This window comes from Heterocephalus glaber, unplaced genomic scaffold (genome assembly GCF_053883595.1).
Source record: "Heterocephalus glaber isolate CG9 unplaced genomic scaffold, H.glaber_assembly_v1.0 deba00001067, whole genome shotgun sequence".
NCBI classification, from domain to species: domain Eukaryota; kingdom Metazoa; phylum Chordata; class Mammalia; order Rodentia; family Bathyergidae; genus Heterocephalus; species Heterocephalus glaber.
In genome coordinates, this window is record NW_028258187.1 from 3,547,397 (window position 1) to 3,619,485 (window position 72,089).

Consider the following 72,089-nt stretch of genomic DNA (forward strand, 5'->3'; position numbering starts at 1 on the left):
TAACGGTAAGGATTCTGATAAAGTGCTTCTAAAGTAAGTGTGAAGTCTAGAGAGGTGGAGGAAGACACCCAGATAGGAGTAGGGAGGACAAACAGCTGGAAAAGGAGAGGGTGAAGAGGTTGGGAAGGGAAGAGGGACAAGAGCCATGTAGAGGTGAACGCAGAGCCTCTCTGAAAAGGGAGGGGCCCAGCTGCTGAGGCTGCCGGGAGCTGAAGCAAGGTTTGGTCTGAGGAAAAACTTGGGCTCCCTGGTCACTTTGGAGTGAGCCACTCCCAGTCAGGGGTAGAAAGGAAAACCAACTCCAGTGGGCTACTGAGGACCATGGTGCTTTGGGACAGAGACTGAGCTGATGAAGTTTGATAACTCAGAGGGAAAAGGGTGGAGAGAGAAGCGGATCCCAGGTTTCGTTTGCCTTTTGCTTTTTGCTTAGGACTGCGCTAAGCAAGTCTTAAGTAGACTGAAAGGGAAGAAGTTAGGTTTCCCTGGAAGAGAGAATTCAGGTTGATAGGGAACTTAAAGGGAACTGCGCACACCGAGAAGCCACACACAGGGATGTGAGGGTGGACGTGGAAGGACCCGTGGTGACATCGCCTGTAGGGAAGGCGGGTGACTTGCGTGCTTCCTGTGCTGTAGATGGAAGGTGACAGAATGGCTGGGTAACGGCAGAGGCCCCAGAGAGGCCAGAGAAGGAGGCTGTGAACAGAAGGCAAGGTCACAGGAAGGAGAGAGAAGGAAGGTGCAGGCTTGTGCCAGGGCATGGCCTGAGCCCCACGGTGCAGGGCACTGCAGTGACTAAGCAGCTGGCATTGCCAGTGGGACTGCTCCTGGCTGCCCCTCGCTGACACCAGAGTTTTGAGCCCTGGAGCTGTGGATACCACAGGTTTCTATTCAGAGTAATATTGCAGATGTCCTTTGAATTGGGACATTTTGAAGGTGATTTTTAAAAAAGTTTAGAAATTATTGTCATCATGAACTGAGAAAACTAAACAAAGTTGCATCAAGTTAACCTAGGTTAATTAGGCATCGTGATACACCTCGGACTCTGCTGTCATTTTTAACTTAGCCTCCTAGTGTTTGGTAGACTGCCCAAGTCAAGGTTAAGGTGTAACCAAGGCTCTGCTCCCTCTGACCTGGGCTTAGAGCGCCAAGTCACTGAGAATGTGCTGCCGCCCTGCGAGGTGCCCCTGTGCTCCGGGACAGTGGCCCGTGTTCTACTCTGCTCTGCCACTTTCAGCTCATCTTTTTAATCCCCTTGGCTTCTAAGGAAGTTCAACTTTCCTCCAATGTATTTGCAGAGAGCTACCACTGTACTGCGTTCCTCTTCCAGCTCCTCAGCAGGTGAGCAGGCAGGCGCCGAGCTTCACACTCCAACTTCAGGAAGTATTTCATGACCTGATAAACAGCCTATCCTATCGTGCACTCTAATAGGAAAAGGGGGCTAAACCAACCCCCTCTGTGTAATTTCTAAACAATGAATTGAAGGTTAGAGATTAAACTATTTTACTTTTTAGTTTAGTCCTTAAAACAAGAAACAACTTAAACTATTCAGGTGTCGGTGGCGTAATGGGTCAACTCAACACTTGACTAAATATTTAAGTTCGGACACAAATTGATCCACTGGGTGCTTTGGCTGAGCTTTTGATTTCTTAACCGCCAGGCTTGTCTGTATGCAGTCTCAGTTTTATAAAATCAGAGCATGATTTTCAAAAAGTCCAGAAAATGCAAGACAAGAACCAAAAGCTTATTTTGCCTTACTTAGAAGCTAACAAGTCAGCTTATCACTTTCATGATAGCTAGGAAGCGCAGGAGCTTGTGGATCAGGTAAATTTTCTGCTCTCAGCAGCAGCAGCAGCAGCAGCAGCCAGAGTAGGAGCATTTGCCTGTGCTGGTTCCCTGTGGCCTGAGGATCCAGGTGAGAGGGAGGTCACTGCCTGAGTGTACTGAGGGGCATTACAAAGAGGAACCTCGAGCTCAGTGCTGCTAAATCTCTCCAGGTAATTGCTAAGATGTCTGTGCTTCCCTCTGGAGGATCCTGCTGGCTGTCTTCCAAGGCTGTTCAATATACAAACGTCCTTGAAAAGACTGTCTAGTGCAGAGTTAGTCCCTCAGCAAACCAGATACAGAGAAACATGAGAGCCGTTTCCACCCACGGGTGGGTTGATGAAAGTTGAAGAGGATTCATTTTTGACATTGAAATGCAAAGAGAAGACTGGGACCTGGTAAATATTCTCAGAATTATTAACTGTGAGTTGCAGTTGTTACCTAATTTAAGAAAAAAAATGCTCTGAAATAAGTTGGAACAAATGTAACAAGGTATAAGGAAGTATTAAAAACATTATTATTCTTTCCCAGCCTGACATTAACTTAAAACTTTGCTTCAGTAAAACAGATCTATTAGAAAGATGTCAAATATTCTTTATAGAGAAATTTTCAAGGTGTAGATTTCAATCAACTTTTTATTGCAGTGGCTTATGAATCCACTTAATTTAGACTTTGTTTTAAAATAAATGTAAGATTCATTTTTATTATAAATTCTACATAAATCTGAAGCAAGCAGCTTGTCATTCATGCTCAGACCTAAAAAAACATACTCTTGTAAGTTCACCTAGTAGAAAAAAAATGATAAGTGTATTCTTTAACAATGCCTCTTTGTGAACTTTGTTTTCATTAGATTTTTAATAATAAAAAGGCCACTTGGTTCAGGACAGAGGAGTATAATAAATGCAGCACATTAAAACAAAATAAAACATACATTACCCAACTGTCTAATACTGAATCTCACAATTTATCAAGTTGACCCAGAAAAATAAACACAACTTGGTTTAAAAAAAAGAGGGAGGGACATAAAATTGGATCCTTTCTGAAAAAGCTCGACTGCTTCTGGAGTTGCCACATCAACACCATTCAAGGGGGAAGGGAATGGAGAAAAGTTAGAGCTGGTGTCCTTTCTGCACATGAGTGAACATCATTTGAAAGTCTTCAAGGACTGTGATTATATACTGCTAAAAGTAACGGAATCTGTCAGCTTTTGTTCACATTTCAGACTTTGTACACTTCACGAAGTATGTGAGCCTCCTTAGTGAACCAGGTATCAGACTAGAGGATTACTTATTATTAACATGACAAAGCTGAAAGAATAATAAAAATCTGCATCTTGAGCATAGTGCAGGTGCATCATACAAAGTATAATCAAAGCGTATGGTGAATATTTAAATTTTGAAAATTTATTACAATAAAAGACATGTTGCCATTAGTCTCCATTGAAATCCTCCCTCTCACTTCAAACACATTTATCCCACCGTTCTTGTCACTTTCCGAAGTGTTCAACAAGTCCTCTTTCCTGAGTGTCTTTATGAGCCGTGATCAAAAATTCAGTGAATGATGCTGCCAACTGCTATCCAATGAAAAGCAGGCTTGTAAAAACATGAGCATGTCCTCATCCACCTTACTCACCGGATCTGGCACAGTGTGACTCCTGGCTCTTCCTCAAAGTTAAAATGACCATGAAAGGTAGATGTTTTGAATCTATTCACAACATTGAGGCAGCTACAACAGTGCAAGTAAATACACTGAGGAGAGAGGAATTCCAGAGCTGCTGCAGGAAGTGGGAAGAATCAGGGGATAAGTGACAAGTGAGGGGAAGATTTTTGAGGGGGATTCATGGCAACGTGTCTTTCACTGTAATGTTTTTAAAGTAAGCGTTCACTGTACTTTTGTGCTCACGCGCACTATGTCTGGGGTCTTTGATGCTCTTACCGTTCCTGCCTTCAGAATATTCAGTTCGGTGGGCAGGGCAGGCCACATGGGCATGTGAAACATTTGTGCTTGGAGAGAAATGCTAAGTGGGTTCAGACAAAGCCTACTGCAGTTCAGAGGAAGCGCTGGTGTCCGGAGGGGTGGGCAGAACTTTATTAGGGAGGAAGTCCGATTAATAACTCGGGCTTCCTAAGTTTATATAAATAAAAGACAAAGCAGAGAGACCTAAGTTCCAGCTGCAGTTTCACTAATGACTTTCAGACCACTAAGAAATGATGATCCCTTTTATTTTCTCATCTCAGTTTAATCACCCCTGGTTCATAACGTTACTCTTAGTGCAAATGGGAAATCCATTAGAGACATTAAATGGAATAGACTTTTTTTTAAATGGCCACTGATTGTACTTCATTAAAAGCCAGGGAGAATCTGTCTAGAATTTCAATAAAAGGAAGAAATTCTAAAGTTAAGTGGGAAGAAAAGTAAGAAGGAACTGGAATAAAAATTTCTGTGATCTCCCCACATGCCCATTAACTTGAATCCTGGCCTCTTAATTCATCACTTCTGTTAGGTATTAACGATGGGGCAAATTCTTATTGATTCTTTTTATAATAAGAGAAGGAAAATTTAGGTGATGTCAAGAGGCTTAAGTCTTGGTCTGAGAGAGGCTCTGTTTCCTGGAATATTGCGCTGGCCTTCTTCAGTGACATTTGAAAATAGAGGAGCTATTACAAATGCCACAGAGAACTTGGCTGAATGGAATACTCTACCGTCTAGCACTGGTTGATACCCAAAACCACAGTCTTTAGTTTCAGGATACTCTGACGGTGATAGGTGATTGTTGTAGGTGATACATTGTATTCAATGAATTATATCGATTTCTTCTAAGATAAGTATTTATGTACTAAGTTTTGTTTCATCATCCCACACTGTTCATGACAGATGGGTGAGGTTTCGCGTGTATACATTCTGAGAATCTTAGAATCCTAGATCAAGAAATATTAGAATCATAAACTCCTGCATGGGAAAGGGGGAAATTGGGTAAAGACAGCAGAAGTCAATGGAGAGGAAGCCCAAGAGATTTTAGGTTGCTCAAGTCTTCCAAGCTTGCCTTTACGTGTTTGAGTAAAGCCAAGTGCTTTTTTCCCCTTAATTTTTCAATCCTGATGTATTTTCAGGGAAATTTGATCCATATGTTTCTAATTCATTTACTTCAACTCATCACATGCTGTTTTGTAAACTATTCCCTGCCCACAGGTTTTCTAAACAGTCTTAAGAAGCCTCTAAACTAGAAATGGGAATAGATGCAATTAGTACCCATGGCCAAGCCTAAATTGCTTAAACCGGTGTTAAGTAGAAGACTAGCATCTATTTTTAAACCTGACAAACTGCAAACACCATTGAGCTGCTGACTCAAATGAAGGGAAACAACAATTAGCTGTTATTTGTGCAAACTGTGGATGTGAAAAGTTCTTTGTTTTTTGGAAATCTGTGTAAAACAATTCATTCTTAATAAAAGATAGGACAGTAAAACATTTTACTTTTACCTGAAACTTCTCATGGCTATTATCAGCCTTGCTTCTCACTGTAATGGCACAAGATAGATAAAAGTAGCTAGGAGTAGTCATCCCCGTTGTACACTTGAGGTAACAGAGGCTCAGGGGAGTCCAGTAACCATCCCCATATCACATAGAGGGACAAGGACCTCAGTCCTCTCAGCTCTGCATTTTGGTTCTTTGGACAGAAATCCTGTGTCTTTCCATGGCCCACATAGGTTGAGACCAACAATGTTTGAGGTCAGTGTGGACGATCAGTGTCTAGAACTTCAGCTCTTCTTGCTGGGTGCTTTGTTAGTGTCAGAGCCAGACAGGGCATGTGCATCTTTTCCCAGTTATCTCTGATCTTCACATGGGGCACGATGGCCTCACTGACAAGTGAGCAAAGCCGACATAGATTATTGACATATACCTGCAGATGTGGCCTGATTGGACTCGGTCTAGTTTGCTCTACTCAGCTAATTTACACATGTGTCGCTAAGATTTATATAATTTACTTTATTAAAACAATGAGGATCATATTAACATCTGATTCACAAAGCACCCTTCAGGTCATACGCCCAGTTGTCACCTCCAACCAGGCCCCATTTCCCAAGGCACAGTCAGCCCGAATTCCTCAACAGATGAATTGACAGGTGACTACAGCTCCCCCAAATCCAGCCACTTTCTGAAGGTTCCACACCAAGCCTGAGGAGACACTTTACATCTAAACCATCGCAGGTCCTTAGAAGGGACAGGCAGAGTAGGCAGAAAAGAGAGATATCGTGGAGTGATGAGAGCAGAGATTGGAGCCATGCAGTCCTAAGCAAAGAAGCACTGGTGTCTTAGAAGCTGAGAAGGCCAAGGGACACATTCTTCTGGAAGCCTTGAGAGAAAACAAGCAGTGGTGAGACCCCGACTCTCCCTCTTGGAACACAGACATCTGGAACAATTTCACTTATCCACTGCTGTGTTTCAAACTGCCCCTTAACTCGGTGACTTAAGAAAAATGACAATTTTATTATTTCTCACAGTTCTGTGGGTCAAGAATTCAGAGACTGCATATCGCTACACAAATTTCTCTTCCAAATTGGTCAACCTAGGGCTGGAGACACGACTGATCATAACTGTCAGTATTCTGTCACTTTGCACGAATTGAGAGGATTTGAATTTCACTAAGAAATGTCTCAGTCAGCCCCCAGTTGTGTGGGATACCAGCATGATGGCCAAGTGAAGGAGAAATTCAGGCGGAAGATGTTGTAGGGCCTCCTTCCTTGCTGAGAAAGCTGTCTTTCTCAAATAACACCATCGTTAATTCCTTGAGTTTTGGCCACAGACAACTTGGTTGCCCTGGGAGATAGATTGACTTGTTGGCCTCGATACTTCTGTCCTGCCCTTCGCCGTGTGACTTCATACACCCCAGAAGAAGCAGAGTATGTCTCCCTGGTTCCTAACTTAGGGCTCAGCTGTATGTCTTGCATTTGGCCAAGGTGTGGGGGCATACGTGGTGGTTGCCAGTTTGAAGATGAGCCCTTAAGTGACGTGTATTTCCACTTCCCTCTAATGCCTCTGCCTTGAGAAAAACAATGGAAAATCCCATGAAGTAGACCCTGATGCAGTTGGAAGAATGGAGCCGGGATGGTGGAGATCAACCTAGACCAGCTGACCTCAGCTACTCTGCAGAAGTGTGAGTGGAGCAGTCTTTGTTTTAAACCACTGAGTTTGAGATGCCTTATTACGCAGCCTGGTTGTGGTAATGATTGTCTGGTAGATGGGGAGGCTAGACTGGAAGAGGAAAATGTTCCCATGGCTTCAAGCAATGGGTCCGCTATGAAATTTGGAAATCATAGTCAAAGAAATACATTCACCTAGCCAATACTTGAGATATCGATATTTCTAGTAGGTCTCCAAATTCTACTGTATGAAATGAATTCTCACCTTCATAGACTACTTGAAAAGGTAAAATTTAAAAGACAAAAAGATTGGAAGCACTCTTCTGGATGTGCTGATGCATGTGTTCAGTTGATGGCAACTAACCAAGAAGTGGTCACCAGGGCAGTAATGTTTGTCTGACTCTTTGCAATTGAGAATAAGTGATTTGGAGTAGGTTTGGAAGTCAAGAGGCAGAAACACAAACTATGAACTATATAAACAATGTCTGTTGTCTGGGACCCAAAGAGGGACATGGAAAAGCACAGGGACCTTCTCAGCCCAGCGATCGTGGGATCATAATGACAGATGCTGGTGCTAGAATGGGGCACATGACCGTTAAGGGGCACGCAGGGACATCAGCATCAAAGCCAACAGTCTTCACCCTCCTCAACTGATGAGCAAGTGGAAACATTTTGTTTTGCACAAAACAACCATTTCTTCCAACATGTTTAGAAGTGTGCGTTTGTAGGTCCCCTCAGTGAGCTACTGAGACACATAGGAGTTGACCTTTTGAATTGCTGGTAGCAGTCGTCGCTCTCTATGTGGAGTACAAAAATCAGAAATAGATCAAAATGTGATTTAGTTTCAACATAGAAATCATGAAAAGTGCTCATAATTTGATTTAAACTTTTGCTCCAGAAGCAATTAGCATTTAGATGATTAGTGTTAAAATTATAGTTTTATTGATTTGTTTTTACAGAGAACAAGATTATTTTACAGAATTGGGTCTCTGTTCAGATTTGAAGTATTTTGTGTTAGTTGTTATAATATATTGCTGCAGTATCTCACCCTTACTCTATAGGTTATGTCAACAGCTAATTCCTGAAAGTAACTTCAATGAAACATGAAATTAATTTTGTGTGGCTTACTAGCTTTTGCCAAGACAGCAGCCATGTCTTTAAAGTGGTTACTTAAAATGCAGCTATGTTCTGTCTATGGAAAGTTTAATTTTTCTCTTAGGACTTTGTCCTTTTATTATTCCTCCCCACCTGACTGAAAGATATCAAAACCCACATGCTTCCGTGGCATTCTGTGCCAGAGAAATTTGTAAGACAGTCCCCAGGTGGGGCCTAAGGTAAGTTTTAACATTTATCTGCTGGCCCCTGCTGTACAAATGGCAATGTAGTGCTCTTCATGAGGAGACAGAAAAGTCAAAGGACACAGAAATAAAACAAAGAGGATGTGGGCGAGGACCAGATCACCAGAATGCCTAGAGAGGGAGATTTGACCCAATGTCACAGATTCTACAGTTTCCTGCGGCAGTCAAAACCTTTGAAGGTCAAATTCTTATTGTCTGTTGTCAGAGCTGAGAGGGAGAAAGTCGGATGCTAAATTTCCCATTGATACCAATCCCTTCTGCCCAGTCCCACTAAACTAAGCATTTTAAGAGTTGGTTGGGGGAAAATGGGTCACATTCAGTGCTAACAGTGAAGGCTCACTGAGCATTCCAGAAAAAAACAAATTGTGCCCTTGGGGGAAAACACAATAAAGAGACAACATTGAGGTGGATAGTTAGAATGGTTCATCTAGTCCAGAAGACAGGGATTCATCCTCATCTAACATTTTTTACCTACCTATTGGACTAAGGGTACCCCAGTTGGGACTCTCCCCGTGGGGTGTTTAAACTAGAAAAAAGAGATTTCCTGGACATTCTCCACTGCAAGGCAAGCATTGGCATTGGTAAATGTTCAGCAAATATAAGGTCACGTTGGTGACCACCATGTTTTATATTCTACAATCAAGGAGGAATATTGAGAGCATAATATGATCAAGTATCTTGCTTGGACTTGGCAGAATCCTAATTTTATTTATTTGTTATATTGTTCTCATTATATGGATAGTCCACATTTCAGTAAAGAGGGAATTTCATGAGAGACTGGGACCAGTATCTGGATTCTTTACTGTAATTGTGAGTGATGTGATGGTCAGTGAAGGAGCCAAGACCTATAAAGGAGATGTTGAATCAGGGAAGAAAAGGGACAAACGGAAGGAGAATAAAGGAATACTGAGCTTATCTACCAAAATCTACCAAATAATTTCCGCCTTGTTTCAAAGAAGGCTTAAGGTAATATATGAAAACTTGCAAGGTATAGGAAAGAAAATAAACTTGCCAATAATAAAAAATAGAAGCAAAGATAGAAATAAAGATGTCTATTGACAAATACAAATGTTAGACAGAGAACTAGCTTTGCAATTACAGTTGTCTCCAGATACTCAGCCTGTTTTTCCTTGAAAGCTTTTGTTTGTATCAAACAAATCTCCCTTTGTGAAGTTGCAGGTTTCTGCTTTTTGCATATTACCCCCTTTTCTCTCCCTCTGTCCCTTCGGCTGCACTGAAGAGAACTGATCAATTTCAGGGTTGCTTGTGCACACGGACTCTGCCATCTGGAACTTGCTCTGAAGAGAAGTGTTTCCCTTGTGGCTGTGTCTTGCTGAAAATATTTGTTCATATTTTCGCCAATTCAATACTATGTACCATTGTATGACAGTACCTTTTATAAAGAAAACCATAAACATACCGAGTTTTCTTACAGATTGGAAAAAAGAAAAGGGCCAACACAACACTGTTGGCGTTGGCAAAGGATGACATTAGCTGTCCAAGTGATGTTTCTTAGCATGGAACATTTCCACACGAATTGTGTCCCAGATTAAGGGTGGTTCCATTTGTGTGGGTATGTGCATTACATCATAATTTATTCTCTTATCAGCTGTAAAAAATGTTTCAGTTGTCATGATCTGAAGGATGACTCTATCAAGTGAGAAGGAAACAAAACTAGGTAGTGTTTAGAGCGAAAAAGGACAATTCTTCCGGCCTGGGGTCAAAAGGGCAAAGCCCAAGGCACACACGAGGATTAGAGAGCACTGTGGAGGCTCAGAGGGCCGTCAGCGAGGGGGAGCACCTTGCCTCAGAGGTAGCTCATGTGGGAAGACTTGGTAGCTGATATGTGGCTTAGGGAGTTTTTTCCAAGGAGACAAAAAGTGCCTGCAAGAAAACTAGCTGGGCTGGGGACACAGCTCAGTGGCACAGCACCTGCCTGGTAAGTGCAAGGCCCTGAGTTCGATTCCTGGTACCAAAGAAAGAAAGAAAGAAAACAAAACTAGCTGTATTGAAGTGGTGTCTGGGAATGAGAAACCAGAAGCATAGATATCAGGGGCTGAAGACTGGATTTAAGAAGAAAGGAGACGGCCATGTTTCCTAAATTCTCCACAGAAATAGAAAGAATTCAAGCTGTCTGGGCTGGAGCTGTGAGACAGGCATGAGGGGAAAACATGGTCTGCATTCAAAGGGTGACCACAGGGTACTGCGGTGGTTCATTTTATTTCACTTTTATTTGTAAGAGGCATAAAGAGATTTATTAGGCAGGAATTTTAAAGCACACACTAAAGAAACAGAGTTCTGGCCTTCTAGACAGAGAAACTCTCTAAGGTTTGGAGCTGGGAAAACTTATGTGTCTTGGGGTGGAAATCTATGGAATTTGTCAGTCTATAGGAAGTTTGGTCTTTGACTTGATTTACAGGAAAAGCCTGGTCCACCCACTGAAAGACAGTGGCCCATTTTATAGGTGAAAGGCATGAGTCCCACCAATTTTTGTATTTCTTTAATTTTGGATGGATAAGCTAAGATGTTTTTCCCAAAAACATTCTTTGAACTCTCTCAATCTGTTCCTTAAGACCAGGTTTCTGACCTTAAGTTTATTAACTAAGCTAATTTATAGACCTAAAGTATTTTTAAAGGATTCTAAGTGTGATGGGCCTGGGAGAAAAGAAGCGTAAACAAACCTAGGGAGGACTGATATGGGTAATCTCGGGTTAAGTTTCGGTCCTGCAGTTGCAGAGGTGATGATTTAAACTTTTAAAATTTCTTACAGTGAAAGACACATTGCTAAGAAGAATTGGATAAATGTGCTCAAAACAAAGGGGAGTATTTACTGTAACAAAAAGTTTGAGCAAGAGTGCTCCATATCTTTGACCACTCCTCATTAATCAAATGCTTATGGTAATTTTTGTCAAATAAAAACAGGGTGTGTCCTCTTCCACCTTACATACTGACTCTGGTACTATGTGACTCCTGACTCTTCTCTAAAATCAAGATGACCACGAACTGGAAATGTTTTGGATCCATTCAGGACATGGAGGCAGCCACAACAGTGCAACTGCAGACACTCATGAAAGAGGACTTCCAGAGCTGCTTCCGAAAGTGGCAAGCATGGTAAGATAAGTGTGTTGAAAATGAGGGGGAGGATTTTGAGGACAATTCATGGCAATGTATTTTTTTTACTTTAATAAATTTTAAAAACTTTAAAAAATATTTGCCATAGTTTTTGATCACATTGTGTAAGCAGGACTTTTCCAATACTGTCTACAGGCAGATAGATGCAGAAAGCAGGAAATCTTGAAAGCTTAGTGTTTAAAGACCAATTTCCCTGGCCCTGGGGTAGAAGGTATGGAGATCCCACCAAATCTGCTGGATCAGATGAAACCCCTCTGTGAGCACCGGGCTTGCTGGTGCCTTCCACTCCTCTGAGTGTCTCCACCTCCTGCGTTACACTTCTTTAGGACCGCAGTCACCTCACCATTACAAGTCCTTCTTGTCGGAGTGTGCCTGCTCTGTGTTTCTCCCTTCATCACAGAGGACTGTTGAGGACTTCTGCCAACGAACTAAAGAAAAGAAGGCCAAAGAGACTATTTAATCTGCTTTAAATCTAACAGGCAAAGGAATTCTTCTGTTCACACAGGATCTTGGGCCACTGATCTGTGTCAAGGGTCCCAGAAAGGAGTTGAGGGCCACATACTATGCAATGACCACTACCAGAATTACAATCCACAGCTCACATGGAGTTTGAAGATTTATGCCCCTTACTCTTCCTCCATCTCCTTCCTGGAGGCACAGCTAATCTGTCCTTAATCCACCAATATCTATATGTTAACTGAGAAATTTTCATTTTAACATTCTTCCTCCTCCATAAAGTGGCAATTTCTATCTGTAACAAAGCCCTTTTCATTTTTACCACTAGCATAGAAAACAAAACAAAATAATCCTCACAAACTAACAAGTAGAGATTTCGGGTAAGTAGCATTAAGATTTGGGAAGCAAAAGCCTTTTCAAACTTCCAAATTACATCACTTTGGTGCTTCTCACCATATTGGCAAATGAAACCAATCCTGGAAAGACATACCTTTAGGACTGCATCACATTTCTGCCCAAACTCCATAAACACCAGCTTCACACAGGATTAGTCAGAAGAAATGGTGGTGGTCACCAGTGGAAAACAACCTTTCTGTTGAAGAGTGGATTAACGGAATGTGCTACATAAGCTGGGGAGGTGGCTGGATTTAATTAGCTTAGAATTAAGTTGGAATTTTTCTGTTCCTCACAGGGGTAGGCGAGATAAGAGGCAGAGTGACGAAGGAAGAAGTATGGATGTGCTGGCTTAATCGACTTGTACTCATTTCCAAGCTGTAACCCATGATCTTTATTCTTTCAATATGTTCTTGAAGTCTTAGGTGTTCTCCAAGGAACAAAACTACTTATGTGCAGAATCCTTATTTGTTACCAGCCTGCTATTTCCATGACTATGATGCCTGCCAGAATGGTCTCAGAGAGCCAAGAGGAAGTGGGGCCATTTTTCTTTGCTTGGAAATCTTCAGACCAGCAGATGGGCTCGTTTAGAGAATGTCTCAAAATTTCTATTTAAGGAGCTATGACTTAATGTAGCAACGAACGAAAAAGAAGGAGTGGAACTTGGAGGTGAATGAATCTATATGACAAATCTTGTACTACAAGTGTTTGTGGTTAACCGAGAAACATATTATGAGTCAAGCCTTCGGAAAGAGGTGAGTAATTAAACACAAATGCTATGACATCATCATTTACACGCAGCACAAAGAGTTTAGATTAAATCTGGCCTGACCCGCTGCTCAGCAAGTGTTATCATGGATTCTGGAGCAGTATTCATTTATTTACTTTCTAATTTGGCCCATATGTTTTATGGAAAACAAAATATTTTGTATTTCCCATAGGAAATAGCGTGAGTCCCGCAATAGTTAACAAGGTTGATGTATTTAGGGAAAGATCTCTTGTGTGCACCAACAAACCCAAGGAACAGTGAGTCAGCTTGAAAACACCTCCTTTGAACTAATCCAAGGAGGTTCGTTGTGAGCACGTTTTCTGAAATGAATTCTCCTGTGTTCACAGAGGTCACCATGCATGCTGAGATAACTCAGTGAAAATTAGTTAACCCAGTAATTTTGCCACAATAATACAAATCATATTCACTGCCTTTTTTAACTTTGCAACTCTTTATTCTGCCCACAACAATGCCACACACACACACACACACACACACACACACACCTGTACCTTGTTTGGCCTCCTCCCGTATTTCAGTCACCATCTGTATCAGTATGATGTCAAGAAGCTCAGTTTTGGAGCAAGAAGCAGATTTCCAGCCTCCTTCCTCTCTGAATCTAAGCACTGTAATGCAAAACATGCCAACTCTCAGAGATGGCTGCCTGGCCTTCGAAATGCTATTAAATTTTAGCTGCTGCTTTTATTAAATACACAAAACTGGAGGGGTAGGGAATGACAGAGGCTTGAATCAGGACCTTTTAGGTTTTTTATTTGGCTAGAGGTGAAATTGTTGAGTTAAGGCAAGGTTTCTGCAAAGTAAAACAATAGTGGGCGCTGTTTGGTGAACTCACTCTGTTCCCTGGGTGTAGTGCAATGTTCAGCCAAAGAGCCTTATAGATTCATGAGGGGAAAAGGAGAAACTATGGGAACAAGAAACAGTGAAGCTTAATTCCGGGCCTATTTTCCTTACAAGATATTTCCTATTATCAACCACTAGGTCTCCTTCTTTCCTCTCGCAGGGTAAAGAATGAATTCATGCTCTTGGAAGAAGGAGACCTCATTGGGTAGGAAAGATGGGTGATCACCAGCATTTGGTGTCAAGGTGAGCAGAGCAGAGGCCGCTGCACCACTGGAGTTGGTGAAGGGAACATAGGCTTTCAAGCCAGCTACTGTGTTCCTGGGAACTTGCAAAACATGACAGAGGTGCAGGAAGGTGAGGCACCCCAAGGCAGAGCTTCCCAAGATTGTCGTATGAGTCCATGTGGGGTGTCTGTCTATGAACTCGTGTGTGCGTGTTTCCTGCCCAAAGTTGGAGACATTCTCGTAACTGTTGTTACACCAGAGAGTTAAAAGCAGCTGCAGGAATCTGCTGCTCTTTCTGTCTAGGCTTCTTTTTGTGGGCTTTGCCTTTGCTCCTATCCCTTCTAAATTTCCTCTGCTATTATCTAGGCTTACTCTATGCATCACTGAGTGAACGCCTGCCCTCTAGGAACCTCGGCTCTCTCTGCCACATGATACTGTGTTTTTACTGTGCTTTGTTGGGGGCAGAAATGACAGAGCCCAGGTTCAAGGTGGAGAATTCAAGACCCAGGTGGATGGGAGCCTTGTTACAGTTCCTGTCTGGGCAGCCCGTTCTGCCAGCTTCACCCTTCCCGGCTGCAGACACAGGAAGAAGTGCCCTGGACCTCCCTGCTGTGTCGCTCAGCCCCTCTTCCCCCACTTCTTCCAAAGCCACCTGCTTGTTAAAAGGTAAAGCTGCTTCCTGTGGAGGGCAGGGCTATTGTCATTACATCTGCACCAGGGTCTGAATCTGCCCCTTTCCATTTTATTGTCACTCATCCTTATCCTCATTGATTTGGGGTTATTTTTTCAGTGCACTTCCCCTCAAGTGCCCTGGCCTTGTCTGTGAGAACTCACCTTAGACTCTGAAGCGAGCATATTGTGACTTTCTCTCAGTGTTCCCCGCCATATCTCAGGAAAGGACACGCACACACACACACACACGCACACACACGCACACACACAGCCATGGTTATTCTTAGGGTTTATACATTAAGTGGTCAAGTTGTTTGGGTTGTTATTCGTGCTTATTTACAAGAATTGATGAAAAAAGCAAGGCCTGGATTTCACAAGTAGCTTTGAACTTCAAGACTTGCATTTCACACCAGGAAGCCAATTTCAGGCAGAACTTTCCTGTTTTAACACAGGATCAAAGGGAAAACCATCACTTAAGCAAATCAGCAGTTGGAAGGCAGCATTAAAATCTAAAACTGAAACTAACTTTGGGTTTTTTCTATTGTTCCCTTGTTGCAGTATTTAGCCACTTAATTTTTAATTTGAACAACATAGATGCTCTTAAAAAAATCAGAAAAAAAAGGTCCAAACTAATTGGGATAGAACAGGCTACCTGAAGAGAGTGAAGAGCACATGGGAGTTCTTGGCCTCTGATTTTCTCAGAATCATGCAGCTGAGCTGGGAGCAGGCCTGGGTGAGAGGTTACCTTCTCTGTTTCTGGAGAGTTTCAAATGAACAATTTTTCTTGTTTGGAGGAACTTGTGGAAGAATGCTTACATACATGAATGATATAAATATAGAAGAAGACATTCCGTTACTTCCACTGTAATGTTCTGTGGTCTCCAAACCACTGCCTGAGGGTTGGATTGTTTACTCCGTTGTCTTCTCATTGTCTCAAGACTGGATTTTCTTTCAGATATTATAAACATCGTGCTCATCTGCACAGCCCTGCACACTCATTGCATTTCCACAGCTCCGACATCAAATAAATTTATCAACTGAGCACCGAGGGAGCTGCAAGCTGAGCTTTTGATGTGTGGGTGACCATGTGGACCCGGCGGGCTCTGGAAACCCTGGACGGGGTGAGGGTCCCCGCCAGCAGGGTCCACCCTCCAGTGTGCCAGCCTCACCATGCCACCTGGGATGACGCCTTCCTCACAAACCTATCCAGGCTACTTCTTGATATTCCAGGGAATCTAGTGCTGAATACATGAAACTGCATCTGTCATGCTTCAGATTTTGTGCAGTTTTATGTCAGGTGTCCGGACTCACATTCTGCAGGAATAGTGATTTTGGTTTCCAAAATTTCCTGTATCTTCTTGTATTTTGAGAGCCACTGGCTCAGTCTGGAGTGAGCCGCTGACCACAGTGTGTGATGCCATCCCAACAGCTCCCGCTTCCCACCGCTTCCTCCTCCTCTTCTCTTTAATTGAATTCTAAACTTTATTCCTGGTGAGCTCCAAGGGACATCCCGAGAATCAGGCTTAGCCTGTCACTCAAGAAATCCCAAGACCCCCTCATTAGCCTTCTGTCTTTCTCTAAACACACCATTCACTAAGGACCAAATTTTTACCTATTTTATTCACTCAACTCTAAGGGCTAAGAAGCAAACTACAGCTCTCGTGGGTCATAGTCTGAGGGCCGAGAGTTTGGTGTATCCTTTGGTATCCTTGCTACCAAAGACCTTAGCTCTCTTACTGATGTGCAGTCCATGTTTTAGACAGTGTCAAAGCCGAGCACAGAGCAGGGGCAAACCTGGGGCCTTGTAGTCAGGCAGCCGAGCTTGCAGGGTGCAGAGGAGGGCGCAGTCTGGGAGAGGCTGTTTGCCTGATCTTGCACTGTGTACCCAGGCCCCAGGGTCAGTGTGTCAGGGAAGACACTTGAGCTGACAGTAAGTAAGACAGGGATATGAGTGACAGTCCAGGTGGTGGGAAGTCAGAGGGACAACAGGTAATTGCTGATCCACAGAATTGGCACAAGGAGGGTTTCTCTTTTGTCCTACTCCCCTAAAGATGGCTCAAGTCCACACACAGCATATTAGCAGACATTTGGCACCTCTCCTTTGCATTTCCTGACTTTTCTGAGTAATCTAAAATTCCAGAGCATGCACAGCTCAACACAAACTCATCACTGATGTCCACACCCTTATGTGAAGAGCACGCAGTCAGTTTGTTATCGTTTGTGCCTCGTGGTGTCACTTGGTGACACTGGACCTACACAGTCCACATGAGATGATGGTGGCCAGAGACCCGTTGTTATGGTCACAAAGGCTGCAAGATCCACGGCCTCAGCAGAGCGAGGGGTGTCTAGGCACAAAGCTTGGGTCTTCTGGTCACATACAGAGTCATTCTCTGAGATATCAGCTACTGCAAGAGCACGCCATCAGACTGGACCAACCACTTATGTCCTGCAGGCCTAGACTTCCTCTTCTCTTTTCCTGTCTAGGGACTCACACACCCAGGAATTGGGCAGCTTTCCTTTTTCAATTCTGGAAATGGATTGATTCTTGTTTTTTTTTTTTTTTTTTGGTACCAGGGATTGAACTTGGGACCTCGTGCTTGCGAGGCAGGCGGTGGAACTACTGAGCTAAATCCCCGGCCCTAGATTGATCCTATTAGTCACTGCTTCTGGGCAGTCAGTATAGTTGCATATTTCCTCACGACCCCCTGGCTTCTCTAGAGTCGGTGTATATGGTTGTAAATATTCCTTCTTTGGGCTGCAAGCACTTGATCAGTGTCTAAAGATTATTTGCTCTACCACAGACAAGCAAAGAGATTTTAGGGTGCTTCTTTCATGAGAGGGAAAGCATCCAAGTTAAATATTTAGCAGGACACTCACTGCATGCACGTTGTGGGGACTGAAAATAGTTCCTGTGAGTATAGTTACTTCGTAGGGATGTTGAAACAGGAGAGAGTGAACAGTGAGACCACAGAGCTACCTTGGAATGACCCAGAGTTTTGCTGTGTTGGGATCTACTTCCTAAGCAGTGGTGAATCCATGAAAGGCTTAAGGGAAGTAACATGAAGAATCTGAATTTTAGAAAGTCATTCGGGCACCCATGAGGACAACCAATGAAAGAGAGAAAGCTTATAAAAATTAACAATAAAATGAACTATGACCATAATTTACTTTCTGATTTTTTATTATGGTAAGATGTACATAGCATAAAACTTATTTTCTTATCCATTTTAAGTATACAATTTCATGGTGTTAAACGCATTTATAGATTTGGGCATCCGTCAGCATCATCTGCTACTCTTCAGATCCAAAATCTTCTTCCAAAATCTTGTGTGTTCAGAGGGGGACTTTTGGGAGGTGTTTGGACCATGGAGGGGCGTTGGAGTCAGCCAACCCTGGACTGAATCCACTGCAACCTTGAGCAAAGTAACCCTCTTCTCCCTTAAGTTATGGGTGTCGGGCCTTTTGTTCCCGTGACTAATACACCATCCATCTCCGTAACTCTGTTCATTCTGTAACATTGAAACTTTATACCTAAATGGTAACTCTTACCCCCACCCCAGCCTCTGGCCATCACTGTTCTTCTCTCTACTTGCTATAATTTTGAAAACTCTTTTAAGCACTTCATATAAGTGAAATCATATTGAGATATCTCTTTGTGACTGGCTCATTTAATTTGGCATAATGTCCTTAAGGGTTACCCATGCCATTTCTTTTTAAGGTAGAATAATATTCCACTGCATATATATACAATATATTATATATATTATAATATATTGTATATATATGTTTATATATATCATGTTTTATTTATCCATCTATCAGTGGACACTTGAGTTACTTCTGCATTTGATCTACTGTGAATAATGAACAAAATTCCCTTTACAAAGAATAGCTGTGGACCTGATGGTTTTGCTGGTCAATTGTACCAACTATTTGAAGAAGTACCAATATCAGTTCTTTCCAAATTATTTTGTAAAGCTAGCATTATCCTGATACTAAAGCCAGGCAAAAGCACTACAGGAAAAGGAAAGAACAGGCCTACAACCAGCACGAACATTGGTACAAAAACCCTTAACAAAATACTATCATCTGAATTCAGCACCATATGAAAGGATTGCACTCCCAAAGTAAGTTCCTGCAAAGCAAAGATGGCTCAACATAAAGATCAATCATAACCAATAATCAATCATAATAGAATGGAGTAAAGAAAACACATGATCCTCTTAAAGAATTCAGAAGAAAACATTTGAGAAAATTCAACACCTTTTCATGATAAAAGCCTTGTCTTTAAGTTAGTTAATACAAGGCTTCTTCAACTGAGCCAACAAATTACCGTCAAAATCTGTAAGTGCATCTGTGAAGAATGCTATTATTGGATCTTTGTGATAGCCTTGTTCTTGTAGGTATGTGTAGCTTGTCACCAAATGTTTTTCTTGTGATAGGACATATCTTTTAAAAATTTTTGTTACTAGCAGAAGTTTTCTTGAACTATTTATCAACCTGTATTTGTTATTTAATATTTTTTCCTGGAATATAATAAAAAAATTATTTCATCACTTTTAGGGAACAGGATTGCCTGTCCCTAAGTTTTTGAAAACCAAAAGAATAGCTTTTAATTTGCTAATTTAAAAAATTTGGCTCTTTCCTTATTTCTCTGTAACATTTTGCCAATATCTGCTAATATGTTTGCACTATTTGTAATCACCAGATCTCCCAATAGTCCATAACTTGGAACTATATGGAGAGAAACTAGCTGTATGGAGGGAGGGCTTGGTAAACATCTTGAACTATTTTTCAAATTGTGTTAGGGTTCAAGGAACACCAAAACATATTTTCACATTTTACCAAGAATTATTTTCCTGCTCAATAAAAAATGATATCTATTTTAAAAGAAATTTAATCCATATGTTATTAAATTCCTTACACTTACCTCATCAAAAGTTGATTCTGTAAGAGTTATTTGATGTGCAAAAAGCCTTGGGAATTACTTTATGAGCATTTTTAGGAGGAGTTTTCTTTTTCTTTGGAAACTTGAAATCAATTTTACTAGGTGAAGTTTGGCTCAAGCACACCTTTAACCAACTCTGCAATACCTAATCAGCCCAAAGGCCTGACTCTCATATGAAATTTTGACTTGTCAAAATTTACTTGGATTTTGGTGGTGTTAACATTAATATTTTTTCTTTGTTTTTGTGCTTGATCTTGACTATTCTTACAAGGTATTATTTTTATAATACAATCACATGCTTGCTTTGGCAGCACATATACTAAAAATTGGAACAATATAATACAATCACATTTTTTAAGACAAAAGATTGCAGTTTTAATTTAAATTTGAGATTTCCAATAAAATTCAAAATTTCTACTGTATATCTTATTTATGCTATTTGCTTACTACCAACAGCAAACCTCATAGAGTGAATTTCTCTTCAACATACAAACACAGGTAGAAAATATTTAGTAGCTATTCTTTCTACTATTCATATGCTTCTTTGAAGATAGTTTCCCAGAATTTTCCATGAGTCACTTATAACAGCATTACCTAAAGTACTTTTTTAAAATGAAAATTTCACCACTTCTTCCAACTCTATTGAGCCAAAATCTGTTTTAATGGATCAATAATACTATGTTAGGTCAAAGTTGAAATTACATCCCTCAATGAAATGATGGCTATATCTCTGAAAATCATAGGACCTTTAAATATTCAGTTTTTAAAATATTTTTCAGCTTTATTAAGGTTTAATGGACAAATACAAGAGCATGTATTCAGGGTATACAGTGTAATCGTTGGAGATATATATATATATATCCAATCATCATGCTGTATATACACATTATGAAATGTTTTCACTCTTTTAGTGAATTTCAAGTAAACGATACAGCAATATTAACCATAGGATGGGCATTTTGACAATATTGATTCTGAGGTCTCTGACAACCATTAGCTGCTGTAAAAGTCGTTCTTGTGGTGAGTTGAGGGAGGATCTGGAAGAGAGAGGAAATGGAGGACGCAGACATTGCTAGGGCCATGGGAGTCTCCACGATGCTCTCCAATCCTCTCCACCCTGCCTCGCATTTTCTGGACCGGGCTGCGGTGTCCCCAGGCCTCCCACATCATCTCGCCGGGTCACTGGGAAGAGCCTGCCCTGGGCCCTCGCCATGTCCCCGAGCCGAGAAAGGACAAGTAGATTTTCCTTCAGGGGAGAAGAGAAAGGGCGAGGTTCAGTAGCCTCTGGTGCCAGTGGTGCTGATCTAGAGAAGCACAGAAAGGGACCTCGGGGCCCCAGGCAAACTTCAGAGTGAGATTTGTCCGCGCTGCCCGCATCCTGCACCACCCTTCTTCCCCTCTCTCAGCCCCAGTCAGAGGCCCAGCCCTTCGCCCCCCGGGCACTGCCGGTGCCTGCTGCCTGGACGCCAGATCCGGGAGGGCACCTTCCCAAAGGCTCCGGCGAGCCAACCCGGACCCCTCCTCTGCCCTCGCACCGCGGCCGGCACGTGTTGGACAGCACAGTGCCCGTGCCGGTTTACATTAAGAAGCCCACGACTCCACTGCGGCCTTCTGGAAAGTTCTGCTGATTCACGCGCTGTGCCTTGCAATGTGAAGAATTCAAAATACTGTGGTAGAAATAGTTTTCTTTGTTTTCTGTTTTCATCTATTATTAAATGTCTTATTTATTCAATGCCATGTTTAGCTGAGGTTATATGACATATAGGAATGAAAAGACACGTTGGGCCAGACACAAACAAATGGTCAAGAAGAATTTGTCCAGTCCTGTGTTCATTCAAACTCTCACCATTAATGTCTAGCGTCCTGACACAACAATCACGATGAGTTTCTTCAACTGTGAGTCCAATTAAAGCTATTTAGAATCTGTCTTAGGAGCCTATGACACCCAAACCATCCTGCTGAGTTCTGGAGGGAGAGTGCTAGAGGAAGAAGCATGGTGCCTACCTTAACAGAGGGTGTGGATAGCAGGGAAGGGAAACTCTCCATCTCCTGTGGCTGGTGGCAACAGGGCAAGGATGTCAGTGGTGTGAGGACTTGGGAACAGTGAGACTCCCAGCTCTGGATGAGGACACTCATGGTACAGACTCACTCTACTCCAGGAGGCTAGGCAAGTGGCCCTTCTAGGCCACTCTGGGAGCTGTAGATTGGAGCATTAGATCCTGAGTCTGGGCATGTTCACACTTCATCATTTTTTAAGGTGCTATTGCTGCCATGCATGCACAGCTTTTTAAGCTCACAGAAATACATTACTCTTCTCATTGCCTCTGCTACATTCTATGGCCGAGAGAGCAAGATTATGCTTAAGAAAAGAATTGGTGTCAGACCTAGGAGGAAGAACCAAGTCTTAGACTAGTGTTTTAGCTTACATCTGATGTCTTCCACAGTCTCATGCACTCATATGTGGGGCTTTGGGGAGGAGATTGGATAGTGGAGGTGCATGGTTATCACTGGAGTGGTCCACTGATGAATTCATAGCTAAATGTGATGTTGGAAGGTGGAGCCTAGCTGAAGGAGGCGGTCACTGAGGCGTGGCCTGGAACATTCCTCTCCCCACCATACTTCCCCCTTCTCTCTCTCTGCTTCCTGTCTCCATGCAGGGAGCAGCTCTCCTTCACCGTGCAACTCTGCCATGTTGTTCTAGCTTGGAGCCAGCTGACTATGGAGAGGAACATGAGCCAAAATAAACCTCTCCTCCTTTAAGCTCTATGTGCTGGGTCTTTTGTCTCAGCAATAAGAAAGTGAGTGAGATAACCAGAAAAACCAAGAAGGAAAAATCTCTACAATAATTCAATGGGATGGCTAAGACTCCAGGGTGGGGAATACGTAATGGAGAAGTGAAAATAATGGTGGGATGAGGTCAGGATAATCAAAGCTGGTGTCCACTATATATTCTCACTATACTCCATGAGCTGGTACACTGCTGAGTCTGAATGAACACATTCGTTACTTCTGCATAATCCCGAGACACACAGACTCTTCTTTTCACTTCAGTGAGGAAAATGAAGCTATGAAGCATTAGCTTGCCAAGAGGACATAGGAAACAGGTGGTGGAACTGACGTACAACAATGTTTTCTGACACTAAAACCACACTTCAACCACTCCCCTGTATTTTCAGGTTTTCTGAAAAGGGAAAAGTCTTTATTTGTGGAAATCTGAAAATCATGGAGATGGGTTTTATTACCCTTCCCTTTCCCCTCAAGTTGTTTGGTTATCATACCCTTTATTTCCCCTGCTCTGTAATTCACAGCGTGGCCTTTGCTTTTAGTCACTTGGTTGATTTGAGCCGCGAGATATGCTTTGAAGTTCAGCCTTGGACAGAAAAAGAGGTAAGTGCAGGCAGGAGCCCTCATCTTCAAAGCAGTCCCGTTTCGGCGGCTTCGCGCTGAGCCCTGGGTTGTCCATCTGTCTGTTCCTGCTCCCAGGATGCTGGGGCTTGCTGGTGGCACTGTCCTTGGACTCAAAGCAGCCACTCCAACCCACAGACTCCAGTGCACGCTCATCTGTGTTCAGGTTCTAGGGAAGCCTCCGGAGCCCAGCTAGGAAGAGAGCATGGGGAAAATCTTTGCCTGCTACTCCGCGGACCCCAGATAGGCATGCTCTTGTGTGACCTTGGGAACAGTGAAAAGCAATCCCTTCCTCCTAAGGTGCAGCCCTGCATCTCCCCAGAGACAGCGAGAGGGGCTGGAGTCCTGCATGGTTCAGGCAGCCGGCTGGGGGTTCACTACTTGGGAACATGGGGATCAGATTCACGCCTCTTGACTCTAAGTAACTTTCTTTCCCAGACAGCATGCTACAACTGCCATAACTACCTTTGAAATATTAAATTTTGTTTGAATTTAATAGGAAATATAACTGCTATAGGGTCAATGAGACAAATTAGGCAGAAACTAAGACTATGATTCTTGGTAAAATCACTATTTTTTGTTGGGTTTTCTTGGCGAGGCAGGGTGCTTCTAATTACTTCTCCACATGGGAGGAGCTAGGTTTTAATAAGCTAAGGTGGAACCCCAGTGTTTTGAGATGGACATTTACATAGACATGCCACGAGTTCACACACATCACGTCCTCTGACATTCTTACTCCTGCCTTATTCCCATGATTAGGTAATAACTGTGCATTAATTAGGTAATAACAGCTCCTAGCTAAGGTTACAGAATAGCCACACTCCCCAAATCTTATTCATATAAAACCAAAATGGGTTTTCCTGATCAGCTTTCCTCCAATTGCTGAAAGGACTCAGGTTCCTTCCATTTCATGGTCCACTGTCTTCCGTGTGTGATGGAAATTCCCGCTGAACAGAACATAGCATAAGGAACCTCACGTGGGAGGTTGTTACAGGCCGCGTCTACAAGTGTGTGTGTCAGAACTCAGCCACACAAAAGGCACCTGGGAGAGGAACTCAGGCTGTACCTTCAGGAGGAAGAAGAAACAGACTTGGTGACCAGCTCTGGTGTCTCCCACTTACTTCCATTATCGAGACTTATGTGGGGTGGTTAATTTTAAATTCCTTTCAAAGCCAGTTTAGGACCTTATAAAACCCTAAGTGATTCCCTATTTATTTGCCACATCTACCTATCTATCATCTAATCTAGCTATCTATCTATCCAACCATCCACTGTTTTTTGGGTGCATGGGATCATAATTGCTTTTCTAGATTATGAACTAATGCATTTACTGAGTTTGGCCTCTGTCTACTAAGGGTTCTCCAGAGAAAAAGAACCAGTAGGTGATTTACTTATTTATTTATTGTAAGGAATTGACCGAGATTTTGGAAATTGACAAGTCCCAAGATCTGTATTCAGCAAGATGGACACCCAGGAGAGATGATGTTTCAACAAAATCTGAAGATAAGAAAAATAAACAATATTCTAGCTAAATGATAGACAAGAAGGAGAAATTCTGTCTTATTCAGACTTCTGGTTCTATTAAAGGTCTTCAACTGATCAGGGGAGGCCCACCCACTTTAGGGAGGGCAATCAATTTTTTTTATTCAGTCTACAAATGGAAATGTTAATCTCATCCCAAAACACTCTCATGGACACATCAAAAATGATTTTTTACCAAATATGTTGGCACCTGATGGCTCAGTCAAATTGATCCATGAAATTCACCATCACAGAATCCAACAAGTTTTGAAGACTGTGGAATTTATAAAGTTTATTTTATTTTTTACAAGAGAAATAATTGCCAGCATTAAGAATTTTAGAAATGTAATGTATCAGCCAAAGGCAATTTCTAAACACATTTTCTACAAGTCCTTTGGACTTCGGCATCTTAGGAGTACACCGAAGAAGATAACATTCGTGTATGTGTGTGTGTGTGTGTGTGTGTGTGCTGTGCATGACTGCTGTGAATTCAGTTACATGTATATGTTTCACTGTCTTCTAGAAAGCACTAGTAATAGCCCAGACTTGCAGCATGTCCAAAGACAGGGCTGTTTTTCATGTGGAGAGATAACCTTGCCTAGTGAAATATCTCTGACATGGAAATGGCTAGATTTTAATGAAAAATCCCAGGTTAAATGATGAGATATTACCTATCTATTGTGGTGATAGTGGTAACTTTAGAAGGAAGCAGTTATTATTACTGAGAACAGATATCAATCATTATTTCTACTTTGATTTTTGTTACTTCTCATCTGAAGAATCAGTCACGCACTCTCGTATTCTCATAGCATCTGGGAGCAGCCAATAAATGTGTATATGTAAGCTCAAAGTTGTTCAACAAATAATGTACCATGTGCCTCAGTCTGCTGTCATGTCACCGCTCTGCCAGGGCATGCACATCAGTTTAAGAGACCCACAGTTATTTTCTTATGTCATGTTAGCAGTTACAGCCTTCACACTAATTTGGCACATCTTTGGAGGCATCATCCAATTCTGTACCCAACAACATCTTGTCTAGATAAAGGGGGAGAAGCCCGGTTAAAGTTGGTTGTTTTATCAGCGTAACTCTCTGCTAACCCCTGCATGCATTTCTGTGCTGGGCAAAGACCCAGGAGAACAACGCTGTCCATGCTTCGTCACCCAGAGAGAGGTCCTCTGCCCCGGGGAGGGGGAGTCTGTGTCTAGGGTTCCTGATGGTGAGTCATGCGTGGGACCATCTCCTCACCTGGACATCCCACAGTTTTCCTTTGTAAGATCTTCTCATAATGCTTGTGCCTGTCTTCACCATACCAGAAGCTCGGCCCCTTCCACTCCCTCTTTACCCAGCCCGAGTCCAAGTGAGGACACACTGTGGCCCCTTGGTGACAGGGCACAAGCCAGCCTGGTAGCTTGTGGGATATGCTGAGCCCATGAGTCATGTCTGGGAACTCTGGCTGGCTTCCGCCTTCTCAAGGACAATTTCACTTTCTCACAAGTGCTCCCCGTGTTTCTCCTTTGGGAACCACATCTGACACTGGAATTTCTGAAACCTGCACCACTGTGTCAGGCCAAGCCTCTTCTTTGATTAAAAAAGAAAGAAAAAAAGAAAAGAAAACCAATTTTGTTCTTCATTCTCCTGGCGGGCGCAAGGTGTGACCTTGTGTGGACGGGTCTTAATTCCGTTAGAAGTCAGTGCTTGACACTTTCATGGCCACTTGGTAATGCTCCTCGGATTTCAGGCTCATCTGCTTTCACTGCATGAGTTAGAACTTAATTACATCTGACTTTACATTTGTAGATTTTTGTTTCCCAGTCTACTCTGCTAATTTGCTAAAGGTGTGGGATGCATTTTGAGTGTCTTCTGAGTCCCACCCGAAGTACTTCAAATACACTTTTGAATAACTTAACAGTCATTGCCTAAATAGGTGTCACGATGATGAGATCACACGAATCACTTTTGATGACATACCAGATCCTACACCGTGAAATGAATGCTTTTCTTGGCAAGGCTGCCACCCAGGAAAGCTAACTGTATGCTAATAGCAATAGCAATGTTCAAATTAAATTTTCAATGCCTCTTTCTGTTTGAATTAAACTCAGAATCTGTGACGCATTTAATGTTCACTACTTAGCATCTACTAGAATCCATGACAGCTTTCAGTGTGAACCAAAGGGGTTATTAACATTCTTCTTGCTCACAGGCAGTTTGCAATCTTATGTAGAGGATAACAGCAGAGGGACAGTGATATGAGAAGACAAAATGTGTCAAAAGTCATCAAAGTGGTACAAAGGATTACAGGGACCAGAAAGAGAAGACGAGGTAATTACACCTGAGCTTGAAGGGAAATGGAGGATGCAACCTCCATCTATCTTTGTAAATCAATTTAAATCTTTATCGTATAATTGGTTTGGTTTTAGCAACAACTAAAAGCCATTTGGAATTAAGGCTAAGGGACGTGGTAGTTGACAATTTAAAAAATTGATGTCAACCAACAAATCATATCCCTAATTTGGAAACGTGTTTCCAAGGCAACTGTTTTTTCCACAGAATAAAGTGACACCAGCTGAGCCAGCCAGGTGTCACAAGATTTCTACGAGATGTAATTTACACCTGACTGGCATCTACAGTTTTCACTCATTTCCAGACTCCATATGTACCTGTTTTTCTTCACTTGTAGAAATAAAGAACATACACCAGACCAAAGTTTTCAGTGGAACTACGAAAATATCTAGGTGTTACAGACTTTTCTGAGACTTCATTTAAATATATGGCGCTGCCTTGGCACCCGAGGCCTGCTGGATGACACAGATGCAGTTTCCTGCAGTTACATATTCTATCACGCACGCGCAGTAGGAAGAGCGGCCCCCAATGCCAGCAATTGACAAGAAACAGCCAACTTCCTACTAGGGATCATCTGTCCCATAACCAAAGGACTTGGACTCCAGGCTTCTGTCACTGTCTCTCATGTCACCTTCTTCTACTCCCCACAGGCTGCTCGCATCTCTTAGGTTATCTGTTTACTTCTGTGCTATGTTTTCCCCACTGAAATGTAAGGTGATCCACGGAAGCAAAGAACTTCCTCTCTTGTTTGTAGCTATGTTTCCAGTGACCAGATCCATGGCAAGAACAAAGTAGACACTCAAAATATTTTGAATGAAAACGAATGAATTGGTTGATTAATTAGTTGATTTTCTATCCTGTATTATGTCAGGGTAGATGGGAAGATAATGGAATACAAAAATTAATTCAATAAAGATGTAGTGAGCACTTCCTACACTTCTGACATGGTGTGTGGCACTGAGAGTACAGAATGAATAAGACCCATGTTTGGTGATCTCATAGTTTACTTTGGAAAACAAAGCAGGCATGCATGGGTGCCGCACAGAGGAGAAAAATAATAAAACAATTTATCAAGAGAGACCTCGGAGTTCTCATCAACAAACAGTGACTTTCAAGCAGGAGACTGTATGATGTATTATTGGGGTATCAGAGGAAGTATAGGAATTCCTGTGAGCTGAAGTCACCCAGTAGATCCTCATAGGGGAGCGAATATCAAGATAGAAGGATGTGAAAAGGGAGCTTCCAAGCAAAGACTGGAGGTGGGAAACGGTAAGGGGCAATCTGATTGGAGAGAAAAGAGACCAACACTTGCTGAGAGCTGCTATGGGCCAGGCACTAGGCAGCGCATGTTCAGACGTCTTTCTCATTTCTTTCCCACCATCATCCTGAGAAGCAAACCCTAGCTCTACAGAGGGATGAACTGAGACTCAGGAGGGAAACTTGCCCAGGTGCACAAACCGTACCTCAGAAGGCAGAGTTGGAGGATCGCGCTTTCCGGCTCCTGAAGCACAGCAGCCTGGGAGCTGTGGGAGGCAGCAGTGTGTGCTTGGGAGTCCTGACTCCAAGGAACAGTTTGTTGCTAGACTATGATAAGGTTCCTCCTTAGCATTCTAGACTATAAGATAAATGAAATGACTCGACAAAAGTGTTATTTTTGGAAACGTAGCCTACATGGATTGAAAGGGAGAGCTGGGGGTGAGGATAGAAGTGAACATCTCTGAACTGAGGTCAGTGCACATGAAAGAGGAAGGAAAGGGGACGCTGGATGGACCCGCACTGAGGAACGGCAGGATTATTTAATCCTCACAGAAGGAACACCAGAAAGAAGATGCAGAATCAGCACAGCCGGTCACTCACTCTCTTTGGCCACGCCTGTCTCTCTTTGGTGACTCCCTGGGGCCTTCCAATAAGAGCCCCTCTCCCCCACTCAATCTCAGTCTCTGTCTTTGCTTTTGCTTATCTGCATCTTATAGCTTTGTTAAAATCTAAAAGAAATACTGATTATTGTAAAAGCATTAGTAAGTTTTAAGAGAGTCAGTTACTGGTCACTTTTTGCAAGTGGTAAAAGGAAAAGTGAGGCATTTCAAATATACCAAGAACAGAAAATGAGGACAAGATTTAAGTTGTGGATTTTTAAAAGGATTCTGTTAGAGAGAAAGACAAGAGAAGAATTTTTGGAGTGCTGTAAAGCTGTAAGGAGTCTTACTGATTACGGTCACGTCATCTTTCCCAGGAAGTAGCTGATAGTATGACAGACACTGCACTAGAAATAATGAAAGTTACCTGGCTCTTTCCTCATCCCTGAAGCACTACAAGGTTAAGAGGCATAATACACGTGAAATTCCCTTTGATTGTTTGAAGGAAGATTCGTCAAATCACATATTGAAAGAATGGAGGGTGCTCCTGTAAACGGTCTAAGTGGAAAAAATAAAGTTGTACTTTTCCTCCCATTCTATCATCAGAGCTTCCCCTCATTCTAATACCAGCCTCAGGCAGCCTAGTCCTGATTTCTGGACCCCCGAAATTGGGAAAACCCTGTGATGCTTCTTGCTGTGTTCGTTTGTCAGACTTAGTCCTCAGTATCCCAGATCATAAGCAAATGGTTTTGTGCCTGTTTTCCCTGGATTATTGTGAGCACCTTGGGAAAGAGGATGTGTACATTTATTTCCATATCCCTGGTGTTTTAAATAAATAAGATGCTCACTAAGGTTAAGGAATGATTTATATAATGTAATTCATGCTGTGAAATGTTATTGCTGAAAAATTAATACTCTTTAGACAAACAACATGTTTGGACTTCTTGTACAGCAACCAATGAAAGATGAATATTTTTAAAAAGAGGAAACAAACTTAAATATCTAAAATATAATTTTCAAGAGTTTTGACCTGTTTTATCTCCAGCAGGTTGTTTCTGTTGTAATATTTTTATATTTGATCCATTTTGATTTTAGTACGGGGAGAGAGGTATAGATCCAGGTTCAATCTTCGGCATGTGTATAGCCAGATTTCCTGGCTTGTTATCAAGCCTCTGAAATCAAAACATTTTTGAATAAAGAATTTTCTAGGTTCACAAAGCCCCTCCTGCCCCTCCTCCTGCTTTTTCCCCTTCTCCTTCTGCTGAGAATTGAAGCCAGGGCCCCAAGCTTGAATTAAACGTTCATAGATCCCCCCCCCCCACACCTTTTATAAATCTCTTTTCAACATGTTCATGAGCTTATGTCAAAACTTAAAATAAATTAAGTGCGAAAGGAAATTTTGTTAAAATAACCATTATATTCAGAAGATAATCATACTCCTTCATGTAAATGCCCCAAAAGGTAAGGATAATTTTACTATATTTTTCTCAGGATTATATTCAATAATACTAGAGAGCTTTTATATATATTCAGGAAAAATCAGCTTCAAGGAAAACCAAGCGGCTTCCAGCCCGGCGCAGTGGTCGCAGTGGTCGCAGTGGCGCCTAGCTCCCCGCCGGCCGGGCCTCTGCTGGGGTCCCCACGTGTGGGTCCGGCCTGTTCGGGAAGGGGACTCTGCAGCGGGAAGAGAGCCAGCCTCCGGCCAGACATTCCTGAGGTTGACTTGCTGCCACTGCACTGTTTAAAAGTCCCGAGTCCTCAGACAGATCACTTCTCCCCGTGACTCAGTTGTCCCCGTGTGCCCGGTGAGACCCGGCACTGCTCCACCGCCTACCGAGCCCACAGGGGACCGCCAGGACGCGGCTCCACCTTCCCTCAGTCTCTCAAAACACGCAGACACCTCTTCCCATCTATTATTTCCTACATTGCCCTCTCTACAGTTTTTCTGACAGATAATTGCAGATCTTTGCGGGGTGCAGTCAGATGTCACGGTACATCTACAGGTTGTGTAATGATGAAATCGAGATACTGAGGCTACCCTTCATCTCCACCGTTTGTCACTTCTTTGTGATGAGAACATTCACAATCCTCCTCTTCTCATTACTGGGGATTATGGATGCAACAATGTGTAACCTCTTTCTGTGGTTTCCAGACCCGAGTGTGTGTGATAATGCACAGCACACCGCTGCTGCGATGTAATGAGCTAGGGCAGCCTTGCTCACCCCGGAAGCTGGGCTCCAGGGGGCTGCCGCTGACTGGTTATCTGCTAAAACATTTATCCTTTTGTAAGGGTGAGTCCTGAGTACACTGAGTAATGCACAATAGTTATTTTGGGGGAAAGGAACCAAGTTTAAAGAGAGAGAGAGGGAGAGAGGGGGAAAAAAGAGGAGATAAGCCCAGTAAAATAATCTCCAATGACTTCATGGTGAAGTAATGACTTTTACCAAATAACTGCATTGTAGTTTTGTCTTTCCAACCAAGATTGTGTTAATGCTCTAAAATTAAGTCTCTTGTGAAAGTTATCTGGAATTTCTCAACAAGTTTTTAAAGGGGTTTTATTTTTTCATTGGAGGTCATGCCTCAAGAATTTGTAGGAATTCCGCCTGGAAAGTAATAATCAGTGGAAACTGGCAGTCAAAGCTCATTTATATTACTCTTCCAGATAAAAATTCCTTCCGTCTTAGACCTGCATTTCAAAAAAGATTATTATCACTCTGGAGAGAATACATCAGTGCAGAAAAAAGAAAGAATGACCTCAAGGACGTCTTTACAGCCTCTCCACAACTCCAGGTCTGCTTCTTTTTAAGCCTCCTTTTCAAATCCTCTCCTTTGAAATAGTTTGAAGATGCTCAAAGCGGAGCGTGCCGGAGGACAGTGCTCAGAATCTGATGTGCCGGCCACGGGAGTCCTCGACACAGCTTGGGTGGTGGGAAAAGGGGGGCAGGAGGAGGAGCTATGTGGAGACAGCAGTCCAGTGAGTGGGAGGGGGACCCAGGGGGAGGGTGCTGGCCACACAGCAATACATTCTCAATCCCTTGGGGCGAGGGACAGTGGTTCCTCTTAGCTGTGGTTGTGTTTTCAAGTTTGTGACGCCTCCACCGAGAAGATGCTTCATGTAACAGCTTTGGCTGTTTCTAACAACAGACCTAGCTAAATTTAAACCTCAGACTTTTCATTTCCTAGCACCTCCATTTACAAGTTATTTAATCTCTCTGAGACCCAGTCTTCTCATCTATGAAATGGGTTTCATGGCGTTGTCTGGGGAGGCAGTGGTTGTTACGCTCATATCATCGGACTCAATGTGGTGAGTACCTAATAAAAGTTTGTGGAAAAACCCATGAGTGAATACATCAGCTCCCTCTGTCCTCCCCAGCCCATCCAGAGGATTTCAGGAATGTCCCCTCCAACTTGGATAAGCTACAGTCTGTTCAAGGAGCCAATAGATGAAGTACAGCAGAACCAAACCTCTCTGATGAGTCTGACAGCTGAAGACTCCAAACTTTTTTGAATCAGTACCAACTAAATTCCACCACAGAGATATGCCAAATTGGGATTGGCATGCCTCAGTCAGCAGTCCAAAGCCTCACTGGATTCCCAAGACTAGGAGCCATGCCTAGGAATGTAAGAATAACTTCTGGGGGCCCCTTTTCATGCACGGGACCTCCAAGACACTGCCAGACTCATACGGTGTGTCAGGACCAAGTGTCCTTCGTTCCCCATCATCCCAGACATGAGCAACAGGTCAGATTCTCCAAACTTCCAGTATGCAGCAAAGCAAAACTGGACAGAGGATGCATTTTATTTATTAAGGGTGCGATCGCCCTTATTGGAATCACCCAGCACTGCACTGAATTCTGCAAGCATCATCAATGCAATTTATACAGTTCCCAAAAGCATCTATTTGGGAGAAGGCTGTTGTTAGTCCTATGTGGTTTTTCAGTGGGTAGGTAATTACTTAACAGTAGGAACAGATGACAGATTCGCTTCCAATTGTGAGCTCATTCCTATGGTCACAAGTGAAAGCTGAAAAGAGAAATAGAATCCAAAATAAACATCAGTTTGGACCATAAAACATTTCTTTGAGCATGCCCAGGTCTACATGAAGGAATTCCACCTCAAACCAAGAGAAATCTAACTCACTTTTCCCAATTATTAGAGCGCATGGCCAGCGTCTTCCTGTCCATGTCAATCCACTGTCCAACCTCAAGTTTGTTTTCCAAAGAACCTGGATTAAAAGCCACATAGGTCCTGAGTTCTTCTGACTTGCACTTTAGTTGGTCCGTAGGGGTAAAATACTAGGGTTATAAACTATCTGTAGGAACAGTCACTACATGGTTCACCAGAAAAACTTGGTAAGACAGCCAAGAGATTTAATTTGTTGTAACCTATGATTTCTTAGTAAATATTAACTAATGTTGGAAGTATGCATGGGTTTACTTCCCTGAGCTGCTTGAACCTTTTAAATCATAATTTTCTAAAACAAAAAATTTAAGCGAGACCTTTAAAGAGTGACTCATGAAAGAAGGGTGTTTGGTTAGCTTCCCTGACCTCCCTCCAAGCTACCCATCATCTTCAGAGTGATGTTTTTCTTCCAAGAACTTGTCCCCCAGACTCACATGCCTGCTTGATGGATAAGACCCCCTACAGGTATTTCAAAAGCCCCTGGCACCCCTTCGGTTAAATGTCCAGGCAAACTAACCACTGTGGCTGAGGTACCCCTTCCTTCCTCTGGCCAAGTCAGATTGAAGATCTGCTCATTTACTCAGATGCAGAGTCCCAGGGACCCTGCATTGCATAATAGCTGGGCCATGACTCAAGACTCCTGCCCTCTGGCTGAGAGAAGCCTCTCCCTAGCCCCAAATGCAGATTCAGGTTGATCTGGAAATGGCTACTTGTGTGGGTTGGATTCTCTGAAGTTATTACCCATTAGGGTTGGTTCATGTGTTTATTCATATGAACCCGGAATGTCAGATGCGATCTTCTCTGCATCCCATGGACACAGAACTCCTTTAGAATTTACAAACCATTCATGTGTGCCTTAATTCATTGTTGTAATATTTTGGATATTGATGAACACCAACTATGTGCCAATGAGAGAACTGAAAGAAAAGGCATACTGATGAAGAGAAAACGCAGTTTTAAAGACAAGAGGGGCCACGTAATGTATTACAGGGAGTGAATGGGCCGGTGTAGCCAGAGGCCTGCATTCACTCACTGCGGAGGAAGGGGGTTGGAGAGCAGGTGCCCTGGGGAGAGGTTCCAGGAGGGCCCATTGCAGAGGCCTTCCACGTGCCGGGGTGGAGTTCCTGTGTCCATCCTGTGAGCCCAAGGGCACTGACACAACACACAAGAGACCTGGGCGTGAAACAGGGGCAGTGTTGGCTATGGCTTGGCAGGCAAAGCAGGGAGCAGACTGATGGCAGAGAGGGAAGGCTCCAGAGGTGCAAGCCAAAGACAAGTGACATGTTGGCATCGCAGGAGACAAGGCCAGGGTGACCTCATGATGTGTCTCTCGAATATTCTGTTTCCTCTGTTCTTCTAAAATAAGCTGCAGGGGGATAGGCAGGCATGCATGAAAAGACACTTTCTTGAAATCTCAACAGCTGTAAGCAACAGGCCAGGGGACACATGGGTCTGCAGTGAGTGCTTCAGTTTGGTGCCCAGAGCATTCGGTTGCTCATTCCCCAGGAGCGTTGATTTCTCACAGTGCTTGTTGTGCCCACAGATTGTCACTGACTGAGGAAGCTGCCTCACCCAGAGTTTGGACTGGGCTGAGTGCAGGGTACAACTGCCTGGATTGGACAACTCTGGAAAGAGCATCCAGCTCCAGACTCCCAGGAGGGCTGCCTGCAGCTCCGTGGCAACCACACTGCAGTCCACCTTGCCCCTCAGCACAGGATCGCTTCCTTCCCTCCCCAGGATGTGCGTCCAAGAGCACTTCCCAGGCCCCTCCAGGCTGCTTGTTTCCATCAGCGTCCCTGCTCAGGAACCAGTGCCTTGAGGAGGCTGGATTCAGCTCAATCCCAGAAAGGTCATCCCAGGGGATGACCCTGACCTGAAGGAAGAGGAGGTCTGAGAGACAAAGTGTATGCACCTCGGCTGCAAGGAATAATGGCAGGGAAAGGATCGCTGGGGAGCAATGAGTAGATGAGTCACTCCTGCAAGAACAGAGGCTTCTTTTAGTCCACAAAGTGTTGTGAGTTGGACCTGTAATGTCCCTTAGATGCTCATGCACTCAGATATGGCACTTTTGAGGAGTGCTTGGGGCATGGTGGCTCGCTCATAAGTGGATTCATCCTCTGGTAAGTTCAGTGGCTGAATGTGCTGTTGAGAAGTGGGGCCTGTTGGAAGAGGTGGTCACTGGGGATGTGACCTGGAAGGGTCTGTCTCCCTCACTGGCTCCTCCCTTCTCTATCCCTCTGCTTCCTGGCCACCACCATGTGATCGTCTCTTCTGCTCCTGCTCCTCCTCCCCCTGCTCCTCCTCCTCCTGCTCCTCCTCCTCCTCGATCTTCCACCATGCTGTTTCCGTCTTGGAGCTGGCTGCATGTGCTGAGACCATTGAAATGAGGAGCCCAAGTAAACCTGTTCTCTGCTAAGTTGTGGGTGTCAGGTGCTGTGTCTCAGAGAGGAGAAAATGGCTAAGTCACAGAGATAAACATCGGGAACTTATGATCAAGCTGCTTTTTGGATGCCAGAGCATGGAGTTTCTGCCTCAGTTTCTTCTCCTGGAAGACCAGAGATTGACATGAGGTAAACAGTAGTTTAAGAAAATACATCTGCACAGGATGGAATGGGAGAGGGAGAGAGAAATTCAAGAAAACCCACAAGGATCTTGACCAATTTAGGGAAGCCAAGGAAAAGTTGAAGTCATAAAGCCCTGACAAGATTGAGAAAGGCCAGTGTCTCCCAGAGAGACGTCGCATGTTTGCCACCCTCCCAGGGACGTCTCTCAGTGAAGTTAACACGGTTGTGGATGGCTGAACTAGGACATCTCCCTTCCACCAAACGGTTCATCCAAATTGTCATCCTTCATGCAGTGTTACTGCTTCAGCCTTCTCCAATAAATTCTCCATTTCACTGGTGACCTCAAGAAGCAAACAATGAGAAAATGGTTATGCTACATGGGGGGTGATTACAGTATTTTCTCAGGAATTTTCATAGAGCTGGGTACTAAGGATGCGGTATCTGGAGCCCTGTACTTGGGGTCGAAAGGGAGAAATCGAGTCTCCTACAATGCTGGTACCTCTTCATCCTCTAACAAAGGTATCTTCTCTCTTCTTTAGACCCAAGGTTCTTATTAATATAGAAGCCGTCTGTGAAATGCAAGACATTTGGATAGATCTTCCTTCTATTCACAATATATTGTGTGTCGAGATACTTGAGCTATTTATTTCTATGTATAGATGCATGTGTCCTATCGTTGAGTCATAATCGATTCCGAATCACTTGGTGAGATTAACCAGGGAAGACAGTATACAAAAACACTGCTTTGTGCTTTGTAATCACCCTTCCAAAGACAAATTCTTTCTGGCTTTCAGCCATAGGAAACAAGATGTTTAATTTCAATGTGAATTTCCTGATTCTGTATTTCAATAAATAACACAATGTGACAGATGAGCAAAACAATAACCACGATGATATGATGGCAGTGAACAGCCAAATTATGGGAGAGGAGAAAGTTAGGAGAAGAGAGGCTACATTTTCAACTGCCAGCCAGGCATACAGAACTTAAAGTTACAAGTTTGGGTAACAGGATTCTTTTATGCTAGTATCGTTCACATGCTATCAGACAATGCGTTGTTTAGGGAGATACCCTACGCCGTCCTCCTTTCAGAATGTCGCTCACATCCCCACTGACTTTGTTTTCTTTCCAGCTTTTGTATATTTTGCAAAGAGCAAAAATGTCAAAATCCTGTGGAGAACAGCTGTTCTCACTCTGGCCCATCTGCTGAGGAAGGAGCCAGCCTCCTGATGGAGCTCTTCTCCTGCGAGCTCTCCCACCCCAGGCGGGAACCGGGGAGAGAAAAATGATCAAGGGCAGCAGACTGGAAGTTTCCTCTTCACTGAGTCCCATCAAGCAGTCGAGGCTCTGGCCCCATGGCGACATCAACAAGACGTTTTCTGGCCACGGCTGACCTGAGGAGCAGATTGCGCCTCGGACTCCGCCTGCGCCTCTGAAGCTCCCTGTGTCAGATGAGGTCCAGCTCTTCTTGGGGGGCCCAAGAAGCCTCCTTCCTCTGTCACTCTCTCCCATTAAGTCTAAAACTATATTTTTATAAAACCTTCCTTCTGTGATGAGAGGCAGAGGATACGCTCATTCAACATTGTACCCGGAAGTATTCCGTGAACACCGTAAAGATGGGATCTGACTTCAAATCTAGCTAGAAGAGAGTTGAGGAGTACAGAAAGGCTGTGCTGAGGAAATGAGGGGGCAGAGCCCCACATTTAGGCTTGGGGCTCTGGACGAGGAGGACCCCGCAGGCCACCATCACCAGCTGGGGACGTTAATGTCGGTGTTAAACAGTTGCTCTGAAGGGAAGAGAAGGGGCAGACTTGAGCTCTGCCCAAACCCTGGGTCGTATGCACAGGGCTGTCATTCCTACTTGTTCCAGTGTGTGTAGAGCACAGGTACCTGGTTCAGGTGTGGCCACGGGCAGAGAGGAAGCTGGGAGGTGCCCTGGTGGGAGAACAAGCTGCCACGAAGGACAGAGTACAATACAGCCACAATCCTGGCCTGTTGTCATTACAGGTCCTGTTTCTATAGCAGGAGAACCAAACCACAGTCCCTGAAAAGCATTCTGATGGGGCCCAGCAAGAAGGCTAAGGTGCCTGACTGCTTCAAATAGGCAGACTTTCTCAGCTCCAGAGCCCTCGAGGAGATGCTATTGGCATCTTGCTGCTCATCTGCAACTCTACCCAGCCCTGGGTTCTGGGTGGAGCGAGGGGCTGGAGCAGTGCAATTGGCCACTGGATGCTATTTTCTGTCCTGTAGAAGAGTCAATGAAGAGATTGACCCTCTGGACCAAAGGGAAAGAAGGGGAGGTGGCCTTGTGGCTTAATATCAGAGATGTGCTTGAATTTAAAACCCGGGTTTGGTCACTGAATTCTATCATGTTAAAAGTGTTTATTTAATGTCTGTGAAGTTCATTTTCTTCATTTATAAAATCAGGATGACACAAATTATTGTGGGCATTAACTAAAACAACGGGCCTAAAAGGGCTCAACAGTAGCAGGAGCTAGAGAGAGAGAGAGAGAGAGAGAGAGAGAGAGAGAGAGAGAGAGAGAGAGAGAGAGAAACAAATAACAAGAAAAACAAGAGGGAGATGGGAAGCAGAGCTGAGAGTAGCTTTCTACTTGAATCAGAGAACCTTCCCTCAGTGGGTGCCTCCTTCCGCCCCCTCCTGCATACTCAGCTCTTGGCCTGAGGATTTGTGCGCACGAGGTTTATGATGTCCTTGAACTAGTTCTCTTAGCACCTTCTGTTCCCTATTAATCTATAATATCCTTAAGCACAAGGATTGTGAGTTTTGTTTCTTTTATATTCCTTTCCACAGAGTCTTCACTCTGCGATGAGAATACAATACACAATACTTTACATTTAACTACACTCCACTCTCTGGGAGGCTGAGGCAGGAAAATCAAAGTTTGAGCCTAGCCTGGGCAACTTAATGACTTAGTGAGAGCCTTGCTCCCAAAAGGAGGTGGAGCTGGGGATGTACCTCAGTGCAAAGGTCCTGGGTTCAATCTCCAGTACTGCAAAACCAAAACCAAAACCAAAAACCCCTACCCCTTCTCTGAAACAGCATTGTATGGTGCTTTATAATTTACAAAATAATTCCACATTCATCCCTCATGGACATGGCCACACCTCTCCTGGGCTTTCCCTGTTCTCAGATGGCAGCCATAGGGTGGGTGGTGGTGGGTGGACAAAGCAATGATCAGGTTTCAGTGTCAGGCATGGCTCTGATGGTTATTGAACTTTTCTTTACCACCTCCTTCCCTCTCCCCTTGTGCCCTTGGAAACATAGCTCAGTTACATCCCCTGGGCCTGGTACCCCAGAGAGAGGATTCTGACAGCCAAAGAAAAGCAAGAGACAGCCCCAGGCAGCCGGGTTCCTTTCGCTTCCCCCGAAGGAGACAGCGTGTGCTTAGCAGGCAGGCGCTCGGAGACGGTGGTCACATTTTCTGACCCGGTTCAAGCAAAATGATTTAGATGACAGCCAGCCCCGTAGCATTTTAGGATAAGTGTGTTAATTTTAAAACAACTTAATTCTACTAAAACATGTGTTAAAGTAAATGTGATTTTTTTAACACTTAATTTTTAGAGCAGTTTAGGGTTCACGGCAAATTAAGAGGCAAGTGCAGAGATTCCCTGTGTCCCCTCTGTGCCACACGTGCACGGCCTCCTGCAAGTCAGCATCTCCCACGGAGTGGCACACTTGTCACTCTTGATGGGGCTGCACCAACCTGTTGCTGTCCAGCGAGGCCCATGGTTTTTCACCTTAGAGGCTTCTGTTGGTCTCGTATGGCCTGCGGAGTTGGACAAACATAGAATGACATGCCTTCGCCATTATAAAGCCTGTCTTACTCGATTTCTCGTCCCTGAGACACAACACCTGATGCCCACAACCTAAAGCAGGAGAGGCTTCTTTGGCTCGTGGTTCCCAAAGTTTCGGTCCATGTTTGGCAGGCTGGAACTCAGCAACAGCGTGGCGGAAGGGTCTGGGCGGAGGAGAGCTGCTCAGAGGATGGCGGCCAGGAAGCAGAGGGACAGGCAGGGCCGGAGCAGGGTGCGTCTTCTGGGTCACAGCTCCAGTGGCCGTCCCTTCTGCCCAGGGCCCACCTCCTAATGCACAAGTGGCTGTAGCCCCCTGTGGTACAGTCACACTTCCAAAGTCCTGCCTAGGGGCCCATGAAGTTAGGGGGCCTCCACATATAAACCACAGCAGCACCCCGACACTTGTCATTGCTCTAAAAATCACCTGTACTCTGCCTATTCCTCCCTTCACCTACCTCTCGCAGCGACTGATCTTTTTACTTTCTCCATCATTCTGTCTTTTCCAGAATGTCATATCACTGGAACCAGAGAGTATGTACCTGTTTAGGTTGGCGTTTTCACTCAATAATATGCATTTAAGATTCATACCTATTTTCCCATGGCTTGATAGCTCATTCCCTTTCAGCACAGAATAATGTTCCACTGTCTGGTTGTACCACCATTTATCCACTCACCAGTATCTCAGTTGTCTCCAAGTTTTGGCAATTATAAAGTAGCTATAAGCATTCATTGTCAGGTTTTTGTGTGGACACACATTTTCAACTCTTTTGAGTAAATACGCAAGGTGTCTGTTTGCTGGATTATATGATAAAAGTGTGTTTAGTTTTGCAAGAAACTAACTGCCCAAGTATCTTCTAAAGTAGCTGTGCCATTCTGCATTGAACGGATTTCCTGTTTCTTCTGCCCTCGCCAGCATTTGGAGCTGCTGTGTTCTAGGTCTTAACCATTCTTTGCCTCTAGCAGTGCCATCTCATTGTCTGAACCTGCACTTCCTTGAAGACATGGCATGAAGCATCTTTTCATTTGCCCATTTGTCACCTGTCTATCATCCTTGGGGAGGCAAAGGTGACTTTTGCAGCTCTACCTGGGGTCCCTGAGTGGCCCCCAGCAGAGTGGGTGGCAAGGAAAGCCACTGAAGCACTTCCTGCCGGTGGCCTAACCATCTGCGAAGCACAGCTAGACCATTCCCTCTTGCACCACTGTAAAGATTCTGATGGAAGAAACCAGACCCTGTCCATCCCCAGAAAGCAAGATAACGTTGTTCAGGTGAGTGAGCGTATTCCATTATGTCACTGTGCTGCACACGCCATTCCCCTGCGAAGATGGCAGGGTGTGCTCTTCTCTCATTTCCTGTCCTCAGCTCCACTGTAGGTTTAGTTACGGACCAAGAAAGAAGGTGAAAGGGAGAAAGTGGAGGAAAACCACGACAGGGAAGGGTCCCAGAGCAGAAGTGGTGGCCAGCAAGGGCCGAGGATGAGCTGCCACTGTCACCTCTCGCCACAAGACAGGCAGAGCTTCCTGGAGCAAGGACCTCAGCGGTTTCCTGAGCTGAGAGCTGACTGCATGGAGACAGGAAGTGTGTTGTTCAGACCCCAGGGCAGAGCTTCATTTCTAGTGGACTGAGTGCCATGTCACTGGCTCTGGCCACGGGGGTGAGGCAGAGGGGTGCTTCCACTCCAACACGTGTCCATTCCTGGTGTGGCCTTGAGGGTCCTGGCAGCTTCGGTGCATTCGGGGCCAGGGTCCTTGGTGTGGTGCCAGGCACTGCACAGAAGCCACCGAGTTCAGAGCATGCATCTGAGAGCAGAGCCTTCCGCTTTCTCCCAGCGGCCTTGGCTGACTGCACCGAGCTGGGGCAGCCCTAGACCTGGAATCGTGATTGTTTTCCCTTCACAGGAGCAAGGAGGCTATGTTGCTTTGTTTTGAAAGTTTAAATGGCATTCGTTCCAATCAGGTTGGAATTCAGTAGTGTTAATCCTTGTAATTAAAGTATGAGGATCCTTCCTTGCCATTTGCAAATATCTTGACTCCAGCTCCCTAGTGATCTGGTCCCAGGAGCCCAGTTTGTCATTTCAGGGAAGGTCACTGCCAGCTTCTTGCAGTGCCCGGACCCCAGCTGCCCCCTCTGGCCCCCAGTGAGAGAGATTGCAGGCCTGGCTCCCTAGGGGCCTCACGAACCTCAGCAACCTGGATGCGTGGGACCTGAAGCCTCCTGCATGGGCTGTGGTGGCTGTTCTGCTCTGTGCGTATTTGTTCTGCTTTTATTAGTACATGTTTGCAGTACATGATGATGCCATTCACCGTGGGGATTAGTACATGTATATAACAGATTTCACTTTCCTTCTTTCCCCCTCCCTCCATCCCCTTTTATTTTCCCAGCATCAGATTCATTTATTTATAAGACTTTATAAAGTTAATTGTCATATATACAGATTGATAACTAGACTAATAGGCCAAAGAACATATAAAGCTGTAAGAAAATTGTACTAAGTCCTCTCCCCCTTGAGTCTGTCTGTATCTATCTGTCTGTTGTCCATCTTATCTATCATCTATCTATTATCTATCTGCCATCTAATCCCTCCATCCATGGAGAAAGGTACGATCTGCATAATGTGAAATCAACTTTTAAGGTGCACGGTTGAGTGGCATGTGACACATTCTCTCATAACACTGGACAGCTACCATCTCTATCTGGCTTCAGAACAATCTCATCTGCTGGCTGTGGTGGTGCACACCTGCAATCCCAGCTACTCAGGAGGCTGAGGCAGGAGGACTGCAAATTTGAGATCAGCCTGGCAACGAAGCTAGACCTTGTCTCAAACAAACAAAGCAAAATAAAACAAGAACAACAAGAACAACAAAACAAAACAAAACAAAACAAAAAACCCAAACCCAATTTCATCATCCCAAATGGAAACCCTGATTAGTTTGATCTTGTCCCTTACCATAACTGTGTAGACACTTCTGTGTGCTGATTTTGAAGTGTTATTTCCATTAATTCCATGTCAGTGTTTGCAGTGGGCTGAGGTTCCTCCCATGGTTCACTGCTACTTGGGATGAAATTCACATCCTGGCCGGGGATTTAGCTCAGCGGTTTTGTCGCCTGCTGTGCAAGCCCAAGGACCCGAGTTCGATCCCTGGTACCAAAAAAAAAAAAAAAGAAATTCACATCCTGATGCTGCAGCTGTTTTCACAGAGGATCCCTCCCACCTGTCTTCCGCTGCCACATGGGAGCCCCAGTGTGGTGGCAGTGAGGGGCCATGGGTGGAGACAGCAGGATGCCACCGACCCACCCTGAGCAGGTATGTAAAATTAATTACTATTGCCTGTTAAAAAAATGTCAACATCTCTTTGCAGTCCATCTCAAAGTAGCTGACTGATGTTTCCTCAAATTATCAAGAAATCAACAGCTATGAGAGTAGGTTGTGTTTAACAATTATTTGTGGTTTGATGCTGACGAAAATTAACATGTGTTCTTTTCCTATGCACTGTTCAGAATGTAATATAATAAAAAGCAATTTAACATGATTCCAATAATACTGATAAATTTAAAGAGTTATCTCCCCTTCTCCCACACCTGTATATATATAAGTAAAACAGGCAAAATTATACCTTGGCAGGAAAAATAAAATGGAACTTCAAAACCTGTAAAAGCGAGTGTCCACTTGTCTAAATGAGTGTTAGAAAAATATTAGGGATAATAAGATTGTAATAATAGCTTCTATTCCAATGCAAATATTTTGCTAGGTTTAAAAAAAAATCCCTTTTATGCCTTAAAATCCTAATTAGCCACATATTTCCATGTGGAAATGAGGCTCAGGAGATGCAAGGTCATTGAAGATCCAGAAGGGACTTGGACTGAACTGGCATGTCCCCAAATGCTTCCCATTGTTCTATGGCATGTATTCCTGGGGACTTCCCTTGAGAATTATTTGTTCATGAAGCATTCACTCTATTCTGCTACCTGTCATAGGAAAACCAAGTTAAGATGTCTGATATCATTATAATCAGATTTGCAATAATCTTGAAATGTATTAAAGGGGCAAGCCTCTCTGAATTTCTTCTGCCCTGCTTTTATTTCTTTTTCTGATTTTCAGAAATATTTAGACAGATTTTGGAGATTTTCCTTATATTTCTAACGAAACCTGACTCAGAAAGTCTTCATTTGAAGGATGTATAAATCTCACTGTAAAAACCCCTTTTGACTTCAGTTTTCTCTATTCTCTACAGAGTTCAAAATACTTTTATGATGGGATGGCTCTCCCACAATTAAACAAACATCCCATAAAGAAATTCAACTTGTCAAAACTGGCTTGTTAAATAAGCTTGGAGCCATTATCTGAATAACAAACCAGATCTGAACTTGGATAGCAAGCTGGAGTTTTATGGCTCCTCTGATGACCTCATTGTTGTGCTAAATGAGCACATCGGGTTTCTTTATCCAGCAGCCTGGTCCTGTACTCGGCTTCAGCTGACTTGGAAAACACACAGAGGTCTGCCATGCTGAAAGATAGGTGCATCCTGTATTTTCCCCATGAACAGTGTTAAGGCTCCGGCCACAGCAGATCATCCTGAAGTCAGCCCCTGACCTGGGCCATTGCAGCAGTCCACTTTGTGAGACATCAGGACTGAGTGTCACTTCTTCCTCTTTTTCTCAGGACCATGCCCAGTGTACCCGACTGTCACCATCTGGAGCACCGGAACTACTACGTGATCTTCTTCCTGTCATGAGGTCCCCACCCACCCACACTTCTTCCCTACGCTGTGACCTTGCCTGGACGCAAAGACGTCATTCCACAAGAGCTCTCTCCTAGCAGCCAGGAGGAGGCAGAGATGTACAGACCTTTGCTCCAGGTTCAAGGCTGCACTGGGAGCAGCAGAGGGCAACATTCTCAACCCTGCGTTCCTGGACCTGCCCTCCCAGCCACATCCTCTCTGAGGCCTCGCCTCCTCTTTCATGCCCTTGGCCAGGAGTCTCAACCTGGGGGGCGGGGGTGCTGCCTCCCTGGTGTCTCCACCTCCACGAATATCTGGCAGTATCTGGAGACATTTTTGATTATCACATCTGGGGGCACTGTGGGCATCTACTGAGTTGGCACCAGTGTCCTATGTTACACAAGACAACTCCCTGGGAATTTTCCAGCCCCAGAAGTTAATGGGGGGGCCTGAAAAATCTGCTCCAAGAGGCATCAGAGATGATGACAGGATGTCACCCCTTCCTTCTCAATCCATAAAACCCTTTAGTTCTTTTTATATGTACTCAATATTGAAAGAGAAAGAAAAAAATGTCACTGAACTTAGACAGGGAATAAAAAGCAGTGGGTAAGAGCACCAATTAAAGAGCCAGGCATCCTGGGTTCAAGCCCAGCTTGGGTACATCCCATATCCTCCATGGGCACCATTTTCCCATCTCCACAATACCATTCTGACTTTGTCAGGAGCCTTGGTAAAGCAACTTATCCAATAATCTAGACCTTGACTTTCTTTTTCTTTTTCTTTTTTTTTTTTGGTACTGGGGATCGAACTTGGGTCCTTGCGCTTGCACAGCAGGCGGCGAAACCACTGAGCTAAATCCCCAGCCTGACCTTGACTTTCTTATATGTGAAGTGGGGATGTTGGAATTTGCCAGATAATAAGTTTAACAAGAAAATAAAACCAGATCGTAAGTATGAAAACAATTGAAAAATTACCACAGATTTGAACTTTTCAGATATTATGTTATATTGTTTACATTTTTCTTGCATTCCCACATTTCCTGCAAAGCTTAAAGAACAAAAATCACACATTTCCTTCAAAACAGTGGAACTAGCATTTTTAAGTTATTTGAAGTTCCAAGGTTTGTTTTTGGACATAAAACAATAAATGGATTTAATTTTCAAAGTTTTGTTCAAAAATTTTAAAAAATCATAATGACAATTCTTGGTTTTAAGAGATGGAAGGAGATTAGAAGAAAAATGTATCAGTCATTTAAACCAATTTGTTAAATGCCTGCTTGAAAGCAGACCTCGGAGCATAAGTCTTTAGTGAGTGTATTACTCAGCATCCAGACACTAGAACATAACCCAAGAGAATCAACTTATAAAGAAAGAAAATTTATTTTGGCTCAGTGTTTCATAGGTCTTAGTCCATGATTGGTTTGGAGCCTGTTGTAAGGGAACATATCATGGTGGTGGTACATGGTGGAGCAAAACTTCTCACCTCATAGCCAGGAAGTAAAAAGGAGGAAAAGGAAGGGGTTGGAATCCATAATCCCCTTCAAAGCCATGCCCCAAATAACCCAAAGATCTCCCATTAGGCCCTACCTCTTAAAGGGGCCACCACTTACCAGTAGTACCAAGCTGGGGTCCACAACTATAGCACTTAGGAGTTTAGAGGGACATTCAAGAGCCAAACCACAGCAATGAGTGAGGGCCAAACCAAGTAAGGAGCAACATCAGATAATGTGTAAGGACCTCAGCTGGCTCTATCTTTATGTTTTCCATTTTCTGATGTTAAAATATGCAACTTCCTCTATATCTTCCAGCTCTGATCAGAACTGCTGGCCTTAGTGCCCACTAATTACATTTACAATTCTGTTTGTTCATCTGTGTGGAACAAGTCCCCGGTTTGGATCAGAAGAATGATTTCTAAATTGACAGCATCTCTCATCTCTCCCTTTCTCCTCACCTAAGCACATGCTCTTTTCTGTGATCTTTGATCAAGGAAACGCTTCAGCTATACACCATTGACAGCACCAAAATCACTCACTGGAGTCAGTAAATACTCTGAGCTTTTGGTGAAAGGAACTGTCAAAATGAATCATAATGGACACGTGTCAACAGCCTGAACAGAAATACCAGAGAAAAGGAGCGTGACACCTTATGTAACTGATTGTTCCAACTGCGGATTAGGAGGGCGAGATGGAAGCGAGATCTGTGCTGTGACTGGGTGTCACTGCCCCCTAAGATGAAAAGACCCCTCATCTCTACAGATGAGCGACCTTGTGGAATGTTAGGCTTTAGTCACCAGAACTTGTTTGCACTGCTGAAACCCTCCAGTGTTCTGCTTTGCTCATCATAGCTTATTTGTGCTTTGTGAATTGGAGAATGACAAATACGGGCATCACTGAGGTGACTTCACGAGGCCTGGGTGAAAGTTGGTCGTGATGTGACAGAAGGTCTAACCTCTGCATCAGAACCCTGGCTGGGGAGAGGCACCTCTGTGTCTATGCCTGAGCTCTTGTCATTCTTCACAGCCAGGCTGCTGTGTTCTGCTCTGCATGTGTCCTTCCGGATTATCCACCCATACCCCCACTGGTCTGTATTTCCTTTGCAAACTGATCCATCTAGGTTTCATGCAAAAGTGGGGCTGAACCCAATTTCCCATCTCATATGCAACATGATTACCACTCAAAGCAAAATCAGCCTTTATTTACTATTTCCTCAAAGGCCTAAGAAGCTGTAGCGTTACATTTTCGCAGTTCACACATGGCTCCACCCCCAGAGGAAGGGCCTGTGCCACGTGATCTAGCGCTATGCTGACCTGCCAGGGTTTCCATTAAGACACTGGAAGGTTTTTGCTTAATTCAACCTCTGCCTAACTCGTTTCTGTGTCTTAGACAATGGATGCTTTTATAAAGAAAACACTCTTGGCTTATAATCTTTATGTTTTTATTTAAAGAGTCCCCAGCAAACATAAAAATTGATTTCCTTCACTGTTTTTTCTTAATTCCAGATAATGCCATGTGTATTGCTGCAGCTTCAAGGAGCAGGAAGCCCATAATTTACCAGATGTGAGGCTATTAGGGTTCATTTCCTGCAGCAATGAATTAGCAACTCCCTTTCCCTGTCACAGAAGATTGTCACCAAAATAACTCAAGACACTATGGCAAGTCCAATTAATGTTTTGTTTCTTCAGGAGGGCCGGGCTGAAGGATGAATGAACAGAGAGGCAAACTGGGCCAGAAATAGCCCAGTTTCAAAGGCCAGGCAGGGGCAGGAAGGAGCTGCAGTGACATAATTTTGTATATCCCAGATCATAAATGCTTCAAAAATTACATAAGGATCACCTGCATCTATTAGTTGAGGTGAAGATAATAGATGATATCTTTCCTTCAATTCTCTAGAAGGAAATGCTTCAATTGTGTTTTTATTGTTTTATTATGATTTCTTTACATTGCACTTTTTAAAAGCAGTTACAAATAGCAGCAGAAAGATAAAATTCAAGGGTGCAAGAGCTGTTTGGATTGGAGTACTATCTTAGGGGCAGAGTGCATTTATAATCTAGAGCACTGAGCCTGAAGGTGGGTTAATATTTTAAATATTATTTTAAATATATGCTAAATTGCATAAAAATTTACGTATGTTTCATTCCATATGAATGTTTTTATATTTAAGATGTTAATAATTTTAGAATAAACATACAACGTCTTTTTACCTATAGTGCACCTTAATGGATGAGATGTTTTTGATCTACTTATGACTGAGATCCTTAATATTTATTTATGTGTTAGCTTTCCATCACTATAATAAAATATGTGAGATAATTAACTTAGAAAGAATAAAGGTTTATTTTAGCTCACAGTTTTGCAGGTTCCAGTCCATGGTCTATTGGTCTCAATATTTTGAGCCTGTGGCCAGCAGCACATCATGGAAGGGGTGTAGGTGTGTGATGGCTCACAACTGTCCAACTAATCCTGAGCCAAGAAGCGAATGAAATGAGGAAGAGACTGGTCCCCTCACTCTCTTTGAGGACACTGCCCCAGTGATTGACAGACTTCCCATGAGGTCCTAATTCTCCATGTTCCGTCATTTCTCAGTAGCCCTGTGTTGGGGACAAAGCTTTTAACACGTGGGCCTGTAGAGGACATTTAAGGTCAAAACTGCAGCAATTTGTAACTTGTTTTTAGAGTAAGATGTGCTCTGAAACTGACTTTGTTATTTTCACTCGATAATGGAAAAATCCTAAAATATAATGATAGAAATATAGGTTGGAGTTAATACAACATAGTTTACATTGCTGAATGGATAAAAAACTACAGATGCTTTTTCTTGTTTGTGCATTGAGCTAATGATCCTGTCTATACTTTGAAGGATTCCGCTGGACACGCAGAAGAAGTGAAAAAGTTAGGAGCCCCACAGGAGGCTGGTGGACTGTCCCTGAAGCAGTGGACAGTGGTTTCCCGGCGCCACACAAGGAGATCAGAGCCTGGATGGTAGACGTGCAAGTCAAGGACACAGGAAGAGAGACGAGCGAAATCAGCAAAGTTTGCTTTGCTTTCCCTACCAACATTTCCAAAAGAAAGAAGAGAGAGTAGACAGAAAGAGAGAAGGGAGTTGAAGTCTGAACTGCAGAGAGGGGAAGGGGAGGAGAATAAAGAGCTGAAAACCATGTTTCAGAAGCTCCGTTTCCCCCCTCTAGATTTATGTAACCACTTTCCTGAGACTGAAGGCCCAATAACAGTGATTTGGGAAGAATCCTTTGTACTGCGTGGGTGATACAAAGGAAAGAAGAGTTAACCTTTGAGGAACAGTATATACAATTCAAAATAATAGTCTCCATTAAAATAAGTGTTCGAAGCCTCTGTAGGAGGAGGGCATGTGAACGTGCAGAGAGTTCTTATTGCTGGTCTCACGTGATATCACGAAAATCCCTCCCTTTGCCACATAGAGAGAATGAATCCTTGAAATCGGACCTAGGAAACAAAACACTTGGATCCTAAAAATGCAAAACTAAGTGTTTCAAGTCATTCTCAGATAAAGGACAAGTTAATTTTCTCTTTGCCATTTCCAGGTCTCTGTCTGTACCTTCCTCCTACCCCTGAGCATCTCAGCAGGCTGCTGGTCCTCTGTGAGCCCTGTGCCTTCCTCTTCCCGTGACCTGGCCCTGCTGTTTACGGTGCATGCAACAACCAACTCTGCCTTCCCACCTGTTTTGCATTTCCCTTCCAGCTCTGTCCATTTTCAAGATCTGCCTCTAATTCTATACCCAAGTTCTTCTCCATCTATCTCCATGCCTTTCAGCTAGGCAGGCAGCAAAACTCTCTCTCTTTCCTTTCATCCCTCTCTCCTCCTCTCTTTCTACGTCGACAAACAGATGACGGATGGATGGGTGGATGGGCACACATATCACACACAAGAACCACTATGAGAGCTCAAGGGTGCAAAAAACAGGACTCTCGCTGACAGAGACACAAGTTTGTTGGAGCAGTAGAACATACAAAAGGACTATCCTCCGGAACACAAATTCAGGGGCACGTCATGAGCCCAGAGGCAGGTCATAAGTACTGAGGGAATTAAGTTTGTTAGTTTAAAATTTAAAATGTCCCACCTCCTCAGTCACTGGCCATTTAATTCTGTTGCACCAGTAAACTGAATCTTCCCACCTTGTCATCATCAGGTGCCTAAGAAAAACACAATTAAATAAAAGTCAACACACTTTTATTTATTTATTCAGAGATTTGGGAAAAAATGATATCACAATGAAGGGTCTGATTATGAATGAAGTATATTGAAAAAGTCTTACATCAAAAAGTGTGTGTTGGCAGCTCCCCATGACATCATGTGACAGATACAAGAAGGATTTTATGTTGATTTGACTATGGTTTTATTGCTGTTGTATCAAATAAGTTAAGCCTCCTCTTAAAGACTTTAAAAATGTTTACCTTCTCCAGGCCATTACTTAACTTTGCAATTATCCAGAAAGTGAGCTCATGTGGCGAGGAAAATATAGTAAATAATCTGGACACATGGCATTAAAAATCAGAATTTCCATCTGGTACTTTCAAATAGATTTGATTTCTTTGTTGATATTCCCTATATATTGAGTCATTGTCATCAAATTTTCTGTTCTTGAATATATTCCCTGAATACATTAACAGTGGCTGCTTTCAAATCTTTTTCTGCCAAATCCACCTTAGAAGGCTTCTCAGGGAAATATTCATTGATTGCTTATTCCCTTTCTCAATAGATCTCACTCTTCTATTTTTTTTAGCATGTTTCACATTTTTTAAAATTAAACACTGAACCGTTTATACAACACAACTCTTTCTGTGTGTTTTTCCCTCCTGGGGGTTTTGTTACTAATGCTTTTTGTTTCTTTTTTTCCTTTTTTCTTATTTTTTTTAAAAAAGTTTAGCTACCCCAGAAGGCAGTGGATCTATCACCTCTGCCATGGGTAGCTACTGAAACCTCTGCTCAGATGATTTTTAAAAAATTCTCAGTTTTATCCTTTAGGCTGGGTTCCTAGGGGTCGTCCGAGTCTGCCAGCTCGAGAGCCAGCTGGGGACTGCGAGGCCACCGCTCCTTAGCGGGTCTGTGGTCCGGGCGCGTGTTCTAAGCCTGGGCGTTTTCAAGTGTGTCTGTTCCTCTCAGGCCTCTGTGCACTAGGCACAGCTTCTAGGCAGCCCAGAGCAAGCAGCGCTTGTCAAGCCCTGTGTGGTGATGCTGTTTCCCGGACCCCTGGTCCGCCTCACACCCAGCAAGACTGGCAGGTGGCTGGGCAGAGCGAGAGCTTCTCACTGGCTGCTGGGAGCAGATGACCCTCCTCCGGCTCCACCCCAGTCCAGCCTCCTGCTGCACGAGGCTGTCGCCTTCACAGGCAGCCTTGGAAGACTTCCAGGTCACTGGGGGGGTTGCTTGGGTCAAATCTGTCCACTTTATAACGGTTGTTTAAAGTGGAAAGAACTTGTTCATCTCTCATAGCCGAAGTTCCACCTCAGGCCTGACACCAGTATCTTGCTTTTGTCAAGAGAATTTTAAAGTTTATTTTGATTTATCTGTGGTACCAGGCACGAGTTCCTGGCAGGTGACCGTGCTCTCTGCACGGAGGAAGGTGGTCTGATGCCAGGCCAGGGAGTCCAAAGAAAGGAACCAGATTTCCAATTTTATAAAACGTTAAGGACAAACACTGCCAATCAAGTCTATGTTTCTTAGTTAGATGTATAGTCTTTTCACTGGCAATATTCCTAAGTGTTCTTCAGTGTACAACAGGAAAATTATTTTTAAAATGTTTAAGATACTTGAAACTCACTGGGCTGGTTCCCTGCCTCGGAATAAAGAAAATGGTGAAGGAAACATTTGGAAGAGAAACACTTCCTCCAGCTTGGATCAGCGACCGCACATCCACCACACTTGTGCGGTGGGCCCCAGCGTGCTAGTTTCTGTGAGGCTCACAGGGTCTTCATGAGATGTCACTGAGCATGTCCGGTTAGGAACACTCAGCGGTGCCAAGTCCACATCAGCCGGGCGGAGCGTGGTGCGTGTTTGCGAGCGGGCACGCCGGGTGCACTGGGGAAAGCTGCGGCCCTTCCGGGCCAAGTCTGCGGCAACTGAGGGACATCCGAGCCCAGCTGGTAGTTCCATTCGCCGCCAGCAACACTGAAGCTTGAGATCTGAGATTCGGGCAGAAGTAAGCGCCCAACCAAGAACTGCGTCCTACCTAGGTATAACAAAACCAAACACAGCGAAAATAAAAATAAATACAACAAAAGAGACAAAACACCCTTCTTACATTATCTTGCCACTTCTGGGAGATGACAGTTCTGGTACTTTCCCAATTTCTAGTTGCTTTCTTATTTTTCTTCTTTTTTGAAAAACATGCAAGAATGTATTTTAAAATGATGGCTTCTGTATCAGGCATTTTCTGCTTTTTCATACTTTACACTTATGATTTATGCTGTACTTATGTACAACATGCCTCGTACAAAGTAAAAAATTCAGTTTATCAGTTTAAATCTCTATGAATAAAAAATTAGAGGGAGATAAAATGTGTTCCAACCATCCATTAGACTAACGTATTTATAAAACAAAAATAATTATGCCATAAATTTAACATAGATCAACTGACTTGGATGTAAAGTACTAAAAGATCTTTTAGATGTGGCCACTAAAATGCCCTTCTGTGTGAAGCACAGGTAAGACATTAGTCAGGGCTTGGTCCCTGTCTATTTACCTTCCGAGTAAGGAAACCCAGGTGACTCCTGTTGTGTTGACCATTACCACACTGTTTCCACTACCTGTGAAGTCTGGGAGCTGGAGCATTGAAGGAGAATTAGTCACTGTGTGTTTTCTTCTTTTTCTGGCATACCTCCATCCTGTGATTGCTACCGCGCTCAAGTATGTTCTTACTCAGTGGCAGTAAAAACAAGTTCAAAATGTATGCTGCCTCAGTCCAAGCAGCTGGCTGGATGCTTGCTGCCTCCTGCTCTCCCACAGTCCTAGGCAGCTCCTTCTTGTCCCCTACTGTTGCTTGCAGGGAACAAGAGGTGTTTTCAGGTCCCCACTGCCCCTGCCCTGCACTTTCTCTGACACCCTCTTCTCCAGGGGTGACCTCCAGTCCATCTCCCTGTTCAGACAAAAAGGGCACAAAACATCTTCCCCTTCCAATAAGCCTCCCGAAGAGATGGCCAGCACGGCTTGTCACAGACAGCGCTGGTGACAACCTGGACTGCTGACGTCGCCTACTGACTGTCAGCCAAAGGAAAGGGGCTTAATCACAATGGAAGTAATTAGGCTGGGGATAGACAATGACTTCACAGGCGAGCCAGACCACATACATTGCTGCGGAGACCCAGGAGCACCTTGGGGGCCGGGTCATAAATCCCCAAAGGCCTTCTGCACTTAGCGCAGCCCCTAACCCTGGGTAGGCTGTGGGTATAATAAATATTTGCCCACTGTCTGACTGAATGAAATGGATGAGTGACTAAAGAATTTTGAAGCCTCCTTTCATGTGCAATCAACAACAGTTTTCATGGAATAATGTAGAAAAACACCTGCCTTTATGCAGGAGTCTTTCAAAATACCCTAGCCCTTCTAAATGGAAGTCTTTGTTTATTATTTATCAGAGCATGCAACTCTTTGCTTAAGACCTGGCAACTAGCTCATTTCTCTCAGACCAAGCAAACTCAGAATAGCTTTTAAGGCACAGCACAAACTCACCTGGCTCTTTTCTTTGCCTTTTTGAAGTTGGGTTTTAATCCTCCTGTGTGCTCACTCTTTCAGCCTCCTATTTCCCTTCCAGATATCTCTTGGATGCACTAGGTACATAGCTGGAGCCATTAGAGCCTCTGCATAGCTTGTCCATCTGCCCAGACAAGCACTCGACCAATTTCCAATCTTCTTTAAACCTCACCTCTGCATGGAAAATTAACCTTGACTGCCATGTTCAGCACGTATCCCAACCCCAACTCTGCTGATCACCTTACACTTCTCTATTTTCTCTCTTGGTGCTAACCACCTGCTAGAATCCTGCAAAACTTACTTATCCTATTTCTTTCCCATCACATGTAACCTGCCTCCAATCACTCATTGAAATGTAAGCTCCACGAGAGCTGGAATTCTCTTTGCTCACTGCCATGGCTATGACAAATGCATGGTGTGTAGTGGGTGCTTTAGAAATCTTGTTCAAAGGAATGAATCCTTTGGACAAGTTACTGTGTTAAGAGTTGGAAAACTAGCGTGGTGTCCTCTAGCTGTTCTTGAACTGATCAACACATCAAAATCACATGGAGCTCATGTTGAAAAAGATTCCTAGATCCCAGCAGGGAAAATTCCAGTTCAGTGGTGAAAAATGGTGGGAGGGGACTGAGGCAATCCTGACAGAGTCCCTGAGTGGCAGCAAGAGCGTGGCTTTGCAGTTGTGTGCATCTAACTTCAAATCTCCACTCTGACCTGTGACCTCACAGCTGACCCTGTGATCTCGGGCAAGTGACTTGTCGAAGATTATTCCCCATCTGTAAAACGGGAACAAATATTTAGTGAATGAAGAATTAAATGAAGGAATGGTCAGAGGCCCTTATAAGAGCATTCTGTAAGTAACATTTATAGAATTCAGAGTCATTTTGAAGATACTATTTAACCAACATCTCCAAAGGCATAGTTGCACTAAACCGATAAGCAGAAGCATATGCTGTCCACACTTGCAGCTTTCTTGGTCTGGTCAAAACCAAGCTTTCTGCGGCTTCCTCTCTGTATTTGGGGGAGAGCTGGTGAAGGCTGATTGTCCTGTTGTTACTGAGCTTGGCCACAGGTAGCTCACCATCAGCTCTTTAGGAAAATGTCCCACGTTTATGCAATGGGTACCTTTTGATAAAATAAAGAAGCAGTACGTCGTTGCCGGGGAGGATGGAAGGCTCTGTTTGAAATGACCCCATATACTCTTGATTCAGTGATTGCCACACTGAAGAGGATTCCTTACAGGGTTTTGCAAAACACAAAAAGAGAATTTATACACTGGTTCAAGAAGAAATGCTGGAGTTTAAGAATTCTTGTAGATAACTACCACATAAAAACTGAGGTTTTTCTGTAACATTGGAAGTTATTTTCAAAGAATAGTTGGGTTCGAATCTTTCAGCATTAAGTAATTTATCCATAAATTTACTGTGATCTTTCTCTTGTCCAGCCAATATCCTGCAACATTCTCACAGAATTATTTATCTTCCACATACTCTCACTTGTATCCCAATATTTGCATATGTAGCTTGCATTTGACAATCAAATTCTGCTTTGTAATATTTTGTCTTTCTATAAGAAACTATTAGACATCTCTAGAATCGTGATTTAACATTTAGTTGTTTATGATTCATCTTCTCCAAAACTCGCTGATGTAAGAGCAGGTATTGTGATCTTTATGTCAGTTTTTATGGGGCCTGAATCCCTGAATTCAACCTAAGAAGAATGTAATTAGCCTTTGTTGTTCCAGTGACTGGCTTCCCAGGTACAAAGCCCTGCTGCTGTTAACCCATGTAATCAAGGAAAGAAACGTTTGGTAGAAAATTATAGAAAGTGCTACACATGCCTGGGGCTCACACCCGTGTTGAGGCGGCCCTCCAGGTACCCGTGCTTCTTAGCCCAATTTATTTCTCCTCATCTAGGAACAACAACAAAAAAGTGAAATTAACACAAATGAATGGACACTTTTGATGCTAACTTCTAATGCAAAGAAAAAAATATTTAATTTGCTCACCCCCCTCTACAATAAATTGTATATTTTTGAAAAGACTGTTGCCAAAGGAACGTGTGCAAGGCACTGGAATCGTAATTGGCACTACCGTTTTGGCCCTGTGACCAGTTTTACATCAGGGACTTATTTTCCAGTTTTTTCCTCTGCGCTGTTGTAATCATTTGCTCTAGTAGAGGCTAAATTGAACGGCATGCACAATAAACGTGCTCCCTCCGGGAGCTCACACAGGCGCTGTGAAACGCGGAGGAGAACAGTGGGAGGCATTGAAGTGGCTCACACTCTGACCTTTTATAAACCAAACAGGAGAAAAGACATCTAGAAGCCGGGTGAGTCTCGTCTCCCACCCACCGCCACCGCCCCTGCCAGCCCACTCCCACACTCTGCTCCAGTGCTGCACGGAGCCCGACCCACGAGCGTGGGGTCAGCCTCGAGCCCAGGTCTGACTGCCACAGGTGGGAGGCGTCAGGTGAGCAAGAAGCAGGCTACGGAGAGTCTAAGTCGGTAGACACTTGTGGTTGTACAGTGTTGATCCAGGTTGTGCAGTGTAGATCCAGGTTAAATAAACAAGACCGAATAACAAAAGCTCCCAGCTTCCAGCTGTCCTTAAAGAACATGACAGGAAAAATGTATTTTCAACTGGCTAAATTCTTATCATGTTATGGTGGAGTTGGATAGTAGCAAGTTCCTTATTTTTCCTTTCTTTAAAAATGAAGGTGTGTAAAGCTATTGCTTTCCCTCCAAATACAGATTTCTGTGCCTTATGAATTCTGATATAAAGTATTCTATTTTCTATATTGTTTCTCTACCTTTCCACATTTTCTTTGCAATCCCAAGAGCTTTGAAGGGTATAGTTTTTAATTTCCAAAGATTTTTTACTTGAAATCTTAAGTATTTTTAAAAGAAGCGACTCACCTTTGAGTTATATTATGCTGAAAAGGTAGCCTACAGAATCACTTTTAAAGTTATTAAAGCTTGTTTGTGTTTAAGAGCATGAATGTCTGAAAGTCTTCTACTGACATCCAATTGCTGAGATTTATCTGTCTCCATGTATTGGAGCTTGATGCTCATATATTGTGGCTGTCAGTGTGTTCTTTATTATGGACTTTATTTTGCCCTTGTTTATCCTTTTTGTCCCTTTAACCTTTAACTTCGCTGTGTTATTTGTGCTGCCACTCTTTGTTTGGCTTTGTATTTGTCAGGTATGCTTTTATCTTTGTCTTAATGTTATACTTTTTGTTTTTTTGGTACCGGGAATCAAACTTGGGTCCTTGTGCTTGCAAGGCAGGCAGCGGAACCACTGAGCTAAATCCCCAGCCCCTACATTTTAATATATAGATTTTTACAAATACCAACTTGACCTTCTTTGACTTTTAATGTAAGTATTCATTTACATATTACATTTATTGCAATGATTTAAATAAATACTGTGTGTTACTTTCATCTTGCCTTTCTCATTTATTTTAATTTTTATTTTCTCTTCATGCTTGTTCTTTTTCAATTTTCTCATGTTTTGAAAAAGGGGCAATTTTCAGATTTATACCAATTTGCTTTCATTTTAGAATTTGAAAATTTTTTTGTGTATAGAGTTGCATTTTAGCACGCTGCTTCATTCCACCCTTTACCTCTCACCTGTCGTCTTGCCTACGTTTTCGTCCTTTGGACCAAATACACAAAGCCCAGGAGTCAAGAAGGAGAGGTCTAATACGGCTCTCTATTCAGCCCATGTCGGCTGCCCCAAGGCAGAAAGGCGGTGGTAGAAGGGCCCGGGTGGGGGAGAGCTGCTCACCTCATGGCAGCCCGGAAGCAGAGTGAAGGGGGAAGCGGGGGGCGGGGGTAGATGGCCCCTCTCGGGTCACCCCACCCCCACACAGGGCACTTCCTACCAGAAGGCGCCTCCTACCAGCCCATCCCGCCCTGGCCCTTGGAGTGGATGAATCCACTGATGAGCACAGCGCCCCACGACCCAGTCACCTTCCAAAAGCCCTGCCTCTGGACACAGGAACATTTGGGGACATCCTAGACCTAAATCACAGCACCTGCAAATCTTTCCCCAACTTTATTGAGCTAGAGGAAATAATTATAAATATGTGTTTTGAAGTTCTACAGTTGGTGTATTTTAAATAATAGCATTTCTTTCTCTAGTTTAGTAACTGTATACTCCAATTGAATATTTGAAAGAATAAAATAAACAATTCCACAGTAAATTGTACCAATATCTCCCAATAAAAATTGTTTTAATCTTGTATCTCAATATATGAATAAATAAATAAAGTTCTAAAATATATTCATTTCTTCCCTGTCCTCATCAAATAGATATTTGGAGTGCCTTTATATAATAGTTATTAAGCCTGTTATTCTCATATAATTCCAATTTTTGGTTCTAAATTCTATCATAATTTTCTTCCCCCCAAATCCTGTTTTAAAACACTGTCAATTCCTTTTCTTCTTACATGTGTCATGTTCCATTCTTTTCATTTCTCTTTTATCTCCATCTTAAGGTCTCTATTCTGATTTATTTGTTGCTTGATTATTATATAACTTAAAAAAATTTGTCAGTTATATTCAGTAGGAGACATGAAGTGGCCTCCAAAGTGCATGTTGCTCCAATGATGTGATAGCATTCTCATTGAAAAATGGCTATTAAGGAACTGCAATGACATTTCTCAGGCCTCCAGTATTTGGCCAGTCCTCATCAATGACATGTGACCAGAAGTGATGTTCATTATTTCTGGCCTAATGCTCTGAAAGAAAAAGATGTGTGATGCTTTTCTTCTACCAGCAGAATGCAAATGATAAAGGTAAGATGACAGGGAAGAGTACAAACATGTGATGAAAGGAACTAGTGTCCCAAATCACTACCTTAGGAGATGCAGCTACATCTCCTACACCTCATCTTCATCCTGACCAAGTACCCCACTTCCGGTTATCATGTGAATGATGAAAAATCTTCCTCATGTGTGAGACACTGCTACATTTTGGAGTTAACTAGTTACAGTAGGTGGCAACACACTAACAACACATCTACTCTCCAACCCTTGTACATCTTTAACTCTGTTGTTTTGAAAAGTAAATGATATTCTGAGTATAAGTTTTTTGGGCTACAATTTACGAGTTATTTTCTACAGATTCTCTTTTAGAATATTCTTTTTTATTACTATATTTTTGTTAAACAGCAATTACATTCATCTTGGAGATTTGGTCGATTACAGATCATGTCTTTTCGTATATTCTATCTCTTGGTATTTCACGTGAGACATCTAATTCTTTTATCGTTAAAGTTTTTTATGTAGCAGCTTTACCAAGACGTAATTCTAAGACCATGTAACTTATCTCTTTAAAATAAACAATTTAATGGGTCTTAATAGAGTCACAGAGTTGTGCAATGATCCGTACCATCAATTTTTACATTTTTATCGCTAGGCACATAATCCTGGAATCATGGACAGTCACTCAGTGCCTCTGCTGGTCATTCCAGGGTTTGGCCACCACTAGTCTGTTTCTTGTCTGTACAGATTCACCTGTCCTCAGCACTCTGTATAAGTGGAATCACACACTCTCTGGTCATTCCGGTTGGTTTCCTTCACTTAGCATGATGCTTTTTAATTGTAGCTGGCATTAGAATATTATTCTTTTTTATTCCCAGTTGTATTTCACTGTGAAAGGATAGCAAATCTTATTTAACCATTCTTCGGTCAAATCGATATATGGCTTTTTCCCACTTTGTGGCTATTAAGGAATGCTGCCTTGAATATTCATGTATGAGTTTGATGTGGAAAGAGTTTTGTGGAATCCTGGATTATGTGGTAACTCTATGTTTTGCTTTCTGGGAAACTTCCAAACAGCTTTCTAAGGCAGCCACACCATTTACATCTCCACCGGAAGTCTGTGAGTCTTCTCTGCACCCTCTCTACAGTTTTCTGTATCTTCTCCAACACCTGCCATTATCTGTCTCTGATTCTGGCCCTCCCAGTGGGTGTAGTGTGACCTCCCTTGTGGGGAAACCTCCCTTGAATTCTGGGAAGGCTGGTAAATATCCTTTGCCTGGAATTTTAGGAGATTGTCCTTTGAGTTCAGAAATTCTTTTTTCAGAATGTCACAAGATGAGCTTTTGTTTTCCCGTCCTGCAGCATGCTGTCTGACTTTAATTTTTAAATTCAGCTCTTATACAATATGCTGTGTTTTCGTGATGAATTTGTCAAGTTAAATTATTTCCCCTCTTTCATGAGTTTTATGTCTTTTTTTGTAGAACATATCCTTATGCAAGATTTCCTTTAACTGTCCTACAAATATTTTTTATTTTACTTCATATTTCATTCTCTTTAAATTATTCCCCCATGTTTGAAGTAATAAACTGATTGATTCATATTTAAAAATTCAGTAATAGCTCCAGATTAATGGCAGCACAACCATGCACCCGAGAACAATTAGAAAACCTAGACAAATTTATTATCAGTTCTAAAGCACTGGCATACTACCAAGGGAGAATTAACTCAAGATACCAAGATAAAATACAGTAGTTAAAAACCAAAAAACCAAAAGCTAAAATTAAAAATTTAACAAATAGCTTTAATATAATTGAATACACCTGAGGAAGTGTTGATAAACTGGTAGATATTCTGCAGAAAATATCAACACTGAAATGCAAAGAAAAATAAGTAAACACAGAAAAAAGGTAAAAGAATACAGAATGGTTGAAAGTCAAAAGGTAGAAAAACATACACTATTAAAATAGTAAACAAAGCAAAACCATGAAAGATATGTAAAAAGCAGCCAAAATAGATTTCAGAGCAAGAAACATACATTTCAAAATGCTAGCCGTGTCAACCAATCAAAAAATTCTAGGTGTGTACACATCTATTAATATAGCCCTAGTATATGTAAAACAAATACTAAGAAGTCTAAATCAAAACTGCACAAATCAACAATCACAGCAAAACACTTTAACACAATTCAGAAAATAAACTAGAAAAAACAGAACAAATAAAAGTAAGGATATAGAATGCCTGAAAAAGACACTTAGGAAAACTGATACAATTAACAAACTAGAATAATAATAACGTACACACTTGTTTTAATAAAGCAGTGCTCAATCAGTTTTAAAAGCTTGGAATCGGGCCACAGATTTAGCTCAGTGAGGCCTCCACCTGCCTTGCAAGGGAAAAGTCCCGAGTTCAATCCCCACTACTAAAAAAACAAAAAAAGAGAAGTAGCCGGAAAAAGCTTGGAATCAGTATATTCCTTGACAACAGTCAAATAAAGATAAAAGTCAATAACAAAAAGATTGCCAGAAAAATCCCCAAATGTTCTAAAAGTAAGCAATATATATTTATTTAATTCATGGATCAGGAATAACCATGAAGTAAATTAGAAAATAATTAGAATTAAGTAGTAATTAAAGCATGACAACTTGTACAGATGCAGTTAAAGCCATGCATAAAGATATACAATGTGCAATCACCAAGATCAAACAAAATTTGCTTTTTTTAAGGAGAAAATTAACAATGCTAAAAAGATTGGTGAAAGGAGGGAAGGAAAGAAGGGAGGAGAGGGCAGGAGGGGAGAGGAGAAATAAAGCTCAAAATAGCTTTCGAACAAAAGTAGTCATTGCTATAGTTTGTGCAAATATTCAAAAATAATGAGAAAATAATAGTGAACAATTGTATGTCAATAAATCTAAAATGTAGATGAAATGCACCTGTTTCAAAAAATATTCACCATAGCACACTAACTTAAACAAAAATAGAAAATAAAAATAGTTAAATTGAATCAGTTATTAAATGACCTCAAAGAAATCTCTAAGCCCAAATGGCTTCACCTGAGAATTCTCCTAAACATTCAAAGAAGCAATAAAGCTGATATTGTAAAAGCTCTTCTAGACAAGGTTAAAACAGAAATATTTCCTAACACGTTTTATTATGCTGTTAAATTCTGGTAGAAAAATCTGATAAGAATATTACAAAAAATATCACAGGCAAATTTACCTTGTGAAAATAGATGAAAAACAAAATCTAAACAAAACATTAACAAACCAATCTAGTGATGCATAAAGGAAATAGATACCATGATTGAGTGAGGATAAAATAAAAAACTCAATCATTGTAATTTATCACATTAAAATAAAAGAGGAGAAAACTCTTGCAGGTCTTCTTTCACTTTTTCTGTCTTTATAGATACAGGAGCATGTTTCGATAAAATTCAACATTCATTCATGATAAACACTCTTAGATTCTGGCCTTTCCATTGCCTGATAAAAGGTATATATAAAATATCTACATCTTATTTAATGGTAATTTATTAAAATATTTCACATTGCTGTTGAGAATAAAGGATTTTACACTCTTGTCACATCTTTTCAAGTACTAGATATGTTACTGTAACAAGACAAGGAAAAAAAATGAAAAGCATCAGGCTCAGAGAGGAAGAAATAAGATGTCAATTTTGGGAGATAAAATGAGTTTGAACACAGAAAACCCAAATGATTTATGGCCAAACTGTTGGAATTAATAAATGACCTTAGCAAGTTCACTGCATAACAGATCAATAAAAACAAACTGTACACACTAGAAACAAACAAAGAGAAAAGTAAAGGTAAAAATGTATTTACAACAGCATGAAACGGCAGCTATCTTGGAATAAAATAATAAGAATATACAAGACCTCTACATTAAAACTAAAAGTCACTATTATCTGCCTAAATGTCAATCTTTCCTAAATTCATTTATAGTTTCAATACAATTTCATTAAAATGTCAGCATATTTTTGTAGGCAGTTTCTAAAATGTATGTAGAAATTGAAAGGGAATGGAATTGGAATACTTACGCTACCAGGCATTAAGACCGGTTACAAAATGATGATAATTAGCATTTTGAGCCGTTATTATAAGAAAGCCAACAGAGGGGAGGGAAAGAAACAGATTTCCATGTGTCTGATCACCCCGTTATAATAAGGATGATTGAGGCCACACTGAAGGAAAGAGCAGCCATTTCATTACATGGTGCCATGTAAGTTGAATATCTGTATAGGAAAAAAGTGAATTGTGATTCCTACTATGTCATACATATTCCGATAGAATATAGACATAAATATAAAGGGTGCTATATTTAAACTTTTGGAACAAACATGAAGAATATCTTTTTGACATTATAATAAGTAACATACTCCTAATATTGACGTAATACAAATTACAAAACTATAAATTGATGTAATACAAAAAGGAAAAAAATCAATAAATTGGATTAAATAAAAATTAAGACTTTGCTTTCATCAAAAGTCACCAAACACAGTGAAAAAAATAAGGAAAAGAATGGATAATTGAAGTGAGCAGACACTTCTCAGAGGTACAAATGACCAATAAATACATGAAAAATGTTCAACATTGCTGGCTATGAGAAAAATGCAAATTAAAACACCGAGTTTCCATCTTAGCCCAGCAAGAATGACTATCATCAGGAAATCAAAATAATAACAAGTGCCGTGGTGGAAAAGGAACTCTTGCACATTGTTGGTGGGAATGTGAACTAGTACAGTGGACCCTTGACTTACATACTCAATTTATTCTTTTTTTTTTAAAATTCATTCTTGAGGACTGGTTGTAACTCAGGTTGGTCAATTGAAGGCTCAGGCTCCTCTACACAGCCTTCAAAGTCTCTCTCCTGTACACAGGTAAGATCTCAGTGTCCTTAGAGAGACATCAGTCCAGGATTTCTCAGTGAACCCCACACAGGAAAGGACATTGTAATGTTCCTTCCAGAACTCTTTAAGGGTTAAATCTGTATCTGAGGCCATCTGGAAGCAGCCAGCATTTGGGTTGTAACTCAAAACGTTGGTTGTAAGTGAAAACTAAAATTCCAGTCATAATCCAAATTGTTTGTAAGTCAGGCCGGTTGTAACTCAGAGGTCTACTGTACAAGCACTATAGAAATCAGTATGGAGATTACTCAAAAAATTAAAAATAGAAATTCCATTTGACCCAGCTATTCCCCTTCTAGGTATCTTCCTGAAAGAGTTAAAGTCGTCATAATTCAGTGATACATACATACCAAACTTTATAGCAGTAGCCAAATCTTGGAAGTATTCTATATGTCCATCAACAGATGAATGGATAAAGAAAATGTGATATTTAAAGAAAATGTGATATTTATACACAATTTAACACTACCAGGCTATAAAGAAGGGTGAATTTGAACTTTCTGTGGAAAATGGATGCACCTTGGAAGCAGAATATTGAATTAAATAAATCAGATATCCATCTTGAATACCATATAATTTCTTATATGAGAAATTAAAAGTATGAATAAAGAGCAAAATGAACACAGATAAAAGAAAACAGGTTGATAGATCTACTACAAATGGGGAGGGGGCCAAGAGATTAAAGAAGTGGGAAGATGAAGGAGGGGAAACAAAGAGAATTAAGATCTGCCATGTGTGTGTACCAAATGCAACAATGAAAGCAGTCATTATATATTACAAACATGTACTAATAAATAAATTTTTTAAAAGAATGGGAGGAAATATTTGCCACAAATTTGTGCAACAACAAACTCAGACTATATTCTTTAACATTCCTACAATTAAACAAACAAAAGACCAGTGTGGGTGAGAGATCCGAGGGTCAATGTACGTTAAGAGACGTGAGAATAGCCGAAGTCTGCAAGGATAGGAGTAAGTGCTCAGCTCCTCTAGGCATGCAGGAAATGCTAATTTAAGTCCAGTGCCATACCATTATCGACTCGCAAGAATAGCTACAGTAAAAAAAAAAGAGAAAGAAAATATCGTGTACAGTAATATGAAGTAATTAGTAATTTCATGCACTTTGTGTACTTTGATAGTATAAATTTGTAGAATCCACTTTGGAAAATAATCTGACATTTTATTGTATAGCCACACATCACCGCCATCTGTGGTCCATTTTCACCCCTTGGTATTCTTGCACATGTCAGGGGGTGTTCAGAAGAGCACAACACACATACACACATTCAAACACACACCCCCTAACAAATCCCATGCCCATCAATGGCCGAATGGCCAAATAATGAGATTTACATACTATGTAACATTATACAGAAGTGAATATGGACTAATCTTAAAAACATTCATGATATAGAGTTGTAAAAGAAAGAAATCCATTTCTTCAAAACAAGGTAACACTATTTTTATAAGGGCTAAGAACTAGAGAAAGTAAGACATGCTCTGAGCACATGTATGTGTGTGCATTTGTATATAGTTTAGTTTTTTAAAAAAGAAGAGAATGGCAGAAAGCCACGAACCTCATGACATGGAGAGCAAGGCATGCAATAGGGAAGCCTGCTGTAGGCAGGGGTCATTGGCCACTGTCTAGTTCTTTGACCAGGTGGTGGTTTGTGTGAACTATCTATATACATGTGAGGCATTTTGCAATCTTTAAAATTAATATATGTGTGTATATATGCACAGACATGGGGGAGGGAGGGAAGCAGAGAGAGAGAAAGGGAGAGAGAGAGAGAGATTCTTAACATAGTATATGAAAGAACCACAATCTAGATTAAGAAAGGATTCAGACTCTGAACCAGTTGGAACAGAGGTTAGGTAGAACCCTTGAAGACATCGGTGTAGGAAAAGATTTTATGAACAAAACCTCAGTTGCCCATGAACTAGCACAAACAGTCAACAAATGGGATCTCTTCTTATTAAAAAGCTTCTGCACAGCAAGAGAAACCACCAGCAGTGTGAAGAGACAATCCACAATGTGGGAAAAAATCTTCACCTGCTCTTCCTCAGACAAAGGTCTACTATCTCGAATCTATAAAGAACTTGAAAAGATCAGACCTCCCAAATTTAAAGACCCAATCTGAAAATGGGCCTCTGAAATGAACAGACATTTCTCAGACAAAGACGTAGAAATAGCAAATAAATACATGAAAAAATGTTCAACATCACTGGTCATTCAAGAGATGCAAATGAAAACAACGCTGAGATTCCACTTCACTCCAGAAAGAATGGCTGCTATCATGAAATCAACCAATAACAAATGCTGGCGGGGCTGTGGGGAAAGAGGAACCCTGCTCCACTGCTGGTGAGAGTGTAGACTGGTGCAAGCACTGTGGAAATCAGTATGGAGATACCTCAAAGAACTAGGACTGGAAGTCCCATTTGACCCCGCTATTCCACTGCTGGGGATCTTCCCCAAAGAATTAAAAGAATCATACCACAACAGTGATATATGTGCACCCATGTTCACAGCAGCGCAGTTTGTAATAGCTAAAACTTGGAAACAGCCCAAATGCCCATCAACTGGAGACTGGATAAAGAAAATGTGGTTTTTTTATAAAATGGAGTACTACTCAGCCATAAAAAATGAGAAATTAGAGACATTTATAGTTAAGTGGATGCACATTGAGGCAATACTCTTAAGTGAAATAAATAGGACACACATGTGTAAATACTGAATAGTTTCTCTGGTGTGAGAAACTGAAAGTGTAAATAAGGACTAAATGTGTAATAGGTAATGTGAAATAGGAAGAAAAGGGGCAAATGGGAAGGAAGTGGGAGGGCTAGGGGAAAGGATAGAAGGGAATGGGATTAATATGAGAAAATGGAAAAATAGGAACAAAATCTTTGTAAATAGGCAGGGCTGGAGGGGTTGAAGGGAGGGCTGGGCAAGGGTGAAAAATAAGAACCAAGAGAGACTATGTACAGGTACAAATTTCCAATGATGAATGTCATTATATTGTATACCTAAAATGTACCAATGATTAGAATGAATAATCGATAATGTAAAATAGGAAGAAAAGGTCCAAAGGGGTAGCGGTAGTGGGAGGGACAGGGGAAAGGAAAGAAGGGAAAGGAAAAAATGATGAGAAATGGAAAAAATGGAAATAAAGTCTTTGTAAATAGGGAAGGGTAGAGGGGGTGAAGGGAGGGCTAGGAATGGGGAAAAAATAAGAACCAAGATGCATTATATAAAGGTACAATTCCCAATGAGAAATGTAATTGTGTTGTATACCTACAATGTACCAATAAAAGAATTTAATACAAAAAAAAAAAAAAAAGAAAGGATTCAGGTTACTTTGTTAAAAATATGTATAAGTATATTTGTGTGTGTGTTAAGAGAAGTGAGTGTATGCCAAGGTGGTTATTTCTAGATGTGAGAATAATTTCCTTTGTATTTATCTGTGGTGTCCAAAATTTTTAAAGAAGTGTACTTTTATATGTCTTATTAGTGATCACAATATTCTTCAATTCTGAGTAAGCTATTCACTTTTATTGTAGCTTCGTGGTGTGAAGCCAACACGAAATAGGATATTGCTCATCAAAAGTATTCCTGGTGCAAATCAGCAAGTCCTCACTGCGACTGGAACAGTTGTGCCAATAATCTGAAAAGCCACTTAGTGCTACATGGACACAGCCTTGGCCACTTTCACAATTAAGATTCCAACAACTTTAATCCTTTGTGTCTCTTGTAATTTGATATCTTCTTTTCTCAAAATGGAGAAGAAACAGTCAGATCAGGAAAGAAAGGTCATTCTTCCGAGAACGTATGATCTGCAGGTAAAGAACATAAACAGGCTTAGGTCAGCAGCAAAGCCTGAAGCTGTACATTAGTTTTGATTTTGCAATCTGCCACTTTCACCTCACAGAGAGCCAGGTGTGGCAACAGAGCCCCTTGCATAAGTTTGTAAAGCAAACCTCCTCCAGAGACTGTCAGAGCTCGAGATTTACTATAAAGCGATGTATTTTCAAAGGGCAGCACAAAGACCCTTTTAACGCTGAGTTTGTCAGGGCCCTCGCCGACATCAAACAGATGCTTTTCACTCAGAGCGTTTGACTCTCGACTTCAATGTTTCATACATGAAGTGATTGGAAACTTGGGAACCATGAAGTAATACTTTTCTCTGATTTGGAAAATTTGAGTCTTTAACAATGAAACTTTAGATGCATATTAAGAAATACTTTGAGAAATGGTATAGTGTTTTCTTTATGAAGGGACTATCATTTGGCCCAGTAATATCACTCTTTCATAAATAAAAAAATCCCTAAAGTTGATTTCATGTTTTTATGACTTTTTTTAATCCCCTCTACCCTTTTCCCCTTGACTCACCTCCCTTTCTCATTGATTTCTTCTAAAACATCAAATAATCAGCACGTGCATGAGGATTTAATAAAAGACTTCTAACACGGGTCATTTGAGTTTTGCCTTCAGAAAGAAATCATATGCCAGCAGCCGATTACTATCATGCCATGTTCTTGAATAAACCCGGTGCCTCCTGTGAGCTGTGGCTGCTGCCAGTGTTTATAATTTTGCATATGTTTGAACCCAGATGCTTATATTGAGCTTTCCTGGTTACCAATCATGTTATAAACCCCAGAAAGTGTGCAAACTGTGGAAAGCAGAGCCTGGCTCTGGTTAATAGCCCTAGTCAGCTTTTGGTCTGCCTACCTCTAACTACATCTTGAGCAGGATCATAAGGGAAAGAGCTATTGCTTTTGGATTCAAGAAGAGTGCAGTTCCCAGCATTTCTAATGCGCGGGAAAAGCAGCTGGGCCACCCAATGTCATCTTAAACCTGTACCATACATTTCATTATTTATTTATGGCCCAAAACGTAAAGCTTCCTAAGTAAAGAGACTTAAGAATGTCACTTAGATGTTTCTTTATAAGATTTTTGTATCATACTCACTAATTTAACAAATAAAGTGAAATTTCTGTAGTTTGGATACTATTACTTGTTCTTCAGCAAAGTTTGGACCAAAGGAATTAACGTTTACCAGCTACCTATAAGGCACTAGAAACTGCGACATGTCATCCGAAAAGTTTATGATCACGTGGCAAGCCATGCAGTTACCAACATGAATGATCTACTGTTGAACACCTTTCGTACTGGGCACAGTATTAGGTGCCTTTTTCATATGTCTGACATAATACTCAAGATAACTTTGCCAGAGTTATCATCTTTTTTTTCAAATGAGAAAACAAAGTCGAGGAAGCTGATGATTTATGTCCCTGTGGCCATATGGTGGACCCACACTCCTAACCTAGGTGTTCCTCACTCTAAGGTTCTGGTCATTCCACTAAATGTTCTTTTATTTAATGGAAAATGGAAATTGGTTTTAAATCTTTGTCTTAAGTGGAGAGAGTTCCGGTGTCAGTGTCTCCAGGCCGGGGTGACAACACAGGACACACAGAAGGGAGAGAGCAACAACTGAGAAATCAGACCCAGGCAGAGGCAAACATGGCAGCTTTAGTACCGGCTACCGGCATCAATTTAATAAAGACTTAGCTGTGTCAGTGTGGGGCTCTGCGGCCCATCTCAGGTCGAGACCTCGGGCCAGTCCACCTCAGAGTCACGGGAACTAGAGAACAGGGTTTCTGCTTCTCCTTGGCTTGAGGCTGGCTGCTTTTTAGGGGATGGTTTTTAGTCAATGGAGAAACACTAGCTGTGGATGCTTCTACCATCCTCCTTCCAGGAGTAACCAAGAGGTGGCAAAAAGCCAGGATTGCTACTGGGCAGAAGGTTTGCGGAGAACCAGGAGCTACAGGAAGAAGAGACTCCCTCAGAATGTTCTTTATTGTCTTCACCTAACATGGATTAGAGATCGGGGCCCCCTCCTGCTCCACTCCCAGCACGCAGAGCCCCAGCCCTCTGTGGTTTATCCGCACTGTCCACGGTTCACAGTTCAGATTTTGTCACTAAAAGGCACTGAAATGGGTCCAATTTTATACTAGTCAAATGAACTCCAGGACTAATTCTATTCTAGGATGAAAATTCTCTCTTTACTCTATTTCCTGTCTCAAATTATGTTGGCATATTTAATGCAATATAGCTTACCAGAGATGTACATAAAATAGCATGGCACAATACAGATCCTCCACTCACACAGGTGGAGATGCTTTTAATTTGATTATAAAGTCCTTTTCTTATCAAATCTGCAGGATATAACTGGAGTACAGCGTCCCTTCCTTTCTTACAATTTAAAAGGTCATTAGAGGTACATTTGTGATCATCACAATCTGAAAACCACTCTCTCTGATTTATTCTCACTGTGAAGCCTGGCAGAGTGGCCTTCCTCTGGTAACCTCACAAGAGACTGCACCACCTTCTTCAGCACAGATGAAAACTTCATAGGGTGCTCATCTTCCTAACCAATGCCCACAAATGCTCCCCAGTTGTAGCTTGATTTCTCCTTTTTACCTTGTTATTCTGAAACTATAATGTGGTATGAAAGATGAGCTCTGCAGACCTAAATCATAATAAATAGAGGGAAAAACAAAGGAATAAAGGCAGGGAGGAAAGAAGGAAGAAAAGAAGAGAGAGAGAGTCAACGGCAAATAGGCCTCTTATGGCCTATATCATAGCTTTTATCATAGCTTCTGGCTGTGCAATTAGGAACAATGAAATCCAGCTCTTCGGGACATTTTTCCATGTCCCCCAAGTGTGTATCAGCTGAGAATTACCTTGTTCACATCCCTCTTTGCGTTAGCTGTTGATGCCTCTGAGACCTGGCTTTCCTGTTAGGACCTTGTGTTCCACAAGGCAGAATTCTGTCACCACTTTGGAATTTTCCAGGTCTTAACTTGTCCTGTCTCAATGGCCATAGTGGGATAATTCTCCCAGAAGTGACCTTCTGTCAGAACAGCCTGTAACCCAGACCCAAGCTGTCATTCATTGCCCTGCCTGGCTTTCCTTCAGTGGTCTGAACTTCCCGTGCCTTTCTTTATTCCCTATGTCTTACTGACCATGTTCCTTCAAAGTGTAGGCGTCCTCCACTAGCTATAACTACGCCTCCCTGAAGGTCACTTAATAATGCTCACTCTTCAAGGACCAGCTTTCCAGCTGCACTTAGGATTCCATCAGTTACTTTTAAAAGTCCCCGATCAACCGTTTCCTGAGTATACTGTCTTCAGGAGGGTTCTTTTCGGGCTGCCCCTCAGAGCTGCTTATCTTCCTGGGGCATATTTCTTTGAAACCTGGTCGTCATTTCTCAGTAACCAAAATCCTTCCTACATCATTTGTAAAGCAGCTGCACCTGCATGCATCTCCTTTTTCTTTTCAAAACTCTGGAAGAGCCTCTTGGATCTCATTGTTTCCATCAAATATGCCTAACCGGCCTCAAACCTCAATATTTCTTCTGAGAAAGTCTTCTTTCCTTCAGCGTAGTGAATGTGACCTTGCTTACGTGCATGTAGTTTTACTCCCTGTTTGCTCTTTGCTGATGGCAAGAACACAGCAGCTATCTCAAAGCACTCTAACCCTTCCTTCATCTTCTGATTAATATGAATTCCTAGAGATTATATTCTGTACATGGCTCTTTTAAATTTTCCTCTTTACCTTTGAGCTTACAAAATTTAATTGTAGGTTTTGTTTAATTCCAAAAAATATTTCTACTTGAAAAAACCCCCTAATTTATAAATGAAAACCATCTCTCTTCTGTGGGTGAAGACACTATCTGGGTTTCTGAAATCTGGAGGCCCAATCAGAACTTCTATAATTAATAAATGTAGAACTGTCTGGGGAGAAAAGCTTGTGGCCAGCCTGCATGGATGCAGGAAGGTAGCACTCAGCACAGTGGCAGGAAGGGGGGGGTCACTGACTCAGCAGGACACACACTAGTGCTCTTCAGTCCCAAATGGACTGAGATGCTTTTGTAGTTTAAACCCAATCTGCAGACTTGGCTGAGAAAAGCTGTAACCTGTAAACGCAGCATAAAAATTGCTATGCCAAGCCGGGCATGGTGCCTCAGGCCTGTAATCCCAGCACTTTGGGAGGCTGAGGTAGGATGGCAAATCAGAGACCAGCCTGGGCAACTTAGCAAGACCTCATCTCAAAATAAAAGTAAAAAGGGCTGCTGATGTTGTTCAGTGCAAAGGTCCTGGATGCAATCCCCAGTACCCTACTAAAACAAAGAAAGAAAGGAAGGAAGGAAGGAAGAAGGAACATTGTTATGCCAAACTTCTTGAATTTCTGTGACTATTTGTCTGCCTCTAAAACAGTTTATATCACCTGAGAGTTTAGTTCTCTAACAATATTAATTGGATGTTATGACTTACTTATTTCATTTTATTAATAAATGTTACTGAATTATTTTCTCACAATTCTTGAGTCCTTATTCTTTATGAATATATAGACTATTTTTCTGATGTATATTCTTTTGCTAGTCTGCTTTCTGTCTTCTTAAGAAGCACCCAAGATGATCAGTTTATGAAGAGAAAGGGTTTCCTTTGGCTCACGGTCTCAGAGACCTCAGCCAGGATCAGCTGGCCCCCTGCATGGAGTCCGTGCAGTGTGGCACGCAGAGGAGTGTGGAGGAACAGAGCCATTTGCCTCAGGGTCAGAAAGTGACAGAGGGGGGAAGGGGCTGGGGCCCTACAACTCCCTATGTCCCGAAGTCCTCCCACTCTTAAGGTTCCATCACCTCCCTAGGCACCATGGGCTGAGGAGCCAGCCTTCAACTCTGGGCCTTTAGAAGGCATTCCAGAGCCGAACTGCAGCAATGCTCTGATGATTTTTATAGTGACACCGATTGGGGTCTGCTGTGTGAGTAACACATTCCCCAGCTAATGAATAGTGATGGAGCGGGAACTGGACAAACCTTGGTTAAAATCTCCCTTTCAGCAAAAGACAGCGTGAAAGGCCCAGCCACAGCAGTCACCTTTCACAGCAGGGATGCAGTGCAGCAAGTAGGCATTAGGGGGTCCCCACCATGGGAATGTAGGTGTG

The 72,089-nt window shown here is 42.3% G+C and overlaps 1 long non-coding RNA gene across 2 annotated transcripts; it reads left to right on the top strand.

Moving 5' to 3' along the window:
• Positions 1–1,694: 1,694 nt before the first annotated feature.
• LOC147828481 (uncharacterized) lies at positions 1,695–17,979 on the top strand. Of its 2 annotated transcripts, XR_015450759.1 has the most exons (4): positions 1,695–6,975; positions 11,242–13,055; positions 14,091–14,820; positions 15,782–17,979. It is a non-coding gene; the product is annotated as an uncharacterized LOC147828481 (long non-coding RNA). The 2 variants fall into 2 exon arrangements; XR_015450758.1 differs by having other exon boundaries at positions 14,091–17,979.
• Positions 17,980–72,089: the final 54,110 nt, after the last annotated feature.